The sequence below is a fragment of the Martes martes genome (assembly GCF_963455335.1).
Source record: "Martes martes genome assembly, chromosome: 18".
Classification (NCBI taxonomy): domain Eukaryota; kingdom Metazoa; phylum Chordata; class Mammalia; order Carnivora; family Mustelidae; genus Martes; species Martes martes.
In genome coordinates, this window is record NC_137906.1 from 38,589,579 (window position 1) to 38,660,334 (window position 70,756).

General features: G+C 47.4%; 2 protein-coding genes and 2 long non-coding RNA genes across 4 annotated transcripts; 2 read left to right on the plus strand and 2 right to left on the minus strand.

Annotated features, from left to right (window-relative positions):
* Positions 1 to 10,922: 10,922 nt before the first annotated feature.
* ZNF263 (zinc finger protein 263) lies at positions 10,923 to 37,440 on the minus strand. Its single transcript, XM_080830857.1, has 17 exons — positions 36,762 to 37,440; positions 35,703 to 35,883; positions 35,172 to 35,245; positions 34,761 to 34,887; positions 33,163 to 33,279; positions 31,558 to 32,723; positions 21,004 to 21,253; positions 20,883 to 20,896; positions 20,374 to 20,749; positions 18,456 to 18,943; positions 17,140 to 17,305; positions 16,399 to 16,490; positions 15,997 to 16,123; positions 14,827 to 14,918; positions 14,416 to 14,542; positions 12,639 to 12,749; positions 10,923 to 12,462 (listed from the first exon to the last, which is right to left on the minus strand). The coding sequence occupies exons 1-17, from the start codon at positions 37,143 to 37,145 to the stop codon at positions 11,783 to 11,785; spliced, it is 4,572 nt and encodes a 1,523-aa protein (XP_080686983.1). The 5' UTR covers positions 37,146 to 37,440; the 3' UTR covers positions 10,923 to 11,782.
* On the minus strand, positions 26,794 to 27,964 carry LOC308359331. Its single transcript, XR_013968425.1, has 3 exons — positions 27,575 to 27,964; positions 27,185 to 27,339; positions 26,794 to 27,099 (listed from the first exon to the last, which is right to left on the minus strand). It is a non-coding gene; the product is annotated as an uncharacterized lncRNA (long non-coding RNA).
* A 169-nt stretch (positions 37,441 to 37,609) lies between the features above and the next one.
* Positions 37,610 to 42,552, plus strand: LOC308359332. The gene is made up of 3 exons (XR_013968426.1): positions 37,610 to 37,728; positions 41,540 to 41,653; positions 41,788 to 42,552. It is a non-coding gene; the product is annotated as an uncharacterized lncRNA (long non-coding RNA).
* Positions 42,553 to 57,380: 14,828 nt separating this feature from the next.
* Positions 57,381 to 70,271, plus strand: MEFV (MEFV innate immunity regulator, pyrin; the record flags this gene model as incomplete). The annotated part of the gene is made up of 10 exons (XM_080830408.1): positions 57,381 to 57,654; positions 60,408 to 61,241; positions 62,842 to 63,197; positions 63,633 to 63,728; positions 66,567 to 66,797; positions 67,176 to 67,198; positions 68,840 to 68,955; positions 69,135 to 69,167; positions 69,520 to 69,552; positions 69,718 to 70,271. 10 exons carry the CDS (start codon positions 57,381 to 57,383, stop codon positions 70,269 to 70,271), a joined length of 2,550 nt encoding a protein of 849 aa, XP_080686534.1.
* Between the last annotated feature and the right edge of the window lie 485 nt (positions 70,272 to 70,756).

The window sequence follows — 70,756 nt, forward strand, 5'->3', positions numbered from 1 at the left end:
CGTATTTTTTATTATCCAAATAATGACATGAGCCTTCTTCTCCCATGGTTGTAGGACTTTTTTTAATTTTTAAAAAGATTTCATTTATTTATTTGACACAGAGAGAGAGGGAGAAAGTACAAGCAGGGGGAGCAGCAGAGAGGGAGGGAGAAGCAGACTCCCCCCTGAGCAGGGAGCCCCATGTGGGACTTGATCCCAGCACCCCGGGATCATGACCTGAACCAAAGGCCAGCTAACTGACTGAACCACCCAGGTGCCCTGTAGGAAGTTTTTGTTTCACATTTTTCTGCAACTTTTCACTACACATCTCATTTGTGATACACATCCGAGTGGATGCATGTGGCTCTACATTCTTTTTATTCTGTATAGTACTCCACACTTCTGTTAGTGAACACTTGGGCTATTTCAATCTTCTATTATAAACAATGGCTGTTGTGAACATTACTGTATATGGAAATAGATGTATTTTTAAAAGACTTTTGGGCGCCTGGGTGGCTCAGATGGTTAAGCGCCTGGCTTCGGCTCGGGTAATGGTCCCAGGGTCAGTATGGAGCCCTGCGTCAGACTCCCTGCTCAGTGGGGAGGCGGATTCTCCCTCTCCTTCTGCTGCTCCCTCTGCTTGTGCTCTCTCTCTCTCTCTGTGTCGAATAAATAAATAAAATCTTTTTTTATTTTTTTATTTTTATTTTTTTTTTATTTTTATTTTTATTTTTTTTTTTTTTAAAGATTTTATTTATTTATTTGACAGATCACAAGTAGGCAGAGAGGCAGGCGGAGAGAGAAGTGAGGAAGCAGGCTCCCTGCTGAGCAGAGAGCCCGATGCGGGGCTCGATCCCAGGACGCTGGGATCATGACCTGAGCCGAAGGCAGCGGCTTTAACCCACTGAGCCACCCAGGCGCCCCTATTTTTTTTTTATTTTAATAAACATATAATGTATTTTTATCCCCAGGGTTACCAGTCTGTGGATCGCCAGGTTTACACATTTCACAGCACTCATCATAGCACATACCCTCCCCAATGTCCATTTCCCCACCACCCTCTCCTGTCCCCCCTCCCCCCTAAAATCTTTTTTTAAAAAAAGACTTTCTCTAGGGTATGCCATGGAGAAATAGGTCATTGGTATACACATCTTCAGCTTTGTTAAATAATGCCAAATATTGCTGGCCGTATATAAAACTTTGTGGTGTTTTGGGGCACCGGGGTGGCTCAGCTGGTTAAGCATCAGTCTTTACCTCAGGTCATGATCCCACGGTCCTGGAATCCAGCCCTGCATCAGGCTCATTGTTCAGCGGGGAGCCTGCTTCTTCCTCTCCCTCTGCCCCTGTGCTCTCTCTCAAATAAATAAATAAAATCTTAAAAATAAATAAAATTTCCTTGTGTTTGGTATCATTGTCATCTCTTGGTATTGTCAGTCTTTTAAATTACTACTACTTAGAAGGAATAAAATAATATTTCATTGTGTCTTTAATTTGAATCCCTGATTCCTAATGAAATCTGGCATGTTTTGATACATGATTAACAAATTGTTTCTTCCAATTAGAAATTTAGACCTCAAATATTTCTCAGATTCTCTAGGAATGCTTTCACCTTCCTGGTTTTTATTTTGTTCTCTGTATAGCTCTGAGTCTTTCCACCTTTCGCAATTGGCCCGTTCTTAACTGTTTCTCCATGCTGCTGCCACTCTTTCTTGTCTGCTTCTTGCTACATGCAAAGCTTGGGCATGGTATTCTTGTTTTGTTTTTCACACAGGCTTCATTGGTGCCTAAGAATAATGAGACTATAGCAGAGAAAACTAAAATCAAAATCAGGGAGTACTCCCTTCTCACTACTGGACATGGGTTTTACAGGGGTTCCCCCACTGTCTTACTTTAGTTTTGCCTGACATCATGTTTATGGCATCGGAGCATCTTCTCCTGTATTAAAATCCTTTATTTTTTTACGATTTTATTTATTTGACAGAGAGAGAGACAGCGAGAAAGGGAATATAAGCAGGGGGAGTGGGAAAGGGAAAAGCAGGCTTCCCGCTGAGCAGGGAGCCCAATGCGGGTCTCGATCCCAGGACCCCAGGATCATGACCCGAGCTGAAGGCAGATGTTCAGTGACTGAGCCACAAGGCTTTTGGGAAAGCCTCCTTTTTTAAATTTAATGTCTTCACTCTCCTTGTCTCAATCCCCCACTTTTCCCACCAGAAAAGCAAAAGAAGTTAATATTATACTCTGAGATGTATATTACCTTACCAATAGTAATGCGGACGCATGGTGTCCAGAAACGGGCTTCTAAATACCATTTGAGAAATGGCTGGGCTGGGGAAGGGATAAATACAAGACAGGCATTTCCTGTGGTGCCAGAAAGCAAAAAAGTGCTCAAAGAATTAGGGAAATGTCAGAAAAAAACAAAAGTTTGAATAGGCTCCCAATGATCAAATAGCAGACAATTTAATAATAACAGATTATAAACCATTGGATAAAATAGGAAACTTTGATTCTGTAATACAGAAATAAATGAATAAATTGACTTTCATTAGTAAGAGGGTATTTACCTAGTTTCAAATTACTTCCCCATTAAACAGTTATTAATTAGAAAAGAAAGTTAAAATGGAAAAAATACAGGAAAAGCCCAGCAGATGCCACACTGAGTGATCCAAGTAATATCATTAGCAAAGGGACAAACTGAAATATACGTCACCTGTCTTTGTCTGCTCAGGCTGCGATAACAAAATACCACAGAGTGGGTGACTTCAACAGGCATTTATGTCCCCATGTTTCTGTAGGCTGGAAAATCAAGGATAAATATTGTGGGAGGATTCATTTTATAGTGAGAGCTCTTTCCTCACAGGTGAACACGTTGTTCACACACGGAATATTCTCTGAGTGGGTGTGGAGAAAACTTTTTCTTCCCCTTTTTATAAAGTCACCATTTTTATTGGATTAGGTGCCTGCCTAACCCTAATTAACTCTTAAAGGCCGTATCTTCAAATATAATCACACTGGGGACTGGGGGCTCAATGAATTTGAGGCGGGGAGACAACACAATTTAGTCCAGAGCAACACCCAATAGGATACAATGAGAAGAAGGCAACTTCACTGCTGTGGTGTTCCTGTCAGAGAGGCAAAACTTGAATGTAGTTAAGAAGAAGCATACAGCCCAAATTGAGGGATGTTCAGTAAAATAACTGGCTACTGATCTTAAGTGTCAGCACTATGAATGCCAACAAAAGACTGAGGAACCATTTGAGACAGACAAAGATGTGACAGGCACCTGGTTGGTTCAGTCAGAAGAGCATGCGATTTGTGATCTTGGGGTTGTGAGTTCGAGCCCCACACTGGGTGTCCAGATTATTTAAAAAGAAAATATTAAAAAAAACAAGAGATGATTAAATGCATGTATATATCTTAGCAAAATCTTCTTGCTATGAAAGACCTTACTGGGACAAATGGCAAAAGCTGAATGGAGTTTGAGGATTGGATATCATGAGTTAATGTTCATTTAGTAATTTTGATGACTATATTGTGGTCCCATAGAAGAATGCTCCCGTTTGTGGGAGATACTAAGATATTTGGAGGACAGTGTCAAGTTGTCGATGTACTCTCCATCAGAAGGGAAAAGTTCTTTGTATTAGGCTTTCAACTTTTCTGCACATTCTTTATTATTTAAAAAAAGACAAAAATATTTTTTGAAAAAAGCACAACCTTCGCAGTCAAGAGTATCTGGGTTTGACTCCCAGGCCTCCGCTATGTCCTCTCAAGCAAGTTTCCTCCTGTGCGCCAACGTGCTCATCTTAAAATGGGAACGTATAGGCTGTTGTGAGTAGATGAGGTGATTCTGATAAAGAGGTTAGATCACTGCCTAACACATGGTAAGGACCAGTAAAGTGAGCTACGGTGATGCAGTCAGGTCAACTGGACCTCTTCACCAAATGATTAACGGAGCTTGCAAATCGGTTTGTAATTGGACCCACATGCCAGAGCATAAGCTCACCAGGCCAGACTCACTCTCCAGTTCCCACTTCTCACCAACTCCTTTATTGCAACATCTCCTAATCAGGGCAATGGAACTGAACCTCAGGGCTGTGAAGACAGGAAAATAACTGACTCCCTGCCTTGGCAGGTTCAAAATTTGGTCCTTTTGATTCGGGTCTTCATACAGACTTCACTCCATTATGAGGCACGGTATGGTTCTAGATAGACTCTAAAAAAAGCTCTATGTGACATGCCCTTAAATGCATTTAAATCCACTGGCCATCTTCCATTTACTTAGGTTCCTGAAACTTAAAATTGCTCCGGTTTTTCTTTCTCATTTTTTGAATTCCCAACTGAGTAAGATGCCAAACATACTTTTTCTTCTGCAACTCTGGAAATAGAACTTCAAAGGGCTTGCCTATTTCATTGCTTCTTTCCCAGTTTTTGACTTTGTGTCACTGATGAGGTACTCACTACTGGGAATGGAATATGAACACACGTGCCGTCTGACACTTAGGACGATCCCTGTGATCATTTCATGTCCCAAAGCATTCAGTCTGCCTCCTTCCTCCTGAATGTTTACAACGTAAGAGAAAAGCAGCCAAGACTTGCTTCTTAAAGAAAATCCCGGAGGTTGTAACTGCCCACCTTTGCTCCGTTTTCTGCCCATCCCTCCCCTTAATTTCACAGTTCACAATCGGTCACTTGTGGATTAGCTACAGCATCAGGAGTTGGGTTGGCCGCCTCTGACCATGAAAACTGGTCCTGAGCTGCAAGCAACTCCCCAACTGTGACTTTCTGTCCTCAGTGTTCTTTACAGCCTGAGCAATACAGAAAGATGAAATTTAAAAACAAAAACAAAAACCTGTAATCCTAAATTTCTGATCCTGGTAGAGAAGACTAGATGTGTTTTTAATTTTTTCTGGAAGATAGTTGACATTGGGATTTTTTTTTAAGATTTTATTTATTTAATTGACAGAGATCACAAGTAGGCAGAGAGGCAGGCAGAGAGAGGAAGGGAAGCAGGCTCCCCGCTGAGCAGAGAGCCCGATGGGGGGCTCGATCCCAGGACGCTGGGATCATGACCTGAGCTGAAGGCAGAGGCCTTAACCCACTGAGCCACCCAGGCGCCCCAACAGTGAGGTTCTTGACAGCTCCGTTTGTGCCTATCTTGCATCAAAGTTCTAGGTTACTATTTCTTTGTTCAGAAGGATGAAGTCAGAGAAGTAGTAAAATGAAAATGTTTCCAGTCAGAAAGATTAAGGTATTTGATCAAGTGAAGATGAATCTTATCCCTGAATCTTAGAACAGGAACACTGGAGATTGTAAAAATGAATATTGTAGAAGTGCCATTTAACTAAAAAAGATTAGAATGGAAATACAAGCTTCTCCTTTAAGGAGGGTAAGTAGTTATGATGCTGGCTAATGGTCGCTCAGCAGTTAGAGGATGAAGGAAATGTTCAAGCATTTTTTCAGAACACATGCCCATAAGCCATTATTCCTTAAACTACTAACATTTAAAATATTTTTAATTTAAGAAAATCTTTCTAAACTAAAGCATACTTTTTCTATTTATGAATATTAAAGATCCTTCACTTTTGTTATCCTTCACTTTTGTTTTTCTTCAAATGCATTACACTGTTCAGTTCTTTATACACAAGATAGACAAATTCCTAGTGTGAAAATTATGATTTTGAAAATCTATCCACTGGTTTAAAAAATTCTAAAGTAAGCGTTCTTACTAAGTTTTCTCTTAAGGTGCAGAGTATCCAAATACTATAAAGCTTACTGTTGTTTTGCTTTGTTTTTTTTTTTTGAGGAAGGGAGGAGGGGCTGAGAAAAAGAGCCCTATGTGGCGCACAACCCGGGATCTATCTCACAACCCCAGGATCTTGACCTGAGCTGAAATCAAGAGTCAGACGCATAACCGACTAAGCCTCCCAGGCACCCCACGAAGCTTCATGTTTTGTGTTAGTGCCAAGATCAGTGCAACCACACAGTCCTCGTCCTGCCATGGTGGAAGTGAGGTCCAACTCTGACAGTTTGCCTAACTCGGAACCTCAGCGTGCTTGATTCCTCTCATGAGCGATGGGGTGACTGTTTTCAAGTGAAGTGCAGGCATTCTCAGAGGTGGGTGTGTTGCGCAGGGCACAGGAGAAAAGCCTCATAGACCCGGGGCCGCAGAAAGCACTTCACAATAGCCCGGGACCCCTGCCCCCTGGGGAAGTCCCACACGAAGGAAAAGCTGCACATGAGCCAAGCGGCAGACGATTCAAGGGTACCCCAGCCCTGCTCCCCACTGAACCCACACAAGAAACAACCGATAAAGGTGACAAGTGCGGAAGAGATTTAGGAACAACAATACGCTTTTGTCCAAATGTTTTGCAAACAACCCTGGAAACACAAAGTGTGAACAAAGGCTCAACCCTCCTACTTGAGAGCACTCCAGAGTCTCCATTCAGGTGAGACCCGAGAGAAGCAATGTCAGCCCTTCAGCAAAGAATCCACACTAAGCACCAGAGGGTAAAGCCCAGACAGCAAAGTACACACGGAGCCTTGACCCATCACACAAGAGTGCAACTGGCCGGGAAATGCAGAGGGTGATCAGGAAACACCTGTCTGTGGAGTGACTCAAATGAACGTTTAGAAAACCCTTTACGGGGGCGCCTGGGTGGCTCAGTGGGTTAAGCCTCTGCCTTCGGCTCAGGTCATGATCTCAGGGTTCTGGGATCAAGCCCCAAATCGGGCTCTCTGCTCAGCGGGGAGCCTGCTCCCCCTCCCCGCCCGCCGCCTACTTGTGATCTGTCTCTCTGTCATATAAATAAATAAAATCTTAAAAAACACACACACACACACACAAAAACCCTTTACGGACTTCAAACCTTCCGTGTTATCCCAGCTATCCAGCTGGATCGAAAAGGCTGCTTAGCACTCTGGCTCTCAAGCTCTCCAGCGGAACTGGAAAACCACCCTTCTCATGCTTCTAAAACCTGATCAGCCCGAGCACTTTTAATCTGATTCCAACCTCTCCTCCTGTCCTTCCCCTCCAGCTAAGACAGCGGACGTTCACAAGATCGGCTCGAGATTCCAGATGCGTCTGCTTAATGGTGGGGAGAATTCTGGGTCTGGCAGTGCCCACACCGTGCCACAGTGCAGGGAAGGAGTTGAGGATTTGGGGGTTACACTGGTCCCTGTTGTGTTCTCAGAACCAAGCATGGAGCCACTGTAAGGCCGTTATCTGAACCACCTGAAACGAAGCAACTCCTGGATTGTCCTAGAACCCTTTGGCTATAAAAGGCATCGCCGAGAACATTAATACTAATGTTTCAGGCTCGACTGAAGGTTGTGTGTTGCACTTCATCTTTAAACCAAGCCTAAACAGGGGCGCCTGGGTGGCTCCGTAGGTTAAACGTCTAACTTCGGCTCAGGATGGTCCTGGCATCCAGTCCCAGGTCGGGCTCCCTGCTGGGCAGGCAGTCTGCTTCTCCCTCTGCCCCTGTCCCCCCCGCTCATGCTTGTGCTCTCGCACTCTCTGTGAAATAATAAAATCTTTAACAGAAAATAAACCGAGATAAATAGATTTTGATTTTATGTTGCTTTTTTGGTAATCTGCTCTCATCCTTGTGATAAGCCTACAGAAATTCCTTCTTCCCATGTCCACATGTCCACCCCAAATCCCAAGCATGACCAGTGAACATTGTACTACTGGTTCTTGGCTATGGAGACATAACCAACAGAGGCTTCTCACTCCTCAACTGCAATGTCTTGCTCCTGCTTTCCTGGATGACCTTCCTCTAGTCCAAGAGGGCAGTCCCCTTCCTCTCTACATCAATCAGGACAAATCTGCTTCTGCCCTATGTCCTGTGTTTTCTGAGGCCAACTCACAGAAGGCGTGAGGAGGCAGTTACCAAATGTTTGTTTAAAGTCTACCGGACTCACAACAGGAACGAAAGGCAACCCCTTCCCTCTCTGTAGCCCACTATCAACAGAAACACATCTTTATGCACAAAAGCAGCAGAGCACAGAGGAACAGAGAGCAAGGGAAGGGGAACGAAGCCAGAGAGGGGCGGATGGTTGCTTTGTCCACCTGAAAAACTGACCAACCGGGGCTTGTCTCAGGTAAAAAAAAGTCAGTCCTTCTTCCCTATCACCTCGTCTTGTAGGCTCCTCAGTGTGCCTGTCAGTGTTACCTGAGCTCAGTGCAGCATCTACAGGAAGGCAGACCCCTTCTAAGGGCCAAAGTCCACAGGAACTGACCCAGAAAAGGTTCCAGAGCTCTAGTAGAACAGCTGTCTCGAATGGGAGAAGATATTTGCAAACGACATATCAGATAAAGGGCTAGTATCCAAAATCTATAAAGAACTTCTCAAACTCAACACCCAAAGAACAAATAATCCAATCAAGAAATGGGCAGAGGTCATGAGCAGACATTTCTGCAAAGAAGACATCCAGATGGCCAACAGACACATGAAAAAGTGCTGGACGTCACTTGGCATCAGGGAAATACAAATCAAAACCACAATGAGATACCACCTCACACCAGTCAGAAATGGCTAAAATTAACAAGTCAGGAAACGACAGATGTTGGCGAGGATGTGGAGAAAGGGGAACCCTCCTACACTGTTGGTGGGAATGCAAGCTGGTACAACCACTCTGAAAAATAGCATGGAGGTTCCTCAAAAAGTTGAAAATAGAGCTACCCTGCAATCCAGTAATCACACTACTGGGTATTTACCCTAAAGATACAAACATAGTGACCCGAAGGGGCACATGCATCTGAATGTTTATAGCAGCAATGTCCACAACAGCCAAACTATGGAAAGAACCTAGATGTCCATCAACAGATGAATGGATAAAGAAGATGTGGTATATTACACACACACACACACACACACACACACACACACACACACACACACATGGAATACTACGCAGCCATCAAAAGAAATGAAATCTTACCATTTGCAACAACATGGATGGAACTGGAGAGTATTATGCTGAGCAAAATAAGTCAATCAGAGAAAGATAATTATCATATAACCTCCCTGATAGGAAGAATTTGAGAGGCAACATGGGGTGTCTGGGTGGTAGGAAAAAATGAAACAAGATGGGATCGGGAGGGAGACAAACCATAAGAGATTCTTAATCTCACAAAACAAACTGAGGGTTGCTGCGGGGAAGGGGGAAGGGAGAGGGTGGTTGGGTTATGGACACTGGGGAGGGTATGTGCTATGGTGAGTGCTGTGAAATATGCCTGATGATTCACAGACCTGTACCCCTGGGGCTAATAATACATTATATGTTAATTAAAAAAAAAAGAAAAGAACAGCTGTCTCAATGTAGACAGGCCAGGTTACGCTGCGGAAACACACGACATCGACATCTCTGTAGTTCAACAGAAGTTTATTTCTCATTCCCGTAAAGTCCGTCACAGGTCTGGGGGACTCTCCAGGACAACTGCTCTCCACGTGGGGGACTCAGCACTCCAGACTACTCTGACCTTGCGGCCCCTGTTTCTGTAGAAAGGACACTACAGAGTTTTGCACCAACAAAGAAGGGCTTCAGCCCAGAAGTGGGGCTTCCACTCATGACCCATTACCCGCAACCCTCTCATGGCCCTAACTGCAAGAGGCAGCGAACTATCACCGCACTTCTCCACACTCGGCACTAGCATACAAGTCCTGCGAGGGCATATCTTTGGCTCTTTTGTCACTACTGCATTCCCAGTCTAGACCAAACGGTGCCTGGGCACCCAAGAGGCCCCCGTGAGACCGAACGAAGGTAGCACCAGGAAGATGTCTGCACGTGGCCTGGGATGAGACAGGGTCCCCAGAGCCCGAGGACGAGGCGACGGGTAACAGCTATGCAGACGAGAGCTTCAGAGCTGCCTGTGCCTAAGGAGTTAAGACTTGGCGTAGTTCATCTTGGGCAAGAAAACAAAATCCTGCCGAGAGCACCGGACCCACAGCTCAGGCGACTTACACCGTAACGTACTGGAGCCAAGGACCAAACCAACGGAGCATAATCACCACCAGCCGTGCTCGACTCGCCAAAGGAGCTGAAAACAGCCATAAACACAACTGCTTCCTCCCTGCGGTCAGTCTGTCCAGCACATCACTGGGGAGCAGGGGAAAGGGAAGCCAATGCACACCAATCGAGCATCTCCCACGGGCCCGGCTTGAGGGGCTCTTCTTCCACCAATCCCTCTAAATCCCTAGAATAGCCCTGAGTTGAAACCCCTTCCTCTCTTTCACAGAACACACGGAGAACCAATCAAGCCACGAGAATGTTTCAGAACTTAGAAGTAGATACAGCACGATGTCATTCAGCGCAGCCCTGCAGGGAGAAAGTGCACATCCCGCTCATCCCGCCTTCAGGCCTCCCCGATGCAGCCAGCTGACAGCCAGCGGACCCACGAGCAACAGGGTCTTGAACAAGTCCCTGCTTCGGGAGCCTTAACCTCATTGTTTGTAAGGTATTCGGGAGCTCATTTAACCCCCTTCCTGACACCACCTAAAAGCTCTAACAGGAACACATGGGAGTCTCTGCTTAGACAGTCAGAAGATGCACAGCCCACAGAGGAGTTCAGCCATCTACCGCTCACCCCCGAAGGCTGCTGTTACATGCTGTGTACAAAACAGACACAGGGAGACCCTGCCGGCTTAATATCGGTTTACAGTGTAAGACAACCAACATGCATGCAGATTCACCCCTCCTTGTCCACCACTCAGCACCAATTCCCAAACTTTGTTCCTGGGAACCCAACCTTCTGCCACGCCCAGCGAACATCCTGCCTGCAGCATAGCCTCCAGTTCCCCAACGTAATTCTGCCCTTGTTCTTAAAAATAAACAAAGGCAAAGGAAAAGCAAATAAAAACGTGAGAAGTTCATCCTGAACTTCCATTAATTTTCTTGTAGGACTCCAACAAGTGCTATCTTTAATGTTTTATCATATGAGATTAGAAGAAAAGGACTAGTCTCTTTTATTGCAGAAAGTTCTTTACATGTACTTCATGGCTAAACATTCCAACCCGTTTCTGTATGATCTCATTAGAGATGTTTATCTTTTTCAAACACCACCTATGAGGTATAAGATAGTGCATTATTTATCTGGTAAATTCCCTAGTGCTGACGTAAACAGTATTTCATCACAGTAAAAATGGTGCTAAAAGGATTCAAGAGCTAAAGTTCCTAAAATGTTCAAGAATAAACTTAAGTATGTCCAACATTGGGAACAGTGTCCAATGACAAGGGAGGGGAAGAAAATCCAACTTGGTTCTTGGAAAATTTGACAACAGAACTCATTTTTGTGTCATAGGACTCTTGAAATTGGGAAGCTCACAACCTTAAAGGCAATGATATCCAATTAATATGCAGTTATTGCTTTTTCTTTTGGAAGACCACGCTACAAACGTTTCTATCAGTGTGTTTAAAAGTGGCTGGGAATTCAACGTAAAACCAACCGTATCTACCCTCTCTGATCACAGAAGACTGATTAATGTACGCATCTGCTATTTAAAGCTGAATTTGCTATTTCACCGGGTACAACTACAAAAATGTTTCCCTTACTGAGAATGTTCTTGCAACACCTTTCTTGCTAAGGAATTCCCCAAAGGCTACGTGTAAAAATGTAAGTAGTATAAAACTACTTACAGAGATCCCTGCAGTCAACCTTGATTCCTGTGAAATATGTTCATATCACCAAATTTTCCACTGATGAAGAATTATTCATGCTTCGTAATTTCATATTTTTTTCATAAATCTCAGGTTAACCTCCACTTGGTGAACTTCTTCAGAATGAGGACACTGGATAAATGTCCATTCAGCGGTGGAGTTTCTGGTGTCTAAGAAGGCTTGACCTCCTGCTAAAGTTTCTCCTGCATACGCTACAAGTATATGGCTGCTCGCCTGTGTGCGTTCTCCGATGTTTGATAAGGTGGGAGTTCTGACTGAATTTTTTCCCACACTCGTGACATGTAAAGGGCTTCTCTCCAGTGTGCGTTCTTTGGTGTGTATGTAAATTTGTATTTTGACTGAAGCTTTTCCCACACCAGGAACACTTGTACGGTTTTATTCCTTGGTGTGTTGTTAAGTGCTTATTAAGATCTGAACTCCATCTAAACCTCTTATCACACTGCTGACACTTATATGGTTTCTCTTCAGTGTGAATTCTTTGGTGCTTAATGAGGTCAGAGCTAACTTTGAAGCTTTTCCCACATTCCTGGCATTTAAATGGCTTCTCTCCAGCACGAGCTTTCTTGTGGAGATCCATAAGTTTTAGCAGCTCTTGTTTCCATGTTGAAAGTTTCTTTCTTTTCTTCACGGGAAAATCTCTTTGCCATTTCCCCATCTTCTGTGTATCACCATGATTTTCTTTGCCTGTTGTTTTCTGGGGAACTTTCACCCGGGTCTTTTTTGATACTGTGTCTCCTGGCGCTTGTATTTCTAAGTCAGAAAGACACACAGGCTGATGGTTTTCAGTGTCAGATTTGACCTTTACCTCTGTGAGAATAAACATAACAATCAGCCAACTGTATGGCAAAGCAAAAATATAGGAATGGAGAGAAATATCCAAAGATTTCTGACGTACAAAATACAGATAAGCAGAATTTTAAATGTTAAGTCCCTGCAAAGGTTGCTATCAAGGCACATTTGTTCTCTTCCCATGGTATACTTACCTGAAGGCAGCTCTCCAGGACTGTTCTTGAACTCCAAGCGCCCTTGAACCCATGGCTCTTCCCCATGCTCTAGGTAGGAGATCACTTTAGGTTTGGGGAGCACAAATAATGCTGTGAATTGGAAAAATGGACGTCAAGGACTGGCAACTCAACAACTGTCCACAACTCCATACTATTTCAGGAAGAGCAAAGGAGAGTTTACAGTATGCTACCCAAATGGTCAAATGGGTAGACTCCCCTGTCGGGTTTCAGGTTTTATCCTATAATGCACTTGTGGATGGAAACACAACGTGGAGACTGAGAAATAAACCTAAGCTGGACGCATGGAGAGGATAAAGGGCGTGGGAGTCCCTCTACAGTGCCCTCTTCTGTCACCAAGATTACCCTATATTTGAACAAGGTTGAACCAAACCCCAGAATCTGCAGGGAATGCAGGTTACTCCTATGAGTTCCTTAGGATTAACCCAAGTCTAGCAGAGCAAGGTGAAGGTCAGTGAGCCGCGTATCTAATGCACCAGTGATTTCTATCCTGATAATTGTAACTTTTTACTTAGCTCTTCAGCACCACACACTGGACTAGAAAGGTTTTCTTACACTGCTTAAGTCACTGGTTCTTGTCCAGGTGGAAGAGACAGACCAGAATCACTTAAGGAAACTTTTCTAAATATACATCGCTAAGTTGAGAAAGTATTCATCCGTCATTCCATTAGCAATGTACTGACTAGTTATAATGTGCCAGAAACTCTCTTTGGGCTAATGGTATAGTGGTGATTAAGCCAAAGCACCCTGATCTCATGGGAGTTCACCTTCTGGTGGGAGGAGACAACCCAACAGCAATAAATAAAGTTGTCAGCACACAGTAAATATTTTATAGAAAACGAAAGCAGGACAACTCAGCATTTTAAGATTCTGCTTCCCTGAAGCTTCTTTAGATGAGGTAGTAGGGAAGGCCTCTCTGAAAAACTGGTATTGCAGCAGGAATGCAGAAGTGAGTTTTGCCATGTGGCAGAAAAGTGCGCCAGGCAGAGGAAAGGGGAAAGTAGAAACGACCACGGCAATTTCAAGAAACAGACCAGTGAGGCTCAAGAGGACTGAGCAAGGGCACAAGTGGCAGCAGGTGAGGGCAGGGCGGGGAGTGGGGTCAGATCCTGGAGGACCTGAAGCACTTCAGTAAGGTGTGGGTTTTATTCAGAACGTGGCGAGAATTCACCATAAGGTATACAACGGGAAATGTCATGATTTGACCAGGTTTTTCAAAGATTCCGGCTGCTGTGTGGAAAAGAGTGTGGGACGGCAAGAGGCAGGGGCACCAGTCAGAAAGTGCCCAGGTCAGGCTGGTTCCACATGCCGCCGGCTTAAGCCGGGACGCTACCAGCCCCGGGAGATGAGGCGCGGCTGCGCTCGGGCCACACTGTGATGGAGCCTGAAGGACAGTGATGCCTTAACACGCGGCGTGAGGGTGGGATCACAGGAAAGGATGACCGCGTGTTCCTTCCTCGTAGCTGCTGGGTGAACGCTCTTGACTCACAAGAGAGATACATGAAAACAGATTTGGGGAAGGAGAAAAAGTAAATCAAGACATCCACACAGCACATGGAGTGTGCACCTGGACAAAGCTAACCAAGGGACCTGGATACGCCTTTCCCTTTCCACACACCATCTAGTTGAGAAACAACCCGTTATGGGAACACAGCCTCTCAGAGGAGCACATTCCCAGCAAGCGGAGAACGTGACAGATTACTCAACTTCTACCCAATGGGAGAGGGAGGGTCTTTACCTAGAGAGATGACAGTCTCATAGTTTTCCCGCATTACATCACTGTAGAGGGCCTTCTGAGTGGGATCCAGTAACTCCCATTCCTCCTGGGAAAAATACATGGCCACTTCTTCAAATGTCAACAAGCTCTAAAGAAGACAATGGGCTTCAGCTCAGTACTTGCACTACAGAAGCAGCCCTACCGCCTGGCCCATGGTCAACCTGGGCACTCAGGAATTAATAGCACATTCTTTTTTTTTTTTTTTTTTAAAGTAAGAAAGCAACAAAGGAAAAAACCAAGGGATCATCAACAGCCTAGGAGGTGCCCGGTTTCCCAGGGAGAACACTGGGGCTAATATGCCTGTGAGCTGGGCAGTGTGTGTCCTGGGCAGCAGGAAAAGACAGCCCTTAACGGCTGGATCGCACAGCTCACCTGGGACTCAGGCAACACGAGCTCAGGTGCCACTGTCCAGTCTTTGGTGATTATCTGCTCAGGAAAGGCTAGGATCTGGTGAACAGGCACAGCTGTGGGTGGAAAAGAGCCAGAGGAAATTTCTCTTGCTACTGATTACAAACATCCTTAGCTTATTTCTAAAGTACAGATAATCCTGATTCTTTCAGGAGAAATGGAACACTTTTAAATCTGTTACATGTTACCAAGAAGTGGCCTTCTCATCTTAAAGAGGAATCGAGCATCTACCAGCCTCTACACCAGGTTCCACAGTTGACGGTCTTTGGTTTCATGAGTGAAAGCCATTAAAGGAAATGTGTTTTTTCCCTCGTGTATTCCTCAAAGTTGGCAAAAATTAGAAGTATTTAAAATTGCAGAATTCTGTCCAGTGTGCCAAGGATGGGAATGGTAAAACAGAAATTAACTTGATTTCAAGAAACAGCAACATCCTGTGGATAAGGAGCGCTGAACAAGGGCACAAGCAGCAGATGAACAGGGGCCAGATCTTGGACGCTTCTGTGTACCTCGATGAGGAATTTGGATTTTATTCTGAACAAGTGAGAAGTCACCGTAAGATTTTTAAAAGGATGATATCATGGTCAAATAGGGGTTTTAAAAAACCTTGGCTGCTGCATGGAAAGCAGATTGTGGCCAGCTTAGAGTGGTGGCGGAAGGTGCTAGTTAGAAAGCACTGAGGTGAGCCTGATGACATACTCTTCTGGATTAGACCAACATACTAACAGTTCAAGAGAATGAGACATGGTTGGACTCAGGCTATACTATGAATGTAGAGCCAAGAGGAAGATTAGGTGTGGGGTAGGAGAGCACGATCAGAGTAAAGAATGACTGCAAATTATCTGACCTGAAATACTGAGTGAGTGGTTCTGCTCGTTTTGGAGATGGGAAAAGTAAAAAGGAGAGATCTGGAGAGGGGGGAAGGGAGGGATCAAGAATTTTAGCATAAAGAATGAGCACGTGCACCTGGACAAAGCTAACCAAGGGACCTGGATACGCCTTTCCCTTTCCACACACCATCTAGTTGAGAAACAACCCGTTATGGGAACACAGCCTCTCAGAGGAGCACATTCCCAGCAAGCGGAGAACGTGACAGATTACTCAACTTCTACCCAATGGGAGAGGGAGGGTCTTTACCTAGAGAGATGACAGTCTCATAGTTTTCCCGCATTACATCACTGTAGAGGGCCTTCTGAGTGGGATCCAGTAACTCCCATTCCTCCTGGGAAAAATACATGGCCACTTCTTCAAATGTCAACAAGCTCTAAAGAAGACAATGGGCTTCAGCTCAGTACTTGCACTACAGAAGCAGCCCTACCGCCTGGCCCATGGTCGACCTGGGCACTCAAGGAATTAATAGCACATTTTTTTTTTTTAAGTGAGAAGGCAAAAAAGGAAAGAAGCAAGGGATCATCAATAGCCTAGAAGGTATTCAGTTCCCCAGGGAGAACACTGGGGCTAATATGCCTGTGAGTTGGGCAGGGTGGGTCCTGGGCAGCAGGGAAAGGCAGCCCTCAACAGCTGGACTGCACAGCTCACCTGGGATTCAGGCAAGATGAGCTCGGGTGCCACTGTCCAGTCTTTAGTGTTTGTCCACACAGGAAATGCTAGGATCTGGTGAGCAGGCACGGCTGTAAGTGGAAAAGAGCCAGAGGAAATCGCTCTCACTTCTGTCTGTAAACATCCTTAGCTCATTTCTAAAATACAGATGATCCCAGTTCTTTTGGTAGATTTGGGACACCCTTACAAGTGTGTATGGTTCCCTGAAGTGGGTCTTATCATCATACACAAGAGCAAAGTACCTACTGCTCAGAAGAACAGGCTCCCCAGTTTTCATGAGTGAATAAATGAAAGACAAACTTATTTTCTTCTCATGATGTAAATTGTTCTAAGCCAAAAATTGAACGTATTCAAAGATGAAGTACTCAGGTTATCCAGTGTACAAGAGGAGATGTAGTTGTTTTGTTTTTTTTTTAAATCATTTATTATTTTTCTCCTGGTACAGAACTGTGTTCACATTCTGCTAGTGCTTTCTAAGGACCAGAGCTCATGGGGGTATTACCAGGGTTTTGTAAGCAGAACATTTCTGTACCCTAGGCCAACGCCCCACCTTCACCCACAGCTGGTGCTCTACTGCCACCTAGGGGACATCATAATTGCTAACATGGCTGTGTCAGCCCATCCACATGGCCAGGCACCCAGAAAATGCTCACAATGTTCTAGCCGAACAAATTTCTCTAAGAGCTCCCAACAGAAGGGAATTATCATGATGTGCCTTACCCCTCTCACATACAGGCTCAGTTCCTGCATGAGTATTCCTGCTCAGCTGTTCTTGCAGACCCTGGTATGTTTTCCAGAATTCTTCATCCTGGGCCATGCCCACTGGCTGAGATTCTGCTGTTTCTCCCAAGAGCACTGCCTCCTTTCCCAGCTCTTGGACTGCAACCTAGAAATAATCCCAATCTGTGTTACCACAAAAATTACTTTTGGTTTTGGGGCTGAGTGTAAAAGGAGGAAAAAGTGAACAGTCCAGATGGTGGCAAGTGTGTCACACAGAAGAAAATGACAAAAAGACTTAAAGAAATACCAGGCCACCACTTTTCCACGGAGAGCTACCCACAAAACGTTGAAATATTAGGATAAAAGGGGGAAATAAAAAAACGTGGCTACTCCTAGTCCTCTGACACAGCAGGCCTGACCCCTCTGCATACAGATCAACTAAGATCACTAGTAAGACTACACAGGCCACCTGTTCTCATGCTACTTGGACAGGATTTCTCCCTTGACTTAGATCCCTCCTTAGTGTTTGTCTTCTCAATTTCTCAAAACATTAAAGAATTGAATAAATGAAGCTGTCTCCTCAACCATATTATCCACCATGGTCAGGGAATGTTTTCGAGGAACACGGATGAAATGGAAGAAAGGGGAAGAAAGTCTGGCTCCAACCTACCTCAAAAAATTTTGGCATTACACATATGCCTGCACTGTTTCTTCCCAGCAGGCCTGAAGCCAGTTGGCTCTGCTACCTGGCTAAGGACAAACTCCCCCCTAACCAGCAGAGCCAAGGACCAACCATTGAGAGCACTGTGGAGGCGCTCACCTACGAGTCAGATGACACTATCCCTCAACATCTTTCTTCTCTCCGCTACTCTGCCAAGATTTTCAAAGCTGTTTCCCTTTCTTCTGCCTATTTTTCTCTCCCTTTGCATTCTTCTCCCATTATTAGGGTTTTCCTTCTCTTTACTGTCTCTGCTCAACCTGCATTTTAAGTGTTCAACCTTTTTCAACTCCTCCCCTCCCTCTCCAACTCCTTATTGCCTTTAATTCATTTGGAGCTCAAAACCCCTGTCCTTGTACAACCCAAAGTAGGCTACTACCCTCCATTCAGTCTGGCTCTAAGGAGCACAAAAGGAATCTTTCTCTGCCAAGGGTCTGCGAGACCTGTGGACTATTGCTAAGTCTGTGGTTTCTGGTCCTGCCTTAAATGTCCTTCAAAAGAACCATGACCGAGTTCACCTTATTTCTTAATTAACTGTCCCCACCCATGTCTGCCTTCATTCTATTTCTCTGCACATATCCGGAATCTTTCTTCTCACCCCATTCCTCGCGTGAGCAGATTCGCTCTGCAAGTGCTCTACCAGGGCCACAGCCTCCTCAATGCTCTGTAGATGGTCCTTCCTTATCCGGCTCTGGGTGTCCCTAGGTAGAATGGTCACAAACTGTTCCAGCACAAGCAGTTCCAAGATCTGGTCTTTTGAGTGGAGCTCTGGCCTCAGCCACTGACGGCACAATTCCTGAAGTTGTCCAACAATTTCACGGGGTCCTGCTGCTTCATGATAGCAGAAATTCCGGAAGTGCTGGCGATAGCTCTCAGGACTGGGATTGTCTGTTTGTGCGGTACATTTCTTACTGTGACTGGAACTCTCTATCACAGGCCCCTTGCTTTCCGACAGAACCCTGATCTGAGGGTTCAAACAGTCAGCCACCTTCAGATCTACCATCATTATTTTGCTGCAGCAACAGTTTTCTTCTTTTCTTGGACACCCCACCAGCGCAACCTTCGCCAAGTCAGCTCTGGAACAAAATCAGTAAAATGATCTTCTTCCTAAAACACTGAGAGCAGAAAAAAGGGCACATCAGTAAGAAAGTCATATGAACTTTACTATCCACTACTCCTAATGGGGGAAAAATGAAGAAAAATCTGCCTTCCTTTCCTTTTTTTTTTTTTAAGATTTTATTTATTTATTTGATAGATAGAGATTACAAGTAGTCAGAAAGGCAGGCAGAGAGAGAGGAGGAAGCAGGCTCCCTGCTGACCAGAGAGCCCGATGCGGGGCTCCATTCCAGGACCCCGAGACCATGACCCCAGCCGAAGGCAGAGGGTTTAACCCACTGAGCCACCCAGGTGCCCTTCCTTTTTCTTTTCCTTTTTTTTTTTTTTTTAAGATTTTTCTTATTTGAGTAAGAGAGAGAAAAAGCAAGCAGGGGGAAGGACAGAGGAAGCAGCATACACTCTGACAAAAAGGGAGCCTGACACAGGGCTCCATCTCAGAACCCCCAGATCACAACCTGAGCCAAATGCTGCCACATAACCCACTGAGCCACCGAAGTGCACCTCCTTTCCTTTTAAAGAATCCACTGCCAGACCCTTCCTTCTTCTATTATCCACTTGAAATAATGCACAGCTCATTGATAGACAAATACCCACCGAGGACTTGGCCTTTGCAAAAGTAATGATTCAAGAAAGGTCAGCAGTGAGAACATTTACACCCTCTGGCTGCAAGAGACATGCGGATTCTCCAAAGACTTCACTGTTGTGCTTCCCACCCCAGCTACCCCACGCCAAGGGAAGATCGGGGGAATATTCTGAGTTCCTCTTAAATGTGAATGTGTCATCCCAGTCTTCCGTCTCTAGACGGAAGGGGTCCAACTTCTCTGACCCTTCCACCTCTTGTGAAGATGAAGCCCTCAGTGCATGGAACATTCCAGATTCTCCTTTCCACTCTACAGATACTGGCAGGACAGCTGGGACACAGAAGTGACACCAGAGGAGGAGGAAAGTAATGAGGGAAAAAGCAGTCCTATTCTAAGACAGCAAACCCGGATTCAGTAACTAGATGCTCCACACTCTTGTTTGACACTTCCCTGCAACCAGCATCAAGGGCACCGTGCACAAGATCCAGTCCTGCGTTTTTAAACCTCTTTCCTTCACCCACAAAAATCACAGCTGACCTTGGCTTACAAAACGCTTATCCAAAGGCCAAGCCGCAAAGGACGAGAGCAGGGGAGTTGGTGCTGCTGACGGTGACCCTTCGGCCCACCTTTCCCTTTCTTCGACGCTCATTTAGACCTCGAGGCGAGACTGAGCCGAGTCCCGGGACCTCGCCTTCCCTGGCCTGAGGCCGCACGAACGGCTCCCAACGTCGGCCAGGACGCCACGGTATTCTCAAATGGCCGGCGGCCGGCCGCCCGGCCGGCTCAGGGGGCACCCGGACGCTTGTCGCGCTTCGGCACCGGCAGAGGCTGACATCTTCGAGGCTGCACCGCCCGGGTCCCCGGCCCGCGGAAACTCCGGCCAGCGATTCGGGAAGCTGGCCGCCGCGGCCCCGACGCCGTCTCCGCAAAGGCGGACAACAGGATGGTCTCCGGAGCCCGACGGCGGGGCTCGCCGAAACGGTCCGGCCGTCAGCCTGCGGCCGCTCAGCCCCCAACCACCGCCGCCCACGGACAATGGCTGCCTCGCTTCCGCCACCGCGCAGCGGCCGGGGCTCCTCGGGAGCTCCAGGGCCCACGCCGCTCCCCCTGCCACCCGCTCACCTGCAGGCCGCCGCCCTCGCCCCGCGCTGGCCCAGGCGGGATCCGCCACGCGCACGACCCGCCTCAGTACCGGCTGTCAGGCCCGCGTCCCCGCCCGGGTCCCATCCGACACCGCGCCCCGGCCGGAAGCGGACTGACGCCCTTCCGGGGAGGGGCTTCGAGCCGCCGCGCCGCGAGCCCCTCCCCCGCGGAGGAAACCCGCTTACCTTCCGGTGCCGCCCTGGCGGTCGGGAAGAGTTAATGCTACCGAGTGTCCGGTTCCCGGCGCGGCCTAGAGGGGCCTCCGCGCGGCTCGGCGAGCGGCTGTCGCCGCCTCGCGTCCCGCACCGGGAGGCACTGCGCGTCCGGCGTGTGCCTGCGTGGCCTTCGGGCGGCGCCGGTACTCGGAGCCCAGCCCGGCGAGGGTGGCCGCCCCTCCGCACGCGGGGCCCTCGGCCTTCCCGGGGCTTTCGTCCCGGTCAGGATCGGCGGCCCCCGAGGGCTTGTTCCCTCCTCTGGGCCGCGGGTCCCTCACAACGATCACGTTTTCCTGCTGAGGTAGGTTCCAGCCGGTGTGACGGGTTCTGTCTGTCGTGTCCTTGGCAGGGACAGGGAGCCGCGGCTCGGCCCCGGTCCCAGGAGCGACGGGCGGCGGCCCCTAGTACGGGATTTAGGTCCCCTGCCGTCTTGGCTCCCGCTCCGTGCACGATGGCATGCTCCCTGGATGATGGGAAGCCCCTTCCATCTTACGTCCCTGCAGTCTCTGCCAGAGTTCGTGAACCCTACTTCTCAGGATCCGGGCATTTCGGGTTGTCGGTGTCCCCTAATCACCAGGACTCTCCCAGCGTCAGCCTTCGCCAGGCAACAGCTTACTTATAAGGTCCGCTACGTGCAGCCAGGGCTGGAGGGCACAGGGCAGAGGCTTTGCTGCAAGGAATCTGGCCAAAGGACTGGGGCACTTTCGTGACCGTCAGGAGTACGGAGGCTAGGAAGAGGGGAGGCCCAGGCTGAGCGAGTCGGGAGTCCGAGGAGGGGACGGTTGACTTATGGTTGGGGAAATGGTAAAAGACCTTGAACCTGATCTGTCCGCTCCACGGAGTGGGGCCACATCCACGCAGAGGCAAAGCTGGGAAAGATTGGGGTGTGAGAAGATCCATCGTACGTGTTCACTAAGTGTGATCGGGTTATATTTGGAGGGAGACTTAACAGTGAGAAAAGAAGTTCTTGTAGCCCTCTCACCGGGTGCCTCGCATGGTGGTGAAGAGACTGCATTTTTAATAAAAGTGAATCCTGGAGCATCGCTGGAGACTTTTTCCCAGGGCAGTTCACCTAGAAGTAAGGTGAAGGTGGGAATGAAAATGGGAGACCAGTACCGGGCCACTATATGACTTTTGCTTTTAGGTGGAGTCCTGTTGTGCTGATCCCTTCTCGGTGAGAGCAAAGGGTTAAACACGGGAGATGAGAAGAAGCATCTGCCTAGGTCACTTGCACAGGTTTCAGAGCAGGCTCATTTCCTAGGCATCTGCATCAGGTTGAGACTTAGTTTCTTCAGAAGCAATTCTTTCCCGGGCACAGTAGTGCTCTTAGCACTGAGATCCTCACCATCGGGCCCAAGGCTGAGCATATGCTGGGAACTTACTAAAGCGAATAAATGAAGCTCTGCCCGTGGTGCCCTTGCAGGGTACTGGCGGGTCTGATTCATAGCCTGGGTGTGGAGGTGGTTGAGGGAGGAAAAGTGGGAAAAGACACCCCGTGAGAGCCAGAAGGCAGCACAAACTTGTGAACAGTGAAAGAGGCCCAGTAATGATTTTCACAGTCTGAAGTCTGTGCCAGGGTTCCTTTCCCTTGCTGTGGAGCCCACCAACATCCCACCAGACTTTCCTTTTGAAATCACGTTCCCCTGCCTGGGCACTGCCTGAAAAATGATGAACGTACAGCTGGGGAACGATGACAACAAAGACCTGCACTTTATTCTGAGATACACACAACTGCCGTGTTGGGCTGAATGGTTTTGCCGTGTGACCGGTTGGAGTTAATAATGCTGCTCCTGACCAGTTTTTTTTCTTTTTCCATGTATATTACTTATCACTGATTAATTCCCTTAGTTATGCTGCCTTTTAGAAAGTTGCTTGAATCTTAGTCTATATTTGCTCCATACCCTATTCCCGACCATACTCTTTCATGATCCTCTTAGTGTTCTACAGACCCGTTGGCATTTCTAGCAATAACTACAGAGGAAAACTAGCAGCTTGAACTCTTTTCGGTTTCTAGAGGAAAAGCTTGTGACAATTCTTGGTAGTTGAGGAATGAATGATAGCCAATCAGGCTCTATAGTATAGGAGAGGAAAAAAATAAGTGAAATGCCAATCATTTTCCTTATTTTTCTGACATACTTTTCTTTCTTCATAGCACCTGAAATGGATAAAAGTTGCAGTTTTTGTTACTTCTCATGAGTTTGTGTGTCTGGAATGAAAACAATGAAATTAATCTAGAGTAGGACATTTGTTAAGGACATGGAATGGCATTGGGCATCCCCAGGAGGATCTGCAGGGAATATCTGAGGAATATCAGAAACACTGGTGAGAAATCCTTTGAATTTCTTCAAGCAGGGGAAAAGTATTATTTCCAATTAAGCAACATGTACAGTGAAGAGAAGTGGAATAAAGTTTCAAATATATTGAATCTGTTACTTAACATCCTAATGTAAATTGAGAACAAAAAAATGAAAGGTCAAATCTTTTGAAGAATGTTAGCAGTGATAAAATATTTTTTTAAACTTTTGAACTGATCTGAGAGCTGCCAGGACTCTGAAACTTGGTAATTCCAAAATTTGGAAAAGCTTCAGTGAAAAATAACACTTGAGAATATACCAGATATACTCATGGAAGAAGCTCCGAGAGTGGGAAAGTGCCACTAACAGGTTTTTACATTCTTAGGGATTACCTAGGTAAACACAAGAAGTTAAAGCTGGGTCTTTGAGAATGCTACATCGACTGTAATGCGAGATTTCTTCACATGGACAACAGAATCTATTGACTTACTTTCTCAGTAAACATACTGAACAACTGTTCAGGAATGCCAGCTCCCCAGACATCCCAACGTCAGGATAGCTTGGACTACTTATCCAGGTGGATGGCCTGCTGCCCCGTGAATACTGCTTACAGAGCACCGCGAGCACCATTTTTTTTTCTGGCAGTGAGGTGAAATCAGGTCGTTTTGGAGGGGGAGAAGCGACGTGGCCTCTCTGCTACACAAGATTACTCTGTCTATGCCTTTGAGGCTTTCACACTCCCTTCTCAAGCACTACTTTTTATGTAGACTTAGCTCACCTGGGTTTCTTCCTATGGACACATCTCCCCTCTGCTCCTGCTGTCTGCGTGGAGTTAGGGAGAGCAGGTCTATTCCTGTCACTCCTGACTAGAGCTGCTGGAGCTGTCAAGAGAGGAGGAGGAAGATGGGGTTCTGAGAACCGATCATCCTTATCTTGTCGGAGCAAAGGCTAGGTAGGGCTTTGACGGTGGCGGCTTTCTGAGTTCATCAGCCCTTCATCTGTAGACTAGCACTTGTGTCATGAGTCTTTATCGCTTTTAGCCCAATACCCTTCTGTACAAATGCCTGTGCTTTTGGGGGCTTTAAGCTAGTTTTTTGTTTTGCTTTTAATTTTTCCCAATTCAGTAAGGCTTTTCCCTCTTTTTCTCTTGTTGGTTGACTGAAACCCAATTCAGTATGAATAAAAGGGGGAAATACACAACATTGAATTTGGAGGAGAAAATGAAGGTTCTCAGTAGGATTGAAGCTGGACGGTCTCTGAAAAGTGTAATGGATGAATTTGGAATCAGTAAATCAACATTTTATGACATTAAGAAGAATAAGAAATTGATTTTGGACTTTGTACTGAAGCAGGACATGCCATTAGTAGGGGCTGAGAAGAGAAAGAGGACAACGGGAGCCAAATACGGAGATGTGGATGACGCGGTGTACATGTGGTACCAGCAGAAACGCTCAGCTGGCGCCCCCGTGAGAGGCGTGGAGCTTCAGGCCGCTGCGGAGAGGTTCGCACAGTGTTTCGGGCGAACAGACTTTAAAGCTAGCACTGGTTGGCTTTTTAGATTTCGAAACAGGCACGCCATTGGGAATCGAAAAATATGTGGGGAACAAGTCCTAAGTTCAGCTTCAGAAAATGTTGAGCCCTTTCGACAAAAGCTGTACGTGCTTATCAAAGAGGAGAAACTGAGTCTAGCTCAGCTGTACAGTGGGGATGAGACCGACCTCTTTTGGAAGTCAATGCCAGAAAACATTCAGGCAAGCAGGAAAGAGATCTGCCTGCCTGGGAGGAAAATAAACAAAGAACGGTTGTCTGCGCTTTTATGTGCAAATGCAGATGGAACTCATAAACTAAAGTCAGTCATTATCGGAAAATCAAAGCTGCCCAGAAGTGTGAAAGAGGACACAGGTACATTACCTGTGATATATAAGCCTAGTAAAGATGTTTGGTTCACCAGAGAATTGTTTTCAGAATGGTTCTTTCAAAACTTTGTTCCTGAGGTCAGGCATTTTCAGCTTAATGTTTTAGGATTCCATGAAGAGGACGTCAGGGCCTTGTTACTTCTGGACAGTTCTCCAGTTCACCCTTCTGCCGAGTCACTCACCAGTGAGGACGGTCAAATAAAATGCATGTTCTTTCCCCGTAATACTTCAACCCTGATTCAGCCAATGAATCAAGGTGTGATCTTGAGCTGCAAACGACTTTATAGGTGGAAGCAACTTGAAGAGAGTCTTGTCATTTTTGAAGAAAGTGATGATGAGCAAGATAAAGGAGAAAAAGGAGCTTCCAAGATTAAAATCTACAACATAAAAAGTGCAATTTTTAACTGGGCAAAGAGTTGGGATGAAGTGAAACAAATAACCATAGCAAATGCATGGGAAAATCTTCTTTACAAAAAGGAACCTGAATATAATCTTCGAGGCTTAGAAGATGGAGATTATAGAGAAATCCTTGAGAAGTGTGGGGAGTTGGAAACCACGCTGGCGCATGACAGGGTGTGGTTCAATGGGGATGATGAAGAGAAGGGTAGCCTCCAAAAAACAAAAAGTGGAATTACAAAGGAAGTTGTTCAGAAACGAGGAGGAGCAGAAGAGCAGATTGCTGAATTTCAGTTATCTGATGTCAGAGAGAGTCTGGACTACCTACTTGACTTTGTTGACGCCACACCTGAGTTTCAAAGGTTCCATTTCACGCTGAAAGAGATGCAACAAGAAATAATAAAAAAACAGTTCCAGAGTAGAATCCATTCTCGAACTGGTAGTTTTTTGAAACCTAGGCCTCGTGTTATGAAGGATTCCTTCAGTATGCCTTCAACTTCTAGTAATTAGATCTTGTCTTTACAGATTTCTGTAGTTATATATGATGCATACCTGTTGTGAATTGTCATTGTTTTTATCGGCTGACCTCATTTTGCAGAGCACTGCCCATTTATATATTGTTTCTAAAACATGCAATTTAAAAATAAATTGTCTCTTTAAAGTATAAAAACATTCATTAATCCATTTCTGTTTCTATTTTAGACAAGGATCTAAATAACGAAGAGTTATTGTCCCAGATTATCTAAGGTGGAATGGATGTGGGAAAAGCATTACATTCTATCTCATTCAGAGCATATAAGAAGCTATATGCTGACTAGTTATTTTTGAAAAAAAATTCTTAAAACTATATTAAAAAATAAAAAGATAAGAATAGATTTTTCAGTTTAATGGTGTGACATTCTCTGGTTTCTTAACTCTGTACCACCTACTCCCCCCCCCCCCCACTTACTGTGCAAGTAACATGCTGATTATAGAAGTTATATATTAAAAAGATGAGAGGCACCCAACATCTATCGGCCAATGATAGTTTAACACTTTGGTATGTTTTATGTATTTAAAAAACAGGCAGGGGCGCCTGGGTGCCTCAGTGGGTTACAGCCTGTGCCCTCAGCTCAGGTCATGATCCCAGGGTCCTGGGATCGAGCCCCGCATTGTGCTCTCCGCTCAGCGGGGAGCCTGCTTCCCGTCCCCCTTGCCTGCCTCTCTGCCTACTTGTGATCTCTGTCAAATAAATAAATAAAATCTTTTTAAAAAAACCAGAAACACAGGCAGATTACTTGGTAAATACAACTTTTTATATCTTATTGTCTTAACGTGCTTTAGACCTTGGCATTAATAAAAATTAGGATTTGTTTTAAGCCTAGAGTAGAATGGACTGTGGAAGAAGTTGACGGAGCTCTCTAGTTCCTTTTAATCTTAGTCATTGCATCAAAACGCCCCCAACCCTCACCCCACCATGGGTAATATATTTCCACAGTAAATGACAGGCAGTCCCAGCCTTTTGAAAAGTATTCACTTATTCAGGAAGCTTCACGTTGCGTTTCCGTGCTAGGTACCGAGCCTGGTGTTGGGCATTTGGTCCTGAATTAAAAAGAAAACGAATAGGAACAAACCACCATTCAATGTGTAAGTGCTGGTGAGTGTGGAGAGGGCTTTGGGTGTGTACCTAAGAGGGTCAGGTGTGACTTCTGAGCCGAGCTTTCAAGTTGAGTGCAGGCAGCGGCAGGGCAGTCCGGGCAAAGAGCTCAGGCTCCTTCTTCGACGTGACCGTGTACCTCCCTGGGAAGCCGCAAGGTCCCCGGATGGTTGCTGTAAGGGCACCTGGCAAAGAAGAGCAGGGAAGACAGGTCCGGCCAGATTTCCATCCTAGGTCGTCCTAGGATTTCAGACTTCCGCCGGGGCCCACATGAAGCCGTCAGTTCTCCGTTCTAAACGGCTCACGTTTTGTCTCCGTTTCTCCCTCCCCGCTCTTCGTGCCGCGGTCCAGGCTGCCATCACCCCCCACCTGGACACCTGCATCAGTCTCCTTTCGTGGCCTCTCCCCATCGCTTCTCACCCTGTGGCCTCTTCGTGGGCTTCCCATTGCGTTTACGCAGGCTCCTGGCCTCGGGTCCGCCCGCAAGCCCGCCCTTCCCCGCGCCTGCACCGCCCGTTTCCCGGCGGCCACACCACCCAGGCCTGCGCTCGCCCCCTGCTGGACGACGAGACCGGGCCCGCTGTAGGCCCAGGCTAGGCGCACACCCGAGACCCGGGAACGTTTCGGGGGTGTGGTAGCGCCGCCGGCGTCCGCCGGAGAGGGACAAGCAAGCCTTCGGCCACGTGCGCCGGCCCAGCCCCGGGAGCCGAGAGCTGTGGGGAACGCCAGCCAATGTGCCAGAGCGGCCGGGGCGTGCGGGGAAGAAGCGGCCCGGCGCAGCCATAGAGCTCCCGCGAAGCGGGCCAGAGCGGCCAGGACGCGCAGAAGCTGCGGGCGGAGAGCGGGCCCGTGGGACGGGCGCAGCCATAGAGTGCCCGCCGGCTGGCCAGAGCGGCCGGGGAGAGGGGCTGGGCCCGAAGGGAGGCGCGGCCGCGCGCAATCGTGAAGTTCCCGCCCGCGAGCTAGAGGCCCGGTTGGGGAGGCACGGCGAGCTGTCCACTGGGTCGGGAAGCAGAGGTGGCAGGAGGACTTGGGCTTGGGGTGCGGGAAGGTTGATCGGGACTCGGCTGCGGAGCGCCTGCCGCGTCCGCTTTCGTTCCCTCCCGGGGCCCGCGCGGGAGCGGTCCTCGGTGGGGCAGGAGCGCAGGCGGGCTGCTGTCTTTGGTTCTGGAAATCCTATTTTCAGGACTAGAGCTCCTCCGAGAAACCCAGGTACCTCACTCTCGTTCCGGTGGCTGAACCCCCGCTCCCTCCCCCCAGAAGAGCAGGAAAGAGTTGGGGTACAGAGGCAAACACGACTCCGGATTATGTCCAAAAACATACACCAGGATTTGAGAAAGAAGGTGTCTTCTTTCCCTACCCTTTCTTGCCTGCGGAAATCTGACCACCTCCTCAGAGCAGGAACCTGGCGAGTGACCAGTTTTGATTTCTGACTACTGCTTCTGGGACATTTCAGTGATAAGTTGAGGGTATTAACTGGAAGATTTGTCCAAACGTGTTGGTGTTCTGAGCGATTTTTAATCAACCATTTTCTCATTGTTGAATTTACCTGGACCATTCCCACTGGCTCCTCACTGGCTACCTGAGGCATCCCATAGCTCCTCTTAGTAAAAATGACTTGATCAGAAAGAATTTCGTCTCCCTTTCAACAGTAGAAGTCAGATTTTAATCAGAAGTGTTTGCAAGCTAGATTGAAGGCTAAAATGATAAATGCACCCCTATTTTTTCTAATAAATGCACTTTCGCTTTAATCTTAACTATTTTTGAGCTGCTGACACCCAAAGAATTTAGCCCCCTAGTGTTAATAAATTTGCTAGAACTTCCTAAAGACTTCGTTGTTTCAAACGTTTGTGAAACATTTACAAAAATTACAGGTCTTAAAGCAGTGGTGGTGATTTTGCACTTTCCAAAATGCTATCAGTTGACAGTCTCATTCAAACAAGCTAGGGCTAGGAGGTACAGGATCTTAATAAATTTCAGATTATGACATTGAGACCCATAAATCCTTCCCTTCCTGCAATAAAAATTCTTAGGGATTTCTGATTTTTTTTCTGGAGAAAAGAAAATTGTTTAATACTTTTTCCAGTCTCTGGCGTTACAAGTTTGTCCTCAGTGATGTCTGGCCTGCTGCTCTTAATCAGCCTCGGCCAGGTTTTTTCTTTTCTTTTTTTTAAAGATTTTATTTATTTATTTGACAGACAGAGATCACAAGTAGGCAGAGAGGCAGGCAGAGAGAGAGAGGAGGAAGCAGGCTCCCTGGGGAGCAGAGAGCCCGATGTGGGGCTCGATCCCACGACCCTGGGATCATGACCTGAGCCGAAGGCAGAGGCTTTAACCCACTGAGCCACCCAGGCGCCCCGGACAGGTTTTTTCCACAGTGCTTACATGTGGTACTAGTTCTCCACCCAGGAGTCCTGCTGCTGCCTTCTGTGCCACCTTTGCTCTGAGGACTGTGGCTATTGCTCCAAGTCGGTCCACATCTCCCAGGTCTCCTTTGTACCCATCTGGGCTGAAGAGCCAAGGGTCTCTCCTGCCCGGATGTCAGTCTCCAATTGACCTGAGAGCTAGCTGGAGACTTCTGGTTTCTTTTTTGAGGACTAGTGGGTAAAACTGTAAACATAAAAAGTGTGTGTGCGGGATTAAAGTACAAATGTGAAGAAGCACGCACTTGGCCATCCCTTGCAGTGACCTCATGGGAGTGCGAATAAGGACCTCCAACCTGCTCTCTGACTGGCACATAAGGAAAGAGATCCCCATTCCTGTCTGTAACGGAGATCTCTGCCAGTGTGGCATCAGTGGCAGGTGCTTAGAAGGCAGTCTTGCCACTATCATCTGCCCACAGAAGATCCCAATAGATGAGTACCCTCTGTGTGCCAGGCCCTGAGCTAAATGCTTTGCATGGAATATTCACGTCATTACAACAGCCCAAGAACAGTTGCCAGGTAACGCTCCACTTTTCCTCCCAGAGAACAGTGACAGGGCCAAATCCTGAGAGGTTTTCCTGGCATCAGAATTTCCTACTCCTAGAATACTTCCTGGTATTCTACCTTTTTCTCATAAACATTCCTGGAATTCCTATTCCCAATTCCCCATTCTAAAATACAAAGCTTTCCCCTAAGAATGTTGCCCTCACCTGTGTCTTCCCTCCATTAACAGGCAGTAATTCAGTTATGTCCTGTCTTTGAAGAGCCAGATTTTCCTTCAGCTTTGTCACTAGAAAGTAAACATTCTAAACAAAGAATCAAAGACGTTTTTACTGCCGTCCACCACTGAAAGCGAAGAAGCCTACTAGGAGACCCTTATGACAACATGACCTTAAGCAGCCACTGGGCCCGACCCTTTGTTCCCAGTCTGGAAGCAGGCCCAGCCTGGAGCCGGCCAGGAGCACACCCTCCCTCAGCCCTCCTCAGCCCACCTCATCCAAACCCGTGACCAACCACACAGAAGACAGGTCCTCCGGCCGCAGCGGACAGGGGACAAAGCAACACTGGATGCCAGGACAAAGGTCCTCAGTGAGGAGCCGCACATGCTCATGTTTCCTGAAGACATTTATTACCACCCAAACAGATTTCAACAGGGAAAGCACGATCCCTAATCTCCCCAGGATGCACATTTGCAAAGCCTCTCAGGGAACCCTGCTTTCACAGAACCCTCCGAAGACCCCAGAGCTCTGTTTCTTTCTTGTGCAGAAGCGGGGTGAGTCTTAATCTCCGCAAGGGTGACTAAGTCAGAATCCAGTTTCCTGTGCCAATGCCTCGGCTGAACCGCAAACTCCCTCTTCCTGTGTTCCTCAGGCCTCTAGTTCCTTCTGGTCTGAGGTGACGTTTATAAGCTTGGCCTGCGCATGAGCCCTCCTCTCCGAGAGGCACCGTGGTGGCTGCCCTGGACTGCCCCTGGCTCCCCAGCCAGGGCTGCCGGGGGAGCTGCAAGTCACCAGCCAGTCTTCTGTGGCCGATAAGCTGGTTTCCCAGAATCCTTTGCCCTTCTTTGGTCCCGGGCCTCAGGAGCCCAGGTGCCCCTGCCGAACATTCCAAGTGGGGAAGCGGTAACGGAGAGTCACAGATTCCCGAAGTTGTCGGGACAGACAATGGATACAATAAGGCACCCGAATCACGGCTAAAGATACCAAGGGAGTAGACACACCCCGGGACAGGAGACTTCATAGAGAACTCTGCCCTGAGCAGGTCACCTCAAAGACTCACCACCCTCAACAGTCTGGACAGAGTTCCGTTTTAGTTCTAGGCTAATACTTTGCTGCCTCCTCCGCACCTCCCTCACAATGACGCCCACCTCGTTCCTCTTTACGGTAATTACTTTAAAAACAGATTTGGGGGCCTGGGCAAAGAACACCAGCTCCTAACAGGACCCTCTGAGTGGCCCAAAGAGAAATCCCATTGTTTCTATCCCGTGTGAGTTCTCTGGTGACTCATAAGGCGGGAACTCCGAGAAAAGCTCTCTCCACATTCGGAACACTTGTAGGGTCTCTCTCCCGTGTGGGTTCTCAGATGACGAATCCGATTGGAGCTGTGAGAAAAACTGTCCCCACACTCGTGGCAGGTATAGGGTTTTTCTCCGGTGTGAATTCTCTGGTGCCTGATTAGGTTTGATCTGTGAGAGAAGTTTTCCCCACAAAGGTTACACTTATACGGTTTCTCCCCCGTGTGCGTTCTCTGATGCCTGGTGAGGTGCATGCCCTGCCGGAAGCTTTTCCCACAAGTCAAACACTCAAAGAGTTTTTTCTCTGCCTTGTGAGTTCCAGGATTTGTAAGAAAGACGGTGCTGTCATTCACTGCTTCGCCACACTCAGAGAAGGGGTAAAGCCTCTCCTTCTCGTGAGTTCTTTCGTGTATGACAAGGTGTGAGCTGCGAGAGAAACTTTTCCCACACTCGGCACACTTGTAAGGTCTCTCTCCCGTGTGAATCCTTTGGTGTCTAAGCAGGTTGGAACTGTGAGCAAAGATCTCCCCACACTCGGGGCACTTGTAGGGCTTTTCGCCTGTGTGTGTCCTCTGGTGCCTGTGAAGGTTGGAGTTGCAAGAGAAGCTTTTTCCACACACGTTACACTGATAGGGTTTCTCCCCCGTGTGGGTGCGCTGATGGCGAGTCAGGTGGGTATTCTGACTGAAGCTTTTTCCACATTCCAGGCACTTGTGGGCCTCCTCTCCCAAGTGTGCTCTGTGTAGTGACAGGAAGTGTGGGTTCCCAGCAAAGAGCTCGCCACACCCCACACCCATACACAGTCTCTCCGCCGCATGGATTCTCTGGTGCCTAATCAGGTTCGAGTTGTTAGAGAAATTTTTGCCACACAAGGGACATAAGTGGAGCTTCTTCAGCTGCAACTCCTTCGGTCGCCCCAGTTCTCGGCAACTTGCGGCCCCCACCAAGGACGGCTCCATCCCTTCCTCGGGGGGAGGCTCCCAGCGCCCTTTTGCCCCGTCCCGGGGCCTTCCCTGCTCAGGACTCCAGGGGACCTCCCCTCGGGCCTGGCCAGGCAGCAGTGCCTGGGGGTGGACGCTCTCGGGAAAAACGGCCTGCGCGCTTCCTTCCTGGTTCTCAAACTTCTCTTCTCCTGGCAGAGCAAGAGAAACCAAACCCCTACGTTATTTCCACACCAGAGAAAAGGAAGCCCCACCTATCTGCTACTCCCTGGAGGTCAAAGGCCGGAAGGGTTGGTTCTACCTCAGTTTCCCGTGTAGGCAGTGCACTCCAAGAGGAAAAGGGGTGGGGCCATCACTCAGGAACCAGCGCTCACTCAGACCAGTCCTGAATTCCCTGGTACAGGCCCCCAATTCCTTCTACAACTGAGGCTCCAGCTTCTGCCTTGTGGAAATGGGTGGGATGGAGAGAGCTGGGACTAGGCGGGCCCCAGGGCTGAATGCCTCCGTGCATTCTGCGCCCTGGGATCTCCCCGGCAGCAGTGACGGGCTGGCCCTACACCCAAATCCTCAAAGGCCTCCCTTCCAACAGCGGGAGGCCAGCTGGCCAGGCTACTCATCTTCATTCCTTACCTGGGGCTGGGCTGCTGGGACTCGGGCCCTCCTTGCAAGTCTGAACACTGGGATCCCATGGCTTTCCTCCTTGTTCCACTTGGGTGCTCAGGGCCTCCTGACTAGGAACCTGAGACTCTGTTTACAATGAAAGAAACAGATTTCTATGTCACCGTTTTTCTCTACCAGGTAGAAGTAACAAAGACAATCTTGTTCCCTGCACTTAGTGGACATATCCACAGAGTGTGCAACAAATCCGACAGCAAATGGCTGGAACGTGCACTCACTGTTCTCCACGATTACCTCCAGAGAAAGACATCGGAGGAGGGAGACTATGGTTTTCTTCTTTTTACACTTTTGTAGTACTTGGGGCCTTTTGCAATGACAAGATACACTTTTATAATTTAAACAACCCAATAAACGTGACTAGAGTGATCAGTTCTTGAGGAAGTCGTTTATTATAAAAGAGCCCTGACTCTCACAGATAAATATGAACTAGAACGGAGTTCCACTAGACAACTCCAGGAGAAAAGATGACACGATGGACAACCAGAAAGAACTCTAGGCCTCCGAGAGGACCCTGAGGTTAAAACCCAAACGCCCCATTCCTGTGCTACGCTAAAATTAAAAACTCACTCTAATCCCAGCAAACATGAACTTTAAACAGTTTTGTTCTAAGAGCTTGTGACCTGAGCTTCTCCTGTGCAGCACTCACTGAAGGCTATGTTCAAGTTCGGGCACCAAGCCAGGCCCAACGACGGAGAACCCGGAGAAGGTCCCAATGAAGGGAACCAAACCCAGCGGTCACTCCGAGGCAGAAGTAGAGCAAGTGCACCGACAGCTGTGCCTCTTTACAAACACCTGATGTATGAAAACAAAGTGAGTGTGACTCTTTTCTATCATGTGTCACTATAGCTATAATCAATCGTAACATATACAGGACTGTTTTACATTAAGACTCCCCACAACTTCCTATTATGAGAATTTTCATACATCCCAAGTTGAAGGAATTTTACAATACCTGTACACTCTTCACCCACGTCCAACTATCAGTTTTCTGTCATATTTTACAAGCCTCATTTTTAATCTCCACATAATAGTTCAACATATAGATGCATCCTAATGTATTTTCCCGTTTTACACATATGTATCGTTTCAAATTTCCAAAAGGCATCCCCCGTTCCTGAGCTTTTAAGGGCTGGGAGAACTGCTAAGCTGGAATATTGATGCCAGTGCCCCCCGAAAGTTGGGGAAGGGCCTAGAAATACTAATGAAGCATAGAAAAAGCAAGTGAGGTCAGGAGAATAAGCATCTCAAAATTACAAGGCATCAAGCACCGAGACGGTGTGTGAGGTGGGCGGTGCGGGAGGCTGTCAGTGGATTTGATTTGTTCCGCCCTGGGAAGTGCAGGAAAGCTCACGCACCCCGCCTTCAGCTCCGGCAGCTGGGGGCCGTAAGTCTGCCAACTGTGCCACCTGCCGGAAGCCTGACTGACCCTCAGCCAGGGGGCTTTAGGAAAAGGGAGGTCTTCTGGCGAAACTCAGAACTTCTGTCCTGGAGGTGAGTGGCTAAGGGTCAGGAAGGGGCTCAGTCTTCATCCCTGGAAAAGAAGTCCTTACCCAGTGAGTCCACATTCTCATAACTCTCCTGCACCGTGTCCCTGGAGAGGGCCCTCTTACTAGGATCCTGATGCCCCCACTCCTCCTGGGAGATGTACATAGCCACGTCCTCTAAGCTCTCAGGCAACTGAAACAGCACAAGATCTCCTTTAGCCCCTGAGGCACCAAGAACAATTCAAGCAGAGTCATGAGTTATAGGGCAAAACCCAGGGTGTCAAGGACACATTTCATGGGGAAGAAGGGTGCCAGGCCCACAAGTGAGGTGTGGAGGAAATAAACAAAGGCGGCGGGGAGGCTGTGCGTGGTGAGAGAGAAAGGATCCTCTCTGAGAGGCAGAAAGACCCCATCCCCACAAGAGCCACTGCGGGGAGAGGTGCTGGGGAGGGGAGACGACGGGGACTTCCACATCACCTGGGGCCCAGTCAGCTCCTTGTCTTCCATGTTTCCTTCAGCAGGAAAGAGAGAAAGCCAGGGAGCAGACAATGCTGAAGTGACAGAAATCATGATGAGAATGGCATTTGTAGTTCTCGGGAACCCAAGGCTTATTACAACACGGTATCCACTCCCCGACACCCAGTCTCTGCTCAGGACTGTACAAGGAGCAAAAGGAGGCAGCAGAGGCATAATAAAGCGATCTCCAAAATGGCAACGTGCGGGGGAAGGACACCAGTCACGTTCCCTGCTGGCCTGCAGCACTCAAGCCCTCCATCATCTGAAGCTCTAAACGTCTGTGCTGTGCATACTGAAGGGCTTACTTAGGACCCCCTCCCGCCTCCCATCCCCAGAAGAACCCAAGCCACCACTTTTAGGTCCTTCACTCCACATCTGGGAACCCTGAGGTGGGAAATTCCCTCACCTGGGCCACCGCACTCCACCTGCTGGTGTCAGGGGCAACCCCGAAGCCCCTCCTCCCTCCCACCTGCCCAGACAACTGTTCCTCACCCCTCTCCTTTACAGCTTGGGGGTCCCTTTTGGGGCTGGGGCCTAGCAGCTCCTGCAGCCTGGGGCCAGGGCTTCGCTCAGTCTCCATTGGCTCCAACTTGAAGCTCGGTGACTCTCGTGCTGTTTCCAGAGGCAAAGTCTCCTCCAAAAGCACTTCTGTTCCCCGCCTATGGTTTGTGACCTGGGAACCAACCCACATCACTCATCATCACAACAGGGCCCGAAAGGAAGGGAATTTAGTACAGAATTCTGAGGGCAAGTCTTCAACAGAGAAACACTGTTAATAATCCTTTTGGAGCCAGCAAGAGAGAAGGATGGTTTACCCTAAAAGCTTTCCTGATCGCCCGTGCATTGGAGGCAATAGGAGGGGAGGGTGTCCGCTCCCAGGGCACACCTTCCCTGCACCGCTCCCTGACTCAACTGACTTCCTCTTGCCTCCCCCCACTCTTTCTATTTGCTTTCACGCCTCACTCCTGGATAAGTTAAACTTGGGTGACCCTGGGGGCAAGTGCCCTCAGAACCACACGGCCAATCTGTTTTCCTAAATTTACTAGTAACCCAACCTAGCTCTGCAGAGGAGACCAGACTGCTGCACCTAACAAAACAACAGCCACCAGACATTAAGCACTATTAGCTAGCCATGTGATCAAAATTACAGGATGCTCTCCTTGCAGCCCTCAAAGCAACCCTACAAAGGTGTTTGATCATTCTCACTTTACCAGTGGCAAATCTGAAGCCCAAAGAGATTAAGTACTTGCCCAAAGTCACAAAACTAAGGAACAGAGTGAGGATTTGAACCCTGCAAATTAAGAATTAACTCCGGGGTCACAGTAAACCAGAACCCCTGCCTCCGTGTGGAAATAGGGCATTCTTCCTGGCTCACTCTGTCCTTCCGGGGAAAACCTGGAAAACGAGTCTCCCTGACTAAACTGTGAAAAGGCCTCTTGCCCATATAAAGCCTACTCGGGGGACCAAGTAAAGGTATGGAGAACAGGGCCACCGCAATGTCCTAGTCCTCGGGGCCAAACCAACCGCAGGTAAGACAGCTCTTTCTCTCACCCGTAGTCGCAGCCTCCCAAGCTCTCTCTGCATGTCCTCCACAAGAGTCACCGCTTCCTCGCCACTCTCCGGATGCAGCTCCTGCACCCTGCTCTGGATCTCCTGGGGCAGGATGGTCAGGAACTGCTCCAGTACCAGCAGCTCCAGGATTTGCTCCTTGGTACGCATCTCGGGCCGCAGCCACTCGTGGCAAAGCTCCTGGAGCCGGCTGAGGGCTTCCCGGGGCCCAGCGGCCTCTTGGAAGCGGAACCGTCTGAAGCGTAAGTGGGAGGCCTCGGGGCTGGGCCCTGGCTCCGGCGGGGGCGGCTCCTGGCTCCAGGCGCAGTCCTCCTCCAGTTTCACTATCAGGAGCCCTTCCCGGTCTTGGGAAGGGCCCGATGCCATCGTCAAGCCCCGGGAGCGCCTCGGTCCCGAAACCGGCTGCGCCCGCCCGGGAAAGCTCCCCGGACCCCGCGGCTGCGAGTCCCGGCCAAGGAACCCAGTCCCGGCGCGGGCGCGGGCGCAGCCGGCTCCGGCGCCTCGGCTTCAGTCGAGCACAGGCGCCTCGGCGCCAACGCCGGTCGCGTCACCGGCAGGACCCCCTGTGCCCCCCGGGTCAGGACCTGAACGCCCCGCTTTTACGCTCGTGGCGGCCTCACGCAAGACCTGGCGCTCGGCTTCACGCCGGAAGTCCCCGCGCGCGCTCGGCGACCGCGGCCAACGGCGCAGCCTCGGGACTAACTTCCGGGTCAGGATCCGCGAATTCTAGCGCCCGTTGGGTCAGGTCTCGCCACCGACTCACCGCCGGCCAACCAGAAGGGAAGATTTGCCTGCGGGGGCGGGACGATCGGCGGGCCAATTGGAGGCGAGAGGCGGGGCAGGTACGTTCACGAGAAACAAGCCTGAGGAGGGCGTGACCGGTGGCCTATCGGCTCGGAGTCCCCCGGCAAGCCTGCTGCAGTGAAAACCCCGAGCCACGCGAAATCCAGTGCGTTAGCGTCGCGGGGGGGGGGGGGGGGGGGGCGCGGCAATCTGAATTGTTAACAAGCCCTTCCCCGAGACACAAGTTTGAGAACCACTGTCCCGGTTTAAGGGCAGTCCCCACCCGCTCTGGTTACTCGGGGCGGCAGGAGAGGGTCCCCTGGCCCCGACGGCCTCAGAAGCACGGAAGCCAGGGTCCTCTCGGCCACCGGTGCGGGCGCGCTCGGGTCAGCGTCGCCGCGGGGCTTGCCGGGAGACGTAGTCTGTGGCGTCATCCGCGCCCGGTGTCCCGCGCCCCGCGCTCGAGGCTGGTACCCCGCGGTGAGGAGCTGCGCGCCGTGGCCGTTCGTCCCGCAGGTTTCTGTCCCTGACCCGGTCAGGGCCTCGCTTTTGGAGGCTGGAGGTCCCCGAGGGCGCCTGGGATCCGGGACATGCCGCCTGCGGTCCACCCCTGCCAGGGCAGGAGCGTTCTTCAGCTCCCTCCTGGGTCCTACGCGGGTCTTGGGATGAAGGCTGTGAATTTCACTGCGAGGGGCGGACGGAAGGAAACCCGGAGAGTCGGCTCAGTATGTCCCTTCCCTCCATCGACATTCAAGATCGTGGGCTCAGGAAATAGAGGCGTCGTAGCAGTGAATCGTGACAACCAGTAACCTTTTATTGAGCCCCTGCCTCATGCAGCTGGGCGCTGACAGCACACAAAACTGGGACGGAGACGCTATTATCATCCCCATGTAACGGGCAACAGCACCGAGTGTCACTTAACGCCCTGTTCAGGGTCACACAGCTAGTCCGTCTAGTTCAAGGCTGCCAGAATAGTAAAGGGTGGTGTGAGGACAGAGAGGTCGGCTTTGCAGGACTGAGTGGAAAAAGTCCTGAGTATTTCGTTTTTTTCCGCTCGAGGGAGAGAGGTCCGCAGCTGTTGTGGGAAATGTGGCCTCAGCAGCCGCAGAGCACACAAGCAGGTATAGGTCCATTTCATAAACTCCCGTTGAATCATGTGACCTCAGAGTCCTCTAAGGCCGTTTTTGTGTTTTCAACATATTGCAGGAGACTACAGATTCTAACCTTATAACCACTTCGCCGTCATTTACTACCTTATCTCGAACAAGTTATTCAATCTTGCTAATCCCCAAACTTCAGTTCTCTTACCTGTTTTGAGGGGATAAGACTATCCCCACCTTGTAACATTGGGTGAGGATTAAATGAGCTAATGTGTAGGACGCTTAGAATGGTACCTGGCACTTAGCATGAACTCAATGTGATACTAGTTGTTACTAAGGCACCGTAAATTCCTCAAGTCTCACCCTATCTCACAGAAAAGCCAGTTGGATTTTTATTGCAGGATGTGGGACATGGAAATGTTTGCAAGACTACACATATCTTGAGATGGGAAAGAAAGAATCATCTGTTATTTAAGTTTAAGGTGTTTGTTTGTTTTTTTAAGATTTTATTTGACAGAGAGCACAAGCAGGAGCAGCAGCAGAGGGCGAGGGAGAAGCAGGCTCTTTGCTGAGCCAGATATGGGGCTCGATCCCAGGACCCCTGGGATCATGACCTGAGCCGAAGACACATACCCAGGCACCCCTAAGTTAAGTTTATTAATGGGGACTTGAAGCTAGATGGACTTTCTGAGTTATTCAAATTACTGTTAATATTCTTCCTCCGTTTCTTTAAGGCCTGTCTATATTCAGACAGAATAGTGGGAATATTACTGGGAGTAGGGTTACCGGCCAGTAGAACTACAGGGGCTCATTTGGGGGAGGAGTTCTTACTCTAGAGCCCATGAAATTCTAGAGCAGCCCTGTCCAGTAGAACTTACTGTGATGGCAAAATGTAGCTCCTGTTCTTAAGTGCCACCGGGTGGCTACTGTACTGGCTTGTGCAACTCTGGAGGATCACAAGAGTTGGATTTGGAGATCTTGTAAGTTTTGATAACTGTATGCAGACCTGCATGTAGGTGTATATTTTCTAGGAAGCAGATCAAGTTCATCAAGTTCTCAAAACCACCAAAAAGATTAAGAACCACTCTTTTAGGTCTTTGGTGAAAAGTAAGTTCAGGGAAGTAAGTATGCCCTCTGGCGACCATTATTGATTCTGCTTTCTTATATTTTCTTGTCCTCAGCTGTCGGGGTGGCTCCCTGACTATTAAAACAGAGAAAAACAAATTTCAGTCTAGATAAAGAACCCCTATGAATCCTGGCCTTAGCTGTTATGGTCACTAGATCCTGTCTCTGGAGCTGCTTTCAGGACTTACCCAACTCTTACAGGTTCCCTTGCACGCAAGGGATGCAGTTGTCTGCCCGTGGTCTTCAAACCAGTATTTGATGAAATACACAGTGTTAAGACTTTCTGGTCTATGCTCTTTGGTGAGGGACCGAATAAGCCGCTCCCATCAGCCTGCAATATTTGCTTTCCCTGCCTCTCACCTGAGGATACCCTGGCCTCCAGGCTCCTGCTACCCTAAGCCTTTGCTATCTGCCAGTCCTCCCAGCTTTGGTTTCATCCCACTTGATTGTACTATAGATTCCCTGTGATCTATGGCTCAGGGTTTGGCTCTGCATGTATGAAATTGCTCTTTGATCTTACTCTTACCTTTGAAATCCAATTATAAACAAAATACTGACTTTACATGGCATTTCATTTGAAATGCATTTTATTTTAATCTGAAATATGTCACCGTTCTCCGTGAAAATAAACTAAGGCATTTTGGTCCACTTCCTGTATATTGGTAAAATGTTCTAAAATTTAAGTTTTCCTTCAGATTCACATTAACCAATCTAACTTGCTAATATTGTTTTGGAATGTTAATATTTAAACATTTTCCTCATGTTTGTTCCTCATATTTAAACATAATTCTCATATTTAAACATTTCCTCATGTTTCCTCCTTGAATCATAAACCACCATTTACCAACCCACACTTTGTTGCAGGGCAGTAAATTTTGTCTGGGGTGAGAAGGGGCGGAAGGGACACAGAAAGAGGCTGTAAACTAGCTGCTCTCGGTGGTAGGGCACAGCAGGGACTGAGGTGGATACAGTTTTACCAGCTGTCTCTGGATTGCCAGAAACACTCTTGGATAGTTGTTTTGGTTAACTTCAAGAAAATCCACTTCTAGAATTCAGCTAAAAGAAACATATAAAGACAGTATTTGCTGATTACCACCAACCAAGTTCACATATCAATTTTTATTTGAAAATCTCTTAACTGAAATTAATCCGGTACACAGTTCCCAAACTCCCAATTTTACCTACCTATATCTACCTCTCTCTCTCTCTCCTTTTGGCATTTTAGTCCTGACTTAGATAATTCCCTTAACAAAATATTCAAAAGATAATATAAAAACTAATTTAGTGGGGCGCCTGGGTGGCTCAGTGGGTTAAAGCCTCTGCCTTCAGCTCAGGTCATGATCCCAGGGTCCTGGGATTGAGCCCCGCATCGGGCTCTCCGTTCCGTGGAAAGCCTGCTTTCTCCTCTCTCTCTGCCTGCCTCTCTGTCTACTTGTGATCTCTGTCTGTCAAGTGAATAAATAAAATCTTAAAAAAAAAAACTAATTTAGTGCATTGATTTTTAACATAGAATTAATTCACTCCTCGCCCACAGATTGGATGGAGGACAGTAGCCTTGAATTGAGCACAAAAGCTTTCCCCTCATTTTGGTTTTATTTAAACACTGAAATACTGCCTGACAGGAACTAGGTGAAATCATCCTAAGTGAGGAAATAGATGTAGAGAGGCCATCTGCCCCGGAAATCAACTTGAATCCAGGAATAGTCAGTGGTGACCCAAACTCTTTATGTTTCCTGTCTTTCTTGTGGCCAGGATATCCAGTACCAAAGTGTGACCTGAGCTTCCCAGCAGAGCACAGAGAAGAGCCGTGGGGAAAAGGACACAGAATTCCAAAGAAATGAAACAAGGATTTGGCTTCAAGATAAGGTGAATGTTCATTGGATACAAGTAAAGAAAGAAACAAAAAGGCAAAGCTTTGAGATTTACTTAGGGGTTTCTATCATCCTGTTACTGGTTTAATACACTTTTCCTCCCCCTCACTTTGTTTCCCCTTTGAACAGGGAGACATTTTCAATTTTCATTTCTTCTCTCGGGTTTTAAGATCAGGAGAGACCCAGAAATGTACCCACAGCTATTTGGTCCACTAATCTTCGACAGAGCAGAAAAGAATGTCCAATGGGAAAAACACAGTCTCTTCAACAAATTGTGTTGGGAAAACTGGACAGCAACGGGCAGAAGAATGAAAATCGATGTCTTACACCATACACAAAAACAAATTCAAAATGGATGAAAGACCTAAATGTGAGTCATGAAACCATGAAAATCCTAGAAGAGGGATGCCTGGCTGGCTCAGCCCATTAAGCACCTGCCTTCGGCTCAGGTCATGATCCCAGCGTCCTGGGTTCGAGTCCCGCATCAGGCTCTTTGCTCAGTGGGGAGCCTGCTTCTCCTTCTGGCTGCCACTCCCCCTGCTTGTGTGCTCTCTCTCTCTCACACACACAAATAAAATCTTTAAAAACAAAATCCTAGAGAACACAGGAGAAACCTCTTCAACCTCGGCTGCAGCAAGTTCTTCTTAGACACGCGCCAGAGGCAAGGGCACATACCCAAAAACGAACTATCGGGACAACTTCATCAAGATAAAAAGCTTCCGGGGCGCCTGGGTGGCTCAGTGGGTTAAAGCCTCTGCCTTCGGCTCAGGTCATGATCTCAGGGTCCTGGGATCAAGTCCCGCATTGGGCTCTCTGCTCAGCAGGGAGCCTGCTTCCTCCTCTCTCTCTGCCTGCCTCTCTGCCTGCTTGTGATCTGTCTGTCAAATAAATAAATAAAATATTAAAAAAAATAAGAAGAAATGGGCAGAAAAATATGGACACTTTTCCAAAAAGACATCCAAATGGCTTACAGACACATGGAAAGATGCTCAACATCACTCGGCATCAGGGAAATACAAATTAAAACCACAATGAGATGCACCTCACACATATGAGAATGGCTAAAATCAACAACACGAGAAACAAGTGTCGGGGAGGATGTGGACAAAGGGCAACTCTTCCTGCGCTGTTGGTGGGAATGGAAACAGGTGCAGCCACTCTGGAGAAGAGTTTGGAGGCTCCTCAGAAAGTTGAAAATGGAACCACCCTACGGTCCAGCAACTGCACTAGTAGGTATTTGACCCAAGGGTACAAAAACACAAATTCGAAGTGGCACCTGCCCCCTGATGTTTACAGCAGCGTTATCAGCAATAACTGAACTGTGGAGAGGGCCCAAGTGTCCATCGACTGATGAATGGATAAAGATGTGACATACACATACGTGTGCATGCGCGCGCGCGCGCGCACACACACACACACACACACACAGGAATATTACTCAGCCATCAAAAATAATGGAATCTTGCCATTTGCAAAGACGGATGGAGCCAGAATGCTAAGTGACGTAAGTCAGAGAAAGACAAATACCATATGCTCTCACTCATATGTGGAATTCAAGTAGGAAAACAGATGAGCATATGGGAGGGGGAAAGGGAAAAAAGAGGAGAGGGAAACAAGCCATAAGTGATTCTTAATGATAGAGAATAAACTTGAGGGTTGATGGAGGGAGGTGGGGGAGGGACAAATGGGTAACGGGGCATTAAAGAGGGCACTTGTGATGAGCCCTGGGTGTTGTATGTAAGTGATAAGTCACTCCTTCTACTCCAGAATCCAATATTGCACTGTATGTTAACTAAAATTTAATTAATAAACAGGAGAAGCTTCTTCAAAGTACAAAAAACCTGGGAACTCTAGATCCATTCACTGTTACCGTCTCGTAGAATGCTCTCTGTGGTTCTGTTTAAAAACAAAAACGAAAAAATTAGAAAAATTAACTTGGAAATCCCAAGATTTAGCAGAACTAATAGAGCATCAAACCACTGTGTACAGATGGAACCCTGAGAAGTTCACCCTGGAGAGTCTGTCAACATCGGACTCCCTGAGCATCAGGGACTCATTCAGGAAAGGAGCCTCGCTAGGGCCCCCACTGTGGGAAAAGCTTTCTTCATTCAGACCTTTATACACACCAACATCTCCCGACAGAGGAGAGACCCTGTGAATGCAGTACACTTCATGGAGAGCAGTCTGACGGTGTGTTTAATGAATCTTAAAATGTTTTTCCTCTTTGATCAAGCAGTTCCACATCAGAGAGACTATTCTGAAGGGGAAAAACAAATCAAAATAGGAACGAAGCCCTGAACTGTAGCCACAAGCACTGCAGCCGACTCTTGCTGCCACCACAATGCAAAATCACTTTCTTCCGGGCTCCCATGGTACTTTGTTTAGACCTTATTTTTAGCACTAAAAGTCTGTCTTAACTGGGACGATTAGTTACAATCATACTATGACCTGTGTCCTCTTCTGCCCTTCCCAACATACATCAACATCACAGACACTGACTGTGGAGTTCTACAGGGTAGAGAACATCAATTATTCACCCCTCAAGTTCCGTATACATAATAAACACTGATAAACGTTTGTAGCAGTGAATCAAGAAAGGTGTGAAATACACTTGAACACGAAGAACCTAGGCCATTGCATGGATAGGCCTCACTACACTTGGGAGCGTTTTGAAAAGAGCAAAAAAAAGTGTCCACCTCATAAGTACTACAGAGATTAAGTAAAATATATTTAAGTGCAGTTTCCATATGAATTAAACTTTCAATAAATATCAGTGTATTTAATTTTGTTAAAAGATCTATTTATTTATTTGAGACACAGCAAGCACACGAGCGGGAGGGGCAGGAGACTCCACGCTGAGCCCAATGTGGGGCTCCATCTCACGACCATGAGATCATGACCCTGAGACCACGATGTGAGCTGAAACCAAGAGTCAGATGCTTAACCGACTGCGCCACCCAGGTGCCCCAGTGTATTTAATTTCTAATCTCTATTTAATAATAAAAGCACTTAAGGCTATGAGTTTTCCTCTAAGTGCAGCTCTGGTTGTTCACTGTAATTTTAATATACAATATTCTCATTGATCATTTTAAAATAGCTTGTCATTGCAGTTTTTATTTCCCCTTTTAGCCAAGAGTTGGTCAACTCATGAAGAAAATTTTCCTCTTAAAGATTTTTTTCCAGGGACGCCTGGGTGGCTCAGTTGGTTAAGCAGCTGCCTTCGGCTCAGGTCATGATCCTAGCATCCTGGGATCGAGTCTCACATTGGGCTCCTTGCTCGGCAGGGAGCCTGCTTCTCCCTCTGCCTCCGTCTGCCAGTGCTCGCTCTCGCGCTCTCTCTCTCTAAAAAAAAAAGAAGATATTTTTCCTGCATTGATTAGAAAATGAGGTTCATTCTACTCTTCTTGAAAAATTCATTTTGGTTTTCCTGTAGACTTAATTTGATAAGCCTTGTTAAGTATCCCGAAGGCCCTAGAAAACAAGGGTTCTATTTATGGAACACAAATGTCAACTCTTGGACCTCTCAAGTATTTTTGTTGCTTTGGAAACACCCTTGGTCCTTGTGTAAAGGGGAAGCAAGGAAGAGGAGTTCAGGTTGCTTCCCCTTCTGCCTCAAGGTTTTCTTTTTCTTTTTTTTTAACTTCCTCTTCCCTTGTTGAAGAGACTTTAAAAACAAAACTATTTTATGGAATTTATATTGCAATTCTTTTATTAAAAAAAGATTTTATTTATTTGATAGACAGAAATCACAAGCAGGCAGAGCAGCAGGCAGAGAGAGAGGAGGAAGCAGACTCCCTGCCGAGCAGAGAGCCCGATTTGGGGCTCGATCCCAGGACCCTGGGATCATGATCTGAGCTGACGGCAGAGGCTTTAACCCACTGAGCCACCCAGGTGCCCCTATATTGCAATTCTTAATAGCTCTAGCTATTAAAGCTAGTAGTGAGAACAGAAGGCAAAAGGGTCTTGGAGAGGCCTCATCCCTTTCTCCATCCGAGACAGTCTTCCAAAAGATGCCACAGCTGTTTCTCTTCTTGAAAGCAGAAAAACCCACAGGGACCACGTTAAGAAATTTTCAGTTGTGACCTTTCAGAATTTGCAGGGATTCTTTCACAATGTGTTGGCAAGACTAAAATCAAGGAAATCAGGGAACAGACTGGTGACTGGGCCTCCAAGGGGCTCGTGACATGGTGGTGGCAGGTAAGGGCAAGGGTGATACACAGTACCCCTAGCCCTCCTGCACATGCAGTCATCTTCACATTCTTGACGAAATGTACAAAGGGCACTCCAGGAAACTATGATCTTTAATTCTGAAATGAGTACTAGTCCTGAAATCCTCTCTCATTTCTAGCCTAGTGATCCGGGCAGAATAAGTCTGACCCCTGCTGTCTTGGTCCATTAGGGCTACTGTAATTATTACAGTTTATAGATTATAAATAAATAAATAAATAATTTAAATAAATAATAAATAATAATAAATAAATAATTATAAATAAATAAATCTATAAAGTTTATGGATTATAAATATAGATTATAGATTATAAAGTTTATAGATTATAAATAGGTAGATTATAAACAATAGAAACCTCTCCCTTTTTAAAAGGTTTTATCTTGGGTGCCTGGGTGGCTCAATGGGTTACGCCTCTGTCTTTGGCTCAGGTCATGATCTTAGGGTCCGGAGACCGAGCCCCGCATCGGGCTTCTCTGCTCAGCAGGGAGCCTGCTTCCCTCTCTTTCTCTCTGCCTGCCTCTCTGCCTACTTGTAATCTCTGTCAAATAAATAAATAAAATCTTTAAAAAAAGAACATGAGGGGCGCCTGGGTGGCTCAGTGGGTTAAGGCTCTCTGCCTTCGGCTCAGGTCATGATCTCAGGGTCCTGGGATCAAGCCCCGCATCGGGCTCTCTGCTCAGTGGGGAGCCTGCTTCCCCCTCCCCCTCTGCCTGCCTCTCTGCCTACTTGTGATCTCTCTCTCACGCTCTCTCAAATAAATAAATAAAATCTTTTTTTAAAAAGGGTTTTTTTTTTTAAAAGATTTTATTTATTTATTTGACAGGGAGATCACAAGGTTTTTTTTTTAAAGATTTTATTTATTTGACAGAGAGATTACAAGGTTTTTTTAAAAGATTTTATTTATTTATTTGACAGAAAGATCACAAGGTTTTTTTAAAAGATTTTATTTATTTATTTGACAGAGAGATCACAAGGTTTTTTTAAAAGATTTTATTTATTTATTTGAGACAGCGTGAGAGAGAGATCACAAGTAGGCAGAGAGGCAGGCAGAGGGGGAGGGGGAAGCAGGCTCCCCGCTGAGCAGAGAGCCCGATGCGGGGCTTGATCCCAGGACCCTGGGATCATGACCTGAGCCGAAGGCAGAGAGCCTTAACCCACTGAGCCACCCAGGTGCCCCTAAAAAAAAAGGTTTTAAGTAATCTCTGTGCCCAATGTGGGGCTCAAACTCACAACCCTGAGATCAAGAGTCACATGCTCCATCGACTAAGCCAGTCAGGCACCCCAGAAATTATTTCTCATACCTCTGGAGGCTATGAGAAATCAGGGTGTCAGTATGGTCAGGTGGGTGCCCTCTTCTGGGTTTCAGATTGCCAACCTTTGTGTCCTCATACGATGGAAGGGACTTGGGAGCTCTGTAGGTCTCATATACAAGAGCATCACTCCCATTAATGGGGCACAAACATGCAGACCATAGCACCTGGGTACAACCCCCTGGAGAATGTATGTGGTTTGGGCAGCAAGATTTTCTAAAGCTCCCCAGATGATGATTTTTTTTTAAGATTTTTAAATTTATTCATCTGAGAGGGGCAGAAAGAAAGTATGCACAAGCAGGGGGAGCAGCAGAGGGAGAGGGAGAAGCTGGCTCCCCGCTGAGCAGGGATCCTGATGCGGGGTCGGTCGCAGGACCCTGAGATCATGACCTGAGCTGAAGGCAGTCGCTTAACCAACTGAGCCACCTCCCCAGATGATTCTAATGTGCAACCAAAGACGAGAACCACTGAGCTAAAAACATTAATTTACAGGGGTGCCTGGGTGGCTCTAGTGGGTTAAGCCTCTGCCTTTGGCTCAGGTCATGATCTCAGGGTCCTGGGATCGAGCCCTGCATTGGGCTCTCTGCTCAGCGGGGAGCCTGCTTCCCTGCCTCTCTCTGCCTGCCTCTCTGCCTACTTGTGATCTCTCTCTCTCTCTCTCTCTCTCTGTTAAATAAATAAATAAATAATCTTTTTTTAAAAATCTTAAAAAAATAAACATTAATTTGCAGAATGGCCTAAGGAACTTGGAAGGAAGCAACAGGCCTCCAGGATCTCCAAAGAGACTACATTTGCAATGGCTACAGAGAGACATGAAAGAGGTGGGTGTTGTCTGCTGGAATGAAGGTCACTATAAATCAAAGGTCAGGTTGAATTTCCTGTGATAAGTCTTTATTTTTAACATTAGATAAAGTGTGGTAGGTTAAAAACAGCCACAAATTCCTTATTACTTGAGAGGGGGTTCCTAGACCAACCTTAGTGACATGCTTAGGCAACAGAATGAAATGGAAGTCACTTTCTGGGACTACCTAAGAAATCTTAAAGCTACTGCCAGAGGCTTCTTGGAGAGCTACCTCTGGGAACACCAGCCGCCATTTAAGAAGGCTGATTATTTTGGACTGCCATGCTGCGAGGAAGCCCAAGCTATGCCCAGGGACAGAAATGGATGTGCAGCAAACTCTCGGTGTTTCCAGCAGCCCAGCCCAGGCACACCACATACAAGGGAAGAAGGCATGTGGATATTCCAGTCCCAGCAGAATAAGGGGGAGAAGAAAGAAGCAGTCACCTGCAGAGAGCCAGCACCGAGGCCCCAGACCCACAACCCCAGTCAATCACAGCCATTCCAGCAGTCTCCAGACACAGGAGCCGCCCCAGGCGGAGCTCCAGTCGTGCAGCAGACACGAGTTGTCCCTCCTGCGTCCTGCTCAAAATCCTGACCACAAAATCATGAGAATAAAAAGGTGATTTTTATACCACTAGCTCCTGAGGTGTTTTTATGCAACAACAGTAATGCACGAATAGTCACTGTACAAGAGTCAAAGAATCAAGATGGGTACAAAGAAAATGAGGAAACTTTTCACCACCTCCTTATTTCACTTCTACTCATTTTTATAGGTAACAGTTGGCTGTACATTCTGTCAGTCTCCTTCTGCTGTGTTCACATATATGTATTTATTATGTGTACATGTTTTCCCAATTTGCCTTGTAATAACAGTGTGCCTGGCTCAACACGAACAGGCTTTCTTACTCCGATCAGATGCACAGTATGCTAGAGTATGGGTGCACCGCCATTGTACTTACTACCTCCTCTACTGATGGACATTTTAGGTTGTTTCCAATTCTTGGTTTAATAAGCAATTCTGCAATGGACATTTTGTAATGCAACTTTGTATATGCTCAATAATTTTTTTAGGATACTCCCTGAAATAGAGTAATTGAATCAAGGGGTATGTGCATTTTTTAGGGTTTTGGCATGGTAAAAATACATACTCTAAAATTTACCATTTTAACAATTGTTAAGTGTACAATTCAGTGGCATTAAGTGCATTCACACTGTTGTACAACTGTGACCACCACCCATCCCCAGAACTTTTTTCATCATCCTAGACTGAAATTCTTTTTTTTTAAAAGATTTTATTTATTTATTTGACAGAGAGAGATCACAAGTAGGCAGAGAGGCAGGCAGAGAGAGAGGAGGGGAAGCAGGCTCCCTGCTGAGCAGAGAGCCTGATGCGGGGCTCAATCCCAGGACCCTGGGACCGTGACCTGAGCTGAAGGCAGAGGCTTTAACCCACTGAGCCACCCAGGTGCCCCTCCTAGACTGAAATTCTGACCATTAAATAACTCTCCATTACCCTCCATTTCCCGCCTGTTAAACAAGATTCTACTTTCTGTCTCTGGATATGACTATTCCAGGTACCTCATTTAGGTACAATCAAGGCTGAAAAGGTGGACAGGTCCATCGCTCAGCCAGTGTCACACAACTGGTTAACTGTAGGCACAGTATTCTCACTGAGAATACACACACAAAGTGCCCAGTATATGTTAGCTTCAAGCGTTAAGTGTCACCCATTGCAGTTCCAAGGCTATGATTTTTGGTCTTTTGATCCCCACAACTACATCAACCTTGGAAAATGTTTTCTGTGGTCTTTGCTGTCTAATTTTAGCTTTGACTTGTACAGTTGTTTTCTCCTAACTACTTCCTGCAGCAGGAACTATTTCCAACTGCTAGCTTTTGCAGATTGTCCTTGGGGATGAGGAATGGGAGAGGGGTGTCCACTGTGCTTCCGCAGGCAGCCCTCGAGACCACGTGGGAGGGCCCTCTATAGGATGCAGGAAAAGTGCCCCCTGAATTGGGCACGGATGCAGGGCTAGGTACTGCCCTGTGTGAAGGCTCTTGTGCAAATACTCTGGCCTTTTAGTCATTTCAGCTTATCTCAATCACAGTTTTTAAATTATAGCTTCTGCTCTGTAACTTCAAGGGAGTCAGGGCACGGGACCTTATGCTTTCCCTTGTCTGTGTCTGCATTAATCTGATGCCTGTTGTGTGTGTGCATGTATGTATGTGTATTTAACTCTAAAGGTAGGTTTGTGCTGTTTCTCCAGTATTGGCAAACCGCACACATTGTTTGAAAATCTCACACATGTGTTTCTCTATGGGCAAAGTCTGCTTTTTAACAACCATTTTCCTAATTCTCTACACTGCAGTGAGAAAATATTCCAGTATATGAGGCTTCATTTAAGTTTTTGCTATAAAAAATAATGAGCAGGGGTGCCTGGCTGGCTCAGTTGGTAGGGCATGTGACTCTCAACCTCAGGGTGGTGAGTTTGAGCCCCATGTTGGTCATGGAGCCTACATACTTACATAAACAAATAAACAAAGAAATTAATAAGTGACACATGAAAGTCTTCCTCTAACATTAGCTTGTGATATTTTGTTTTGCCTTATTATTTTACACTTAGAATATATTCAGGGACAATGTTTCATGTGTCATAAAATGTTTAAATTGCTCATTGAAGAACACAAAAACATATAAAGGACACAGAGTGAAAAGCACAACCTCTATCCCTAATTCTATTCTCTACAGGTTGCCATGTTAATTCTTGCCCCCCCTTCAGATATTTGTTTTTAAAAAATATTTTTCCTGTTATTTACAAACGTGGGATTATATTGTCATGTTATACTGTAAACATGCTTTTTTCTCCTTACATATTGACCATCTCCTCACATTAGCATACAAAAACCCACTGCACATTTTCAACGGATGCGGTACAGTTCATAGAATAGTTTTACCAAAATTTCCTCAGCCAGTCACCTGGTGATAGTCATTGAAGTCGTTTACAGTTTCTAGCTAGTTGGCAAGAGTGGCAGACAAGGGATCCTTCCACAAGGGTGACAAGGATTTGGGTAAGAAGGTGCTCCTCCCACTACCATGGAGGTGAATATAGTCTGGTTATGCTTACCTGAGACTAGAAAGTAGTCTTGATGGGAAGGACTTAAACAGAATGTTGGGACTAGAAATACAGATAGACCGTCTGGCTGGGTGTTCCTGCCCAACTCCGCCCTCTGGATCAAAGGAAATCTTCCTTTAAGGTGAAATATGGGAAACAAAGAGTACAGGCGGCTTTGACTGACGGGTGGGTCCACGCCTAGAGCTCCGTGCCCCGATCCCCCAGGCGGACTTCGGAAGTCATAAACTCCCTGAAATGACACACGAAACGGAGGGTCCATATGCTTTTCTTCTGAACAAAACCATTATCTCCACTGCCCACAGCATTTCCCTGGATTTTTCAAAAATCAATCGCGATAGAGAGAAATCTAAGAATCGGTCCCCTAGGGCTCCCGGTGTTTGAAAACCGACAAGATGACAGTGCCGGCGTTGCGCTGAACGGATTCCTTTCACCGCGCTCGCCGCAAGTGGAGACCACCCCACCCCTGCACCCCCGCAAGCCAGGAGACGCGCTCTGGGGCAGGGGTGCCGCCTGACCTGCCTGTCTTCGCCCCCGCACAGCAACAGGTGCACAGCGGGCACTCGCTAGAGACTTGCCGGAAACACGACTGAACGAGGTCTAGGGGCTCTTGAAGGGTGAAGGGTGGTGGGCACCCGCGCCCCGCCAACCCCAGGCAGCTGGTGGCCGCATCGACTGCATTTCTTGGCGTAGTGCCCAGGATACCAAAGGCGACCGCCACCCCTCCTCCGCGCCGGGCGCTGGCCGCTCTGTGGAGATACAGCCATAGTGGGGTTTCCGACAGGGATCACAGCGCCCCGCTCCGGCGCCCCCGGGGCGACCTCGGCCCGGCTGAGCCCGCCCACTCACCCTCCGATTGGCTCCGCTTATTCCCGGGGCCCCCTGGGAGATGTAGTTTAGGGCGTCGCCCTCGGACGCGCCAGTGCGGCGTCGGGGGAGCCGGCCCGCTGGCGCGTGGTGCCTCCCGGGGCTCTCCCTATTGCACGCAGAGCCCGCGGGGCCCCGGACTCAGCGTGCCGGGTGATCTCGCCCCCAGTGCCTGCCAGCCCACCTGTCGGGGCTCGGCGCTGACACTTCCCTTTTATCTTCAGGCTACGCTTCCCGCAGACAAACCCCCTCCAGCTTCCCCTACGAGGCTGGAGTCGCTTCCCCTACAAGGGACTGCCCCAGGGGAGTTGCTGCCGGGCGTGAGACCCGCGGAGTGGGGTCTTCCTGCCCCCACGCGCGGAAGCAAGCGCGGCAGCAGGGAACCGCGCGCTGTGGGCGGAGGGGACTCAGAGGTCACGGCCGTGCGGAGCCGAGGATCACCTGTCCCGCCCTCGGACGTCGCCCACGACTAAGCCCGGCGCTGCGCTGGGCGCTGGAGCGTCAAAGGACCGAGCTGACACTGACCCACGGAGCCAGGCTCTTTTGCATACATTACCTCATTGAAATTCCCAAACCGCCCATTTGACAGGAAACAAACTCAGAGATACCGAGTAACTGGCCCAGGCCACACGCCCTAGATCTTCGGAGTCCCGTTTCCCCCCCCCTACTTTGTGCATATTCGGAACTCGCTCAGTGGGCATGACCCAAGCACCCAGGGCAGCTCTGGGACTGGTAAGACGACGGGGAGGTGGGAGTGGGAGACGATTACGTAAACCGAACCTCAAAGGGTGCAAGGCAAGGGAGAGCAGTTGCCTTTCCAGGCACCTGGGTTCTCCGTCGCTAACCTGTAAGCCTTTGGCGGTCAGGGACTATCCTCACAGACAGCCTCCTAGTAGGGTCCTTAGAAATATTGGATAAACAATTTTTTTTTCCAGTGCTTTAAACTACAAAACGTTTAAATACCTAAAAAATTTAGAGTAAAATGAACACTCACTTATTCTTCATCTAGATTTAACAATCTGAAAAAATAATGTATATAGCACTTTAGAGCACATAAAGCTTCTTGCGTGGCGTTACCATATTGCAAATGAAACTCTCACTGGCGAACCGATCCAGGAACTATTCCGGCCCCACTACTGGACAACCTCCACAGGTCAAGGCCACCTAAGAAGCTGCCTTTCTCTCGGTTTCCATCCTGCTCAGGAGGTTGGAGGCTGCACCAGAACTTGGTTAGCTCTCAGGAAGCACAGTTACAAGTATGTTTCTCAGTGGAAGGTTCATTGCCTGGAACTTCATGTTGAGATTGAGACATTAGCCTCTCAAAAACTCACATTTCTCCCTTAAAATTCAATATACTGGAGAGTATATTGAATAACGGGATCCGTTATTTCCAGCTCCGGATTAACACAGGAACTCTTCCATGATCTTGCCTAAGACTCTCTCAATAACTGATATGTACTATATTTAAATACTACACACCTTTTTATCATGATGGTTGTGGGGACAGGACTGATATCCCCTTCGAGGCTAAGCTAATTATAAAATACCTTTTTAAAACTATCTTTTCTTTTACAAAAGTAATACATATTGACTTAAAACATCTCAAAGTGATGCATAAATGAACGTGTTAGAAAGTGAATCTCTGATGGAGTAAGAAAGATGAAACCCAGGTGTCTGGGCTGTGCGTTACTTAGGATAAGAGCAGAGGTTGAGGTCTCTCTGCTCGCACCAGTGCGATGGATTGAGGTTTGTCATGTTGTTCCCAAATAAGGGCACACGTACAGTCACGGAGGCACAAGGCAGATTTCATAGACATTCCACTACAACTGTTCGGACATTTAAAAGGCATCCCAAGAGCTATAATTGTCTTTTCACATTTCTTCATTTTAAAAAACTACCGGAACCTCAAAAACTGGAACCTCTTTCAGCTCCTCTTGACCTAGAAATGCCACTACCTGACACGTCCATGCCTCAGAGCGACTAGGTGGCTCAGTCGAGCGACTGACTCTTGGTTTTACCTAAGGACATCATCTCAGGGTTGTGAGATCAAGCCCAGTGTGGGGCTCCGAGCTCAGTGGGGGGTCTGTTTGAGATTCTCTCTCTCCGCTCATTCTGCCCCTCTTCTCCCCAAACTCTGCTTGCATGCTCTCTCTCTTTTTTTAAAAATTTTATTTATTTATTTGACAGACAGAGATCACAAGTAGGCAGAGAGGCAGGCAGAGAGAGAGAGAGAGAGGAGGTAGCAGGCTCCCCGCAGAGCAGAGAGGCCGATGCGGGGCTCGATCCCAGGACCCTGGGATCATGACCTGAGCCGAAGGCAGAGGCTTTAACCCACTGAGCCACCCAGGCGCCCCTGCATGCTCTCTCTTAAAAAAAAAAAAAAAAAAAAAGGCAAGTCCATGCCTCAGAATTTCTCCCTGTTGTGAAACGTTATCACTGCAATTGCAAAATATCCTGCTTTGGACTGGAAAGCCCCAGTTCCTGCCCAATTCTGCTCTTGGTGTGTTAGTCTCCGCTTAAAGGAGTTTCCTGGCCAGTCAGGACAGGGTCAGGGACCCCAGGCACACGAAGGACTATGCATTTGTTGCACAACTTCAGTTCTGTCTCAGGAGTGGGAGGCTGACCGTGTTACCACCTTCTGAAAACTTGCACAGGTCCCGATCACAGAGACGCTCCGTCAACACGCTTCTGGCCCAACCTGAGAATGCCACATCCAACACCTGCACCATATATATGCATGCATTTGGGTCCATCCAGATTTGGGGTTCTCAGCAGGATCCAGAAAACTGGATGCTGCCAGCAACTAAGCCGAAAAGACTGAGTTCTCTGCAAAATATGAAGAATGCGGACAAAGTGGACAGTAAGATACATTCAACCAAGCAGAACGCATCAAAGCCTTGGTCCCAGCTGGCCACACAGGCGGGTCAGACACAGTGCTGTCTGTTCTGCCAGGCATCTGGATGTTGTAAATGACCTGTGGGAGTGGTCAGAAGAGCCCATTGTGACTTTCACTGGACAGCTGGAAAAGCGACATCTGTGGTTAGTGAGGAATGGTAAAATAATATTATCATGCACGTAGACAATACTGCAAAGTGGTTAAAAGAGGGAGTTTGAATGCTGGCTCAGTCACTGAGCAAGTCACTAAACCACTAATCCTGGCCGTGAGACCGATGAATCATGAATCCTGCCCTAGAGGCGTGCTGCACAGATTTTAGAAGATACTGGACATACTGCAAGGCATGCCTGGCACAGACTAACCACCATTGTGTTACCGACAAAACATCTGTAAGTCAAAAACTTCATGAGAAATTCAGAAAGCTTAAACCAGGACGCGCAAATGATACCAGCTAAGTGACAGAAACATCACCATTTTGCAAGGACCGCTGGAGCAACTGATTGAGGAAAGGATCATCCACAAATGCTCAGATCATGGGGTGAAATACTGTAGGAGAACCAGACATTTCCACATTGTCAGGTTAGTTATGAATTAGAAAGAAAAAATGCCCTTTTACAATGGAGACATCTTGAGCAGCTGAATGTACCTTCAGTCTAATAATGAGGAAATGATGCACAGATCTAAATTAAGGGACATTCTGCCTGGAAAAGACTTTGCAAAAACACTAACAGAATTTATTTTTTTAATAAAGATTTATTTATTTATTTACTTATTTGACAAACAGAGATTACAAGTAGGCAGAGAGGCAGGCAGAGAGAGAGGAGGAAGCAGGCTCCCCGATGAGCAGAGAAGCCTAATGCGGGGCTTGATCCCAGGACCCTGGGATCATGACTTGAGCTGAAGGCAGAGGCTTAACAACTGAGCCACCGAGGCGCCCCTTTATTCTGATTATTTAAAATAATATCCTTGGAGCGCCTGAGTGGCTCAGTGGGTTAAACCTCTGCCTTTAGCTCAGGTCATGATCCCAGGGTTCTGGGATCAAGCCCAGCATCCGGCTCTCTGCTCAGCAGGGAGCCTGCTTCCTCTTCTCTCTCTGCCTGCCTCTCTGCCTACTTGTGATCTCTGTCTGTCAAGTAAATAAATAAAATCTTTAAAATAATATCCTTGTATCCTTGTTCATTGTACTTAGGGTATGTAGGGCATTTGGACTGATAGCTGGTAATGTTTTCAATTCATTACCAAATGGTTCAGAGGGGAGAAAAAAAGGAAAAACGAAGTATATGCATGTGTGTATATAAGAGAATCACTAAATACTGTAAAATGTAAACCTCTGGTGAATCTAGGTAACTTTTCTAGGTTTAAAATTTTCCAAAACAAACAGTTGGGGATAAAAATCAGGGTATGCAGAAAGACAGAAGCAGTTAACTGTGTTAGAAGTCCGCTCACTGCACATACGACTTCTACTAACCCCAGAGTGACTTCTGGAGCCCCACGCTGGGACATGAGCTCCAAAGGACACCTATGTCTTTTTCACCCTTGTTTCTCCACATCCTGGCATGGTGTCCAAAATATTTGTTCAGGGGCACCTGGCTGGCTCAGTCAGTAGAGCATGTGACCCTTGTTCTCGAGGCTCTCATTTCAAGCCTCATACCGAGCACAGAGCCTACTTAAAAACAACAACAAACTTGTTCTGTAAGAGTGTATGGACAAGCCCCCTCCCTCATGGGTACGCCCTCGGGAAGCCAAGGCAGAACAGAAAACAAATAAATCAGGATGACAGTCCCACGCATGCTGTTTTGAGGCTTTGTGATGCTGAAAGTACCAGACAACTGGAACTACATCGACAGGGGTGACACCAGGGCTTGTGTCCTGGCAGTGTCCTTCTGGCTTCACCTCCTTCTGGGCAGGGAAGGACAAAACTTGCAGGGCTGCATTTCCCCCACTCCTCCCACCATTTGCTTTGGAGGGCCAGTAAAGTCCCAAGAGTCTGGAGGAGTACTGGCCAGACAGACTGACCCTCATCATGGTCCTCAGCAGCGTGGGACCAGTGGCTTTGTTCCTGCTTCCCCTCCCCCCACATCACGGGAGAAGAGGCGTCTGATTGCCTGCCCAGGATCAAGACTCTGGAATCCAGCCCCAGCCCCTCCTTCACATACTTACCCTTTGCTCTGCAGGGCAGAAAGCGAAGGTGATGGCTTGGGCGCTGGAGGACCATGTGGCTGACCTTGAGCCCTCCCAGTTGTAAAAGCCTCCAAATCTGTGAGAAAGAGAACGCAACTGTCATCACTGGGAACAAACAAATGATGACACTCATAGCTCAGTTCCTCCACTGTGCGGAGCATTTCCTGTGCGTTTTCCGCTATTTCACAAGCGGCTTCTTTTTACCCATCCTCTGGGTTCCAGGGCAGAGATTGTTTCAGACAGCTGCTTCTGGCCTCTCCTGGTCAACACCATGATCAAGACGCCCAGTGACCACCTGCTGGACTCCCTGGAGGAGCTGGAAGACAATGACTTTGAGAAGTTCAAGTTTAAGCTGAGCATCAGTCTGGAGAAGGATCACTGCCGGATCCCCCGGGGCCAGCTCCAGAATGCCAACCCCGTGAAGCTGGCCACTCTGATGATCACCCACTATGGGGAAGAGTATGCTGCGAGGCTGACCCTGCAAGTCCTGAGGGCCATGAACCAGAACCTCCTGGCAGAGGAGCTTAACAGGGTGATTCGCCCAGGTAAGCGGGCTCCACGCCCCATTCCTCTCCCAGTGCGTCTGGCTATTCATGGGGTAGAAGGTGCAAGAGGGAACTTGTCTTTAGGCCAATGTGTTGTAACTTGGGTTAGGAGTCCCAGGTCTACCATGACCCCAGAGACTCTGGTCGAGCAAGTTCTTTGTGCTGCTTAGGTCTTTGGAGCTGGTTTATTATAGCTAAGGCTCCCGATGGCTTTAAAAAAGGGCAGGGGAGGGGGGCGAGGAGCGTTGTGGGGGAGGCTGAGATTCTCACTGCAGGGCGGAATCAGGAGAGGCGGGAGTTAGATGCCTGGTCTTAAAGGGGCCCTAACTTCATTGTGATTAACCCCTATGTACAGACCAGTACCTTCAGGAGAGAAAAAAAAAAAAAAAAAAAGGCTTGCTGACTGACCATATCAGCAGGGTCAACAGGTAATCTTCACATTGAAATCCGTCTATTTTCAGTTTTGAGTTCTTCTTTGACACATTTCACAAAGGTATTTTAAAGTTCCCAATTCTTTCCCTTCCTTTCTTTCATCTTTTCTCTTTCCTTGTTTTTCTTCCTCCTCCTCCTCCTTTGTTCTGTTCCTGTTTTCTCTAACTTTCTGACTTTATCACACTGTGATCAACGAGTGTGGCCTATTGGATTTTTGCTTTCAAAGAATTTTTATTATTTGAGATGTGGGGGCAGATACGTAACGGGCTTAAAAAGTATTGGTTAGTGTTTGAGTATTTCTTCTACTTCTAGACTTTGAGGACATGTTAGAAATGCTTTCCATGTCTTTTTCTGGAGTAGAATGTTTAAATAACATAAAAGTTCTCCACTCTTTGAAAGACTGATAGGAAAAAAAAAAATGAAAGACTGGTAGTACGAAACCATGATCTCAGTCCAGTGTGATTTGATGAGTAGAATTTAATGTTTTAAAACCTGGTTATTGGGGCGCCTGGGTGGCTCAGTGCGTTAAAGCCTCTGCCTTTGGCTCAGGTCATGATCTCAGGGTCCTGAGATCGAGCCCCACATTGGGCTCTCTGCTCAGTGGGGAGTCTGCTTCTCCCTCTCTCTCTGCCTACTTGAGATATCTCCCTCTGTGTCAAATAAATAAAATCTTTTAAACAAACAAACAAACAAACTGGGTTATTAGCATCTTCAGGGCTTTCCCATTCATTCTTGAGCCAGTTTGGGGAACTTACATTTTCCCAGGAAGCCAAGTGTTTGCAACAGCAAAGCGTTTTAAACAGCTCTGAAGCAATTTTAGTAAGAGCCTCTTCTACCAAAAATTAAAGGGCTGATTATAGGATATCTTCTTTTATTCGTTAGAGCAGTGGTTTTCAAGTTCCATCCAAGGAAGATAATTCAGGGATTCTTTAGAATGTTAACAAATACTTAATCCAAATTTTATTAACTTTTCTAACCTACAAATCCAACAAATGCATATGAAAATGTGTCATTAACCAAATTTTGAAATTCTAGAGGCCACCAGGGTGATAGTTTGTGCTGTCCTTGAACTCCTTTTTATGTAGTCCTTAGAATTAAGCCTTTCCTGTCATTTCTGTTTAATGAAACTGTATCCTGAAACTTCACAGCAAGCTGTTTTTTTTTTTAAAGATTTTATTTATTTGACACAGAGAGAGAGATCACAAGTAGGCAGAGAGGCAGGCAGAGAGAGATGGAGAAGCAGGCTCTCCGCTCAGTGGAGAGCCGGATGCAGGGCTCGATCCCAGGACCCCAGGATCGGGACCCGAGCTGAAGGCAGAGGCTTAACACACTGAGCCACCCCGGTGCCCCGAAAGCAAGCTGTTTTAAAAACAACAACACAGGGGCACCGGGGTGGTTCAGTCGGTTGAGCAACTGCCTTCAGCTCAGGTCATGATCCAGGAGTCCCGGGACTGAGTCCCACGTCAGGTTCCCTGCTCAGGGGGGAGTCTGCTTCACCTTCTGACCCTCTGCTTCTCATGCTCTCTCTCTCTCTCTCTCTCAAACAAATAAAGTCTTTTTTAAAAAACACCATTTCCACTTACTTACCTGTTTGTTAGGATTTTCTTCATGTCGTGAAACCACAGAATAAAACAGAAATCAATTAGTTTCTGAAGTTTTAACTGTCCTTCAAAATCTGTTTTCAAATTTTTATGCCAAATACCTTAATTCTTCTTATTGATGGGTTTTATAAGTGAGTTTTACACACCTATAATCACACACACATTAATACCAGTAAACCAGGGGGGATATTTATTTTACAAATTAAGAATTTTGTGTAAGACTTTATATTGGAAACAAGTTCTCCTGCCAAAGAAGTTTGAAAAGCACTACTTGAGAAATACATAGCAAATAATTAGCATTTTATTATTTTTTATCCTTTTTTTAGTTTTTTTTAAATAAATCTTTGCTTTTTTTTTTTTTAAAGATTTCATTTATTTATGTGACAGAGAGAGATCACAGGTAGGCAGAGAAGCAGGCAGAGAGGGAGGAAGGGAAGCAGGCTCCCTGCTGAGCAGAGAGCCTGATACGGGGCTCGATCCCAGGACTCGATCCCAGGACTCTGGGATCACGACCTGAGCTGAAGGCAGAGGCTTTAACCCACTGAGCCACCCAGGTGCCCACTTTTTTTTAGCATTTTATTATTTAATGGTAATTACTGTTGCCTAGAACATTCTGAACTTGTCATTTCTGAGAGGATTTTTCCTTCTCTCCCTTCTCTCTCAACCCCTAGCCCCAAGCACTGCACAATTTCATGCCTTGTCATCCTGTTGTCTTTGCAGAGCTTCTGATACAAGAAAGTGGCACCGATGGTTCAGCAATGTCTTGTTCCTCTGGGGAGAATAAGCCCAAAAGTCTGAAGATACCAGATGGCCTGAAAGGTGACAGGCAGCAGCAAAATGGTGATGGGGCCCCCGGCCTGCCCTCCAGCCAGCATGAGGCTGGAAGGGGGCCCCCGAAGAAGCCTCCAGGCAAACAGAGAGATCAGAAGAGTTCTGAGGGCCTGGATACGTCGCGCAAGTCAAGGCCCAGGAGCATGACTCTGGGTGCCAGGAGAAGCCCACTCCCCAGCAAACCACAGGGGGAGAAGGGGAGTCCGAGTGCCAGGCTACCCAGGAATGCCAACTCTTTAGGACGGCTCCAAGAACTTGACTCTGGGTCACTTACTGGGTCCCTAGGAAGAATAAAACCCAAGATCTCTGAAGGACATTTACCTTCAGAGCAGAAGCGACCCAGAAGTCTTGAACTTAACATTTTTCTGGGAGAGAGAGAGACTCCCAAATCAGAAACTCTTCTCTCTCAAGATAAAATGAGAAGTGATCATCCAGACTCAGCAGCCGCCCCCAGTGAAGTGGCCACTCTGGATATAGGTGCTACCGTGGCTCCAGAGAAAGGCTCCAGGAATCCAGAACATTCCATGATTTTGAAGGGGGGAGTATTCAAGAATACACTTTCCAGTGCATCATTGTCTGGAGACCGGATGACCTGGGAGCATCCAGAATCCACAGGACCCTCAAAGAAAAATGGAATTGAGGGTCAAGAACCCCCCGAGGCCTTGAGGGAGATGGTAGGCAGTGAGCTCCATTACCCTTCAGGTCCGGGAGTCCCTTCTTCAGGTAAGAAAGGACCCCAGAACTCAGAAGACCTGGCATCCTTAGGAAGGGTGACCTGTGCAGGTGTTTCCTCACAAACCTTCTATCCCCACTGTATTTATGTCACAAGATCCCTGAGTGCCCCCCTGGGATCCGCAACCCATTGAGAATCTGAGGTAGGCTGTGAATCCTGAAAAAAAATGCACGTATGCACATCATCATAAAATGTTGCATCAAAGTTCAAGTTCTTAGACACTTTGAAATCCTTTAGAATGCCAAGGAATTCATGGACCCCAGCTTAAGCCTCTGGGAAAGACTGGGTAAAAATACCCGCTTCTCACAATGACCCCATGGCTGTATGTCATGAGGCTAAGAGTCTGCCACTCACCTCTCTGGGCAGGGAGGTGAGCTATTGGCTAAAATCCTAAATCACTTTTACTAAGGAGGCAGAAATTGAGATTATGTTGGGTTGTGGATAACAGAAATGTCAAAATAGCACTAACTGAAACAAGACAGAAGTTTCTTTCTCCTTTTTTTTTTTCGGCTCAGAACAGATATGGTATTCCATGGGTGAGGAACCAAGGCTCCTGCTGTGTTTCTGCTCCACCGAGTTTGCTCTCAAACTCATGGTCTCAGAGGGTGGCATCCTCATTTCAAGCAGCAGGATGGAAGGACAAAGGAGAAGAGTATAAGCTTAGGGAAAGTTTCCAGAAGTTTCTAGAAGCTGCTCGTGATGCCTCCATTTATATCCCTTTGGCCTGAATGTAGTCAAATAGCCATACCTAACTGCAAGAAATGGGGTCTTTGTTGGGGGGGGAGCAGCAATCAATTCTATCACAAGGAAAAGAGGGGCGAACGGTTACTACGGGGCCCTCGCACAGTCTCACTTACAGATGTGATATGAATTCCCGGGATCTTGTGAGAGGCGGTGGGAGGGGACTAATGAATTGAGTATGTTTCTGTTTCTTCTTGTACCTCCTGTCATTTCTGCTTTATGAAGTCGTGCTATGGTCCTGGGGCACAGCTGGTCGTAGCTCTCTGTCATCATGTTGGGTGTATACCCTTCGGTCAAGTCCCTTTCCCTACTTCCATTGAATTCTTCCTGCACAGGGATGTGAAGAGAGGTCCCTTTAGTTCTCTCATTCAACACACACTTCTCACATCCTTACCGTGTGCCAGGAACTCTGCTAGGGGTCAAGCTCTGAGTGAATCGCTGTCCCCAGGGGGTCTCTCACTCGAGTCACGAGAAGCCTGGATGGTGGTTTTATGCGGCAAAGCAAACACTGGTCAGAATGTCTCACTACCTTTATACCACCTGCTAGATCCGTATATGTGTAGGAGGAAGGCATGGAATTTATAACAAAAGGCCTTTCTTTAGGATAATTATCCAGGAATTCCAAGTCTCGGGACTGTCATGAGCCCTCAGCCCTCGCGTCCGCCGGGTAGTCTGCCGCCTTGCTGGCGCAAAGTCAGGGGAGGACAAGCTGGAAGCGGCCACAGTCTAACCAGGAATTTGTGTGTCCCGGCATGGGTTCGCTGTCTCTCTCGGCCGTCCTTTGTAAGCACCCCTTCATAACGTTCTGGGTTTGTCACTCGGGAAATTCTTCCACTGCCGTGTCTCCAGGGAAGCCACAGGATGAGGCTGTATATCCCCCCGGCTGTGCCCAGGAAAGAGATGAGTCCTGCAGATACTCCATCGCTTCCAGGGACCCCAAGACCTCGGGCAAATGCTCATCCAGCAGCCTCCTGCACCTGGCCTCACTCACAGTAAATAACTCCGAAGACTACAAGCAGCAAGAAGGCTTGCACATGGCCACTTTGAGCCCCAAGTCCCTACCACAGTGTGAGCGACACATGAAGCAGGTCCAGCTGCTCTTTTGTGAGGACCACAGGGAGCCCATCTGTCTCATCTGCAGTCTGAGTCAGGAGCATCGAGGCCACCAGGTGCGCCCCATCGAGGAGGCTGCCCTGGAATACAAGGTAGGTCTTCTTGGGGGTGGGGTGGGGAGAGGCTTTTAAAAGTCAGGGCTACTTTATTTCCCAGCCCTGGGATGTTGGTGCATTAGTCAGCATTCTTCGGCTGTAAGTAGCAAAAACACAATACAAGCCAGATCAGCAAAGAGGGAATTTACTGGTTCATGGAGCTGAGATCCAAGGGCACTAGCTTCAGGTAAGGCTGAATCCAGGTGCCCACATGGCATTAAGAATCTCTCTCTCTCACCACTTCTTGGATATGCTTCCCCTGGTGTGATGGATTCATTCTCCCCCTTTCCTGGGCCCCCTCCCTGTGCTCTTGGCTGCAGCAGAGTCTCCTAAAGCAGCAAAATCTCCTAAAGCAGATTTTCCTCTCTAGAGTTGGCCCAACTAAAGATGGCAGAGGCCAAGTTTAGGCTTCAACAAGCGCCTCTTTTTCAGGAGCAAATTCGAAAGCAGCTGGAGCATCTGAAGGCGTTGAGAAAATCTGGGGAGGAACAGAGATCTCAGGGGGATAAGAAGACTGCAAAATTGCTGGTAAGGGCAGGGGTGTTCTATGGCCAATCCTTGCCTGAGTTCACCCCTGCAAAAGGAGGGAGCGTGCCAAAAGTGGGCAGGGGAGTCCCCAAATTATACTGTTTCATAGGGAAGCAGAACTCATCACCTGTTTAGAACCACCTGCTTTTGAGGGGGCAGGGAGGTAACGGGAGTCCAAGGATGAGCTTGTCCCTGGAGAGGGAGACCAACACCCAGCAGGAAAGGAAATCTCCAAGGAGACTGTGCTTTCTCATATTCACCACAAAATGGTTTAGAGAAATTAACACCAGTGGCTGTCACTGAGGGGTGGGATTGAGGAAATGGGAAAAGAAACTTTTCCATTTTAAATACACCTTTGTATTATTTTTATAATTGTCCTTTTCAGTTTTTTTTTTAAACAATATGGGTTTTTAAAATTCAAATGGTTAGACATTTTCTTTTAAACTGCCATTTTGTGATGTCACGGATTTCAATAAATACACTTGTTGGCCTTCTGCTATCGAACCTGGACACATAAGTTGCTCCCATTTTCCCTGCAAGCAAATTCAGTTATCCCCAAAAGCCTTAATTTGTCTGACCCATTCTGTTGGCGGGATCCCATCTCCCATACCACAATGGGAAACAGGCAAAGATAACAAACGGCAGGAATGGGGGTGGGCATGGCATTGGCCCAAGTGTCTAACTTTTGCAAAACTCATGAAGTGTAGTAAAAGAAAACCCCTTTCTAGGGTGCATGGGTGGCTCAGTCAGTTAAGACTGACCTGATTTCTGCTCAGGTCATGATCTCAGGATCGTGAGATCAAGCCCCACATCGAGCTCCATGCTGGGTGTAGACTCTGCTTAAGATTCTCTCTCTCCTTCTGTCCTTCCCCTCGTCACCTTCCCCACCCCGTTCACCAGCTCTCTCTCTCTCTCTCTCTTTCTCTCTGTCTAAAAAAGAAGAAAAGAAAACCCCTTTCTTATAATACCAGGTGGCTTGGAACTCATGGGTAAAGCAGAGGTCAGGGATGCCCCCCACCATGAAGATGAGGCAGAAGCCTGGGCCACAGGGCAACTCAGGGAGATAAGAAGGTCTGGTCTTCCCTTAAGACATTCACCATAACATGAGCCCCTATGAAAAGGTGATGCTGTTTTCAAGACTTCTACTCGTCCTCCTTCTTTCAATAGTCAAAATACAGGGAATTTTTAAATTTTTTAATCATATGGAAAGGGAGGGAAACTCTTTTTTACAGCACAATGACAGCTAAAACAAGTATGGAAGGATGGTTATGGGGTGCCTGGCTGCCTCAGTCAGAGAGTATATGACTCGTGATCTCAGAGGCCTGAGTTCAAGCCCTGCGATGGGTGCAGAGATTACTTAAATCAATCAATAAATAAAAACTTCTAAATACTTCAAAAAAGAAATTCTCCACTAAATGAACACCAATATAACAATCAACACCAACAAAGATCATCAACAGATGCTAAAATTTATAGCAGAAGTTCGTAAGAGAAAAAGATATGGACATCCTCTCAAAGTACCACCCCTCAGATTACTCATTAATTATAAAGGAAATAATACATATTTACACTGAAGAGGCGAGGCAGACCCCCTCTTCAACCAAGTGACTGATCCCTGAATCGCAATAATGGTGATGGACAGACTGGACACTATTTGCCTCCCCGTGGGATGTGTTAGGGAGCCCAGAGCATTAAAAAATATGGTATTCCTGTCTAAGATACTGAACCTGAATTTAATCATGAGCAAAATTATCAGACAATTTTAGAACATAGGCCATTGAACATGACAACTGATCTGTCCTCTTTAAGGAAAAAAAGCCAATGTTAGCATCCTTAACAACAAAAGGCGAGGAAACATTTTTGGTTCAAAAGGACTAAAGAACTCAAAATGATGAGACCTCTCAAGCCCAGTCTTAGAAGATTTGAAGGGGCTTCTCCCTCCAGAGAGGAAGGAGAAGTGTCCCTATAGCCACTCCACCTTTCCACAGAAACTCTTGATAGAACACGGACCCACGTGTGATGGTAGTAGAAGTCAAGTTCACTTACATTCACGTAGGTGGACTGACTGCCTTCATTCGGAGCCACACTGAGGACCTCCTGGATGCCAGCACTTTGGTGGGGAGTAGAGACAAGTCTCCTTCCTGGACCCTTTGGTGGTTATAACCTTGTCCGTTTACAACCCCAGGCATATGTCATCCTCACACTGGCTTTCAAGGAAGGAAAAGGATGACATCAGATATCTTAGTGTCCTGTGTCTGCCTTAACAGAGTACCGAAGACTGAACGGCTTAAACCACAGAAATGTATCCCCTCCAGTCCTGTAGGCCGGGAGTCCACAGTCAAGGCGCCAGCAGGACTGGTTCCTTCTGAGGACCGTGAAGGAGAGACGTCTTCCGGGACTCTACCCTCAGCTGCTCAATGTCATCTTTTCCCTGTTTCTTCGCACGCTGTTTTCCCTGCATCTGGGTCCCAACCTCCCCACTCCAGTGGCCACTCCAGTATGACCTCCTCTTACCTAATTACATCCGCAATGACGTTATTTCCAAATAAGATCATATTCTTTAGGTCCTAGAGGTTAGGACTTTAACATAAATTTTGGAGGGGATACAAATCAACTCAGAATACTAGGTTTTAGGGAATTTTACAAGAGTCAGCCCCTGCCACCCTCAGTCTGTTCTGGAAGGTTCTGGCCCATTTTGTCTCCTTCTCTGAAATCCAGTCCTCCAAGAAGCTGAGGGATCCAGCCTCTTAACCGCCTCCAGGAGGTGGGCTTCTAGGGATTCCCTGGGCGCACCCCTCCAGCACACTGCACAGACCCCTACACCTTTCTGTTCCTCAGAAACAAACTGAAACCCAGAAGCAGAGACTCCGGCACCAGTTGGAGCAGCTGTACCATCATCTGCAGCAGCAAGAGAAGCTCTTTGTGGCCTCACTGGAGGATCTGACCCAGACCATTGGCCAGGTCAGGGAGAAATACAGCACCCAAGTGTCCAGAGACATTGCACATCTTGACAAGCTGATTGGGGACCTGGAGGCCAAGCAGTGCCAGCCGGAATGGGAGCTCATGCAGGTAAGTGCGGCTGGCTTTCCCCTGCCCACTGTGCCCAGTAGGATGACATGGGCTCCCAGCACTGCCATTAGCTCTGCCCAAGTCAGTACAAGACAAAGGTCTTGTGCCCAGACCCCTCTTATGACCTCTCAGGAGCCCAGGGTGGCCCCAGCTTTCAAAGGGATCCCCTGGCATCTCCCAGAAGAGAAGAGCAGGGTTTGGGCGCAGTTCTGTTGCAAGCCCCACGAGGCTGCCACTTCGGGTGATGAAAATTAGAATGGGGGAGAGGTGCCCCGGTTTTGTTGACACCCCAGGGTGGAAAGACCAGGAGGAAAGACCAGGAGTCAGTGCAGCCCCTAGGAGACTGATAACGGAGAGCTTCCCTCTTTTCTCTCCTAGGACATCGGAGTCACCCTGCACAGGTACCGAGAGGTCCCCTCATGTTCCCTTGGGTATCCTGCAGGAAGCAGTTGGGGAGGCATCCCTAGGAGGGAGATGCTCCCAACCCCGGGTCTGTGACTCCTCCCGGTCTCCTCCTATCTCCTGCAGCTTCCTAAGTCCTTTCTGGATTTGTGTAGGGAAAATGGGAGTGTGATCAGGAGAGAGAGCACGGGTTGAAGAGGGCAAAGAGTGAACACAGCCTGTCGTGCTAAAGATGTTTCCTGAGAAACCTTCCTAAGTATTGCAATTTGCCTCATGCAAACTGTTCCTGCAGAAGTGCCTCCCTCCCTGAGGCCACAAATGCTTATGGTCTCAGGGAGGGAAGGACTGTCTAGGAGTGGAGATGCTAAGCCCAGACGGGGGAAGGAAGGGGAGGGAAGGGAGGAGGCTGGACATTACAGTCACCTCAGGAGCTTTACAAAATCCTGACATCCAGGCCCTGGCACACAAATTAAATACAGATCTTCAAGAGTATAAGAGCATAAATTCAAGAGCATAAATTTTTTGGTTTTTTTCTTTCTTTTTTGGTGGTAAAATACGTATAAAATGAAATGTACCACTCTGACCATTTCTAAAGGTGCAGTTCCTTGCCATTAAGTACATCCCTATTGTCGTGCAAGCACCACCACCACCATCTGCAGCACGTTCTCATCCTCCCAAATGGGAGCTCCGTACTATTAAAACATAACTCCCTATTCCCGCTTCACCCAGCCCCTGACAACCACCATTCTACGTCCTGTCTTTATGATTTTGACTGCTCTAACTGCTTTATATAAGCGGAATCATACAGTATCTGTGCTTTTGTGTCTGGCTTATTTCATTCAGCATAATGTCTTCAAGGTTCGTCCATATTGTAAAATGTGTCAGAATTTCATTCCTTTGTAAGGCGGCTGAGTAATATTCCACTGTGTGTGTACGCCACAATTTGTTTATCCTTTCGTCTATCAATGGACACTTGGGTTGTTTCCACCTTTTGGCTATTGTGAATAATGCTGCTGTGAATACCGCTGTACATCTATCTGTTTGAGTCTCTGCTTTCAATCCTTTGGGGCAAACACCTAGAAGTGGAATTGACATGTCATATGGTAACTCTATGTTTAGTTTTTTGAGGAACCACTATACTATTTACCACACTGTCTGTACCACTTTATGTTCCTAGCACCAATGCACAAGGGTCCCAATTTTTCTACATCCTTGCTAACACCTGTCATTTTCAGTTTTTCAAAATAATAATAATAACCATCCTAATGAGTCATATCTCATTGTGGTTTTCTTCTTATTTACTATCATTTTTATTTCAACAGAAAAGGACTAAAGAAGTATAATTAATTTGACATAGATAATTCTGGGCTGAGCATTTCAATATTAACACCATTTTAAGGCCGGTATTAAAACGTACTGTGGTTTTGATATCAGTGGTTTTTATAACTCCTTAGGTGATGCCAATCTGTGGTCAAAGTTGAGAACCAGTGTTTAAAACCCAGAGTCCAGGGAGGACTTTCTTTGCCAAGCCCAAGTGGGTTGGGTGTCCCCTGTGGATGCTACACCTTACTTCCACCTCATGGGAACTTGGGCTACCCGCATGCACCGGCGCTCTCTGGCCAACAGTCTTTTGTCTCTAGGGTCAAGATAGCGACTGTTCCTAAGCCATGGTACACTCCTCCAGAGGTGGAAAAAAAGATCCACTTGATCTACCAGAAATCAGAGTTTATGGAGAAGAGCATGAAGTCTTTCTGGGGTAGGTGGGCTTGGGGGGAAATCGGGAAGCACCTACTTGCTTCCTCTCTGATGTCCATGTAGCCCAGACCCCTCTGACATCCCTTTTCCATCTGCTATGGCCTTTCTGATGCCATCTTCAGCTTCTTCCTGATCTATCCCTAGCTGGGAACCTAACTCAAGCTCCCTTTCTTCTTTCAGAAACCCTGCGTTCAGAAATGGACACCTTCAATGGTGAGTATAGTGATGGCAGAATGTGCTTGCCGGGGGTTACTGTCATATTTCCTGTGATGTTGACTTCTGGGCATTATTCAGAAGAGAGAATAGCACCTGTAACAAAGGCAGAAGAAAGCCTTCATAGGCTCTGTGCTGGACTTGGCATCTGGGTCAACTCGTCAGACCACAGAGTCACCAAGGCAGGCTCTAGGGTCCAGGAGAATGGGGTTAATCCAAGGAGAGGAAGCAAGGTTCTGAGCTGGGGTAGGGGTCCTTGTCTTTCCTTGTTGTGATAACCAGGGTACATTCAGACTCTGAATTGGGACACTCGGGTTTCATCGCACCCCTTCCCTCTTCTTTTTCTCTGTAGTTCCAGAACTGATTTGCGCTCAGGCACATGCTGGTAAGTGCCCAGACTGAGGCAAGTGGACTTCACCTGCTGGGTCCCTGTGCAGACCTCCAGTGCGTTCCAGAAGAATGTCCCTATCCATGTTTCCTGGAGGTGGGGAGAACCCTGTGGGTACGCTGTCCATGGACCCCCAACAAGGTATTCTAATTCTTTCTGCAGTTAATGTGATTCTGGATACAGAAACTGCCCACCCCAACCTCATCTTCTCTAATAACCTGAAGAGCGTAAGACTTGGAAACAAGTGGAATCGTCTGCCTGACAATCCAGAAAGGTTTGATAGTTGCACCATTGCCCTAGGCCTTCCAAGCTTCCTCTCTGGCCGCCACTACTGGGAAGTGGAGGTGGGAAACAAGACAGGGTGGATCCTGGGCATCTGCAAGGCATCTGCAAGCAGGAAAGGGACCATGACACTGTCAGCCAACAATGGCTACTGGGTGGTGATGATGATGAAGCGAAATGAGTACCAGGTGTCCACCATTCCCCCAACACGCCTGCAGATAAGGGAAGCCCCCAGACGTGTGGGCATCTTCCTGGACTACATGGCTGGAGACATTTCCTTTTACAATGTAACGTACAAGTCCCTCATCTACACATTCACCAGCTTCTCTTTTTCTGGGGCCCTTCAGCCTATGTTCAGCCCGGGAATACATGATGGAGGGAAGAACATGGATCCTCTGACCATCTGTCCCATGGCTGACCAGAGGCCGCAATGAATGCCCAACACTTTGTATCTCTCTTCCGGCTCTCAGCCTTCTATCTTGAATCTGTACACTCAACTGTCATTATTGAATGCCTACTGGGTTCCAGCTGCTGTGGTAACATAACAAACAAGAGAAGAGTGCCTGTGCCCAAAGAGCCTATGGAATGGGAGCAGAAATAAGCTGAGAACCCAAATATTGGTAAACAAAGGGGGAAGAGAACATGTACTGATGACACCAAAGAGGAAGAAGTACATGGCTGTAGCTTAATAAATCCTTGTATGAATTAGCACCCTGAGATGTCACTAAGGCAGAGAGCTCACCCTCATTCTGCCCTCATTCTGCTCCATGGCAAGGATGTGTCCCCTCATTCTATCCTCTTTCTTGAGGACTTGGAAAGCTGAGAAACAAAACAAGCAGACTGGACTCTTATATTTTTATATCTGGATTAATGAACTACGGATTTTAAGAATATTGGCTAGGCCTCATAAATAAATCAA

Coding starts and splice junctions, on each gene's coding strand:
- ZNF263 (XM_080830857.1), bottom strand. CDS start 37,145: ATGGCATCGGGCCCTTCCCAAGACCGGGAAGGGCTCCTGATAGTGAAA. Junction 33,280..34,760: donor TGAGAATGTGGACTCACTGG/GTAAGGACTTCT, acceptor CATTGTAAACAG/AGTCTCAGGTTCCTAGTCAG. Junction 32,724..33,162: donor TCCCAGCAGCCCAGCCCCAG/GTAAGGAATGAA, acceptor TTGCTCTGCCAG/GAGAAGAGAAGTTTGAGAAC.